Source organism: Chiroxiphia lanceolata, chromosome 24 (assembly GCF_009829145.1).
Source record: "Chiroxiphia lanceolata isolate bChiLan1 chromosome 24, bChiLan1.pri, whole genome shotgun sequence".
Taxonomy (NCBI): Eukaryota; Metazoa; Chordata; class Aves; order Passeriformes; family Pipridae; genus Chiroxiphia; species Chiroxiphia lanceolata.
The window spans coordinates 4,575,595-4,638,966 of NC_045660.1; the positions used below are offsets into that span (position 1 = coordinate 4,575,595).

The window sequence follows — 63,372 nt, forward strand, 5'->3', positions numbered from 1 at the left end:
GCTCCAGGAAATCCCTGCCTGCCCTATGGAACCAGGAAGAGTGACTTCCACTCATGAGGGATGCAGCAACAGCTCCAGTGTGCCTTCAAACAGGCTGGGCAAGGCTCTGCTGAGCTGTTGCTCCACTCTGTTGGCCACAGGGGCCAGAGGAACTGTCTCTTTCCTTTCCTGGTGAAGGAAGATTTGCTGTTTTGAGGTATTTCCTAATGGTCATGCCAATGTCCTCCCCCACTCCTCGCTTCCTCCCTCCTCCACCAAGTAGCTGAAGGCTATGAAAAGCTCTGGAGGTCCGGTGGAGTCATCTCAGATGGATGCTGAAACTCCTTGAGCTTGGCTACGTGGCAAAAATTTAGGGAAATAATTTGAGTGCATGAATGGTAATAACTTAAAATAGGTCAGTAAAACTGCAATGAACTCCAGGCAGATGCTCCAGTTCAGAATCAGGAAGTCTTAATCAAGCATTTTTAATCTGAAATCACTTTCAATTAAATGACAGTAAATACAAAGAATTCTGATGGAATTATTTAATTCTTATTGAGTCTGTATGGATGACTCCAATTCCAATTGAATCTAAGGGGAGTTAGGTAGCTCAATTCACATTCACACTTTTAAAGGCACTGACAAAACAAAGCTTGAAAACACAATGGGACAAAATGCTCTCCAGCAGGGGGGCACAGAGAAGTCCTGCAAAGCCCCAGAACCCCAGAATGGTTCAGGTTGGAAGGGACCACAGTGGGTCAACTGGTCCATCCTCCTTCCCCAGGCAGGGTCATCCCTGAGCTCACGACACAGGGTTGTGTCCAGCTGGTTCTGGAACATCCCCAGTGAGGGAGAAGGAATTTGATGCCTGTACTGGTTGTCCTCAAGCCTGGTTATAAAGATTCCATGTTCCCACACCTGCCTCACCTGGAAGTTAAACACTAGGCATGGCCTGCACCATCCTGCACACAAAAATCTGTGTAAGGAACATATATTTTTAATGCAAACACATTCCCAGGAGCACAAAGGCACCCGGTGAAGGTGTTTCCTCATTGCTGGGTGCCTGTGCCCCGCTGCCATCAGCACTACAGGGAAAGAACAAGAGCCTGGGAACCCCCATCCTCTTGGGTGGAGGCTTATCATCCCCACAGGAGATTTTAGGGTGATTCTCAGGGATTAAGACCTCCCATTTCAAATCACTGGTGTTTTACACTTCCAGATCAGCTGCGAAGTTGTAAAATCACTGAAGAAAGTGAAAATCAGGCCACATTAGTACCAAAAGGATCCAAAATATGTTCAGTTTCCCTCTCAGCCTGGTGCTTTCAGTTAGCTGAACTGTTGAGCAACGTTTTTTTCTCTGACCATTCCCAAATAGGTTTTCTTACAACATCAAAACTGATTTTCTTTCCACTTATCTGATAGAGTTAAAAGAAAACACCCTGGCAATGCCACTGCATCACAGGAGAGGCTTTGATCATCTGGAACTGCCAACACACCTTGAAGGGTGTTAAACACATCTGACTTGGCTGATGGAACCTGCCCGTTCCCATTAAGTGTCCCTGCCAGGAGCCACCTGAGGAGAAGGGGCAGCACAAGAGAGAAACCACCCAGGTTTGGGTTCCTGGATACTCCCTGAGGTTTTCCCTGGGAGGAACTTTAGGACTTTGTGTTTAGCAGGTCACCCAGGCAGAGGTCAGGTGAAAGTGCATTTCTGCACAAGCTTTTAGAAGGAACTGACCTTTCCACTGTGGTTGTGAGCAGGGAAACCTTCCAGCAGGAAAAATCCTCTTTGGGATGGGGTGCTCATGTAAATGCAACAGATGGGGTTCAGCTCCTTGGATGGCAGGTCCAGGTGGGTGATCCAGAATGCCAGGACACTGCAGTGTTGGGATTCATGAGCCTCCCTCCATGCAAAGGCCCTCCCAGCTGAAACCAGCTCTAACATTGCCAGGGCACGGATTTTAGACTTGGCTTTTAAAAGGCTCGGATTAGAGGAGCAGATAGAGATAAATGTTGGAGTAGGAGAGACACTGCTGATGAAATGCTGATACTTCCACTCAATCTGTGTGTCTCAGAAACCTCTTTTTTGTAAAAAAAAAAAAAAAAAAAATAAAATAAAAAAAAATTAAAAAAAGTAATCCATTTGCACCAACCTCTTTTATTTCCTGTTAATGATTCAAGACTTTTCCCAGTTATCCTCTGTAGCCTGAAACACCAGGGGCACCTCATCCCCTGCCCTCTGGGAATGTGATTCTGGCTCTGTAGGTTATCTGGGGCGGGGGAGGAAGCAGGGCAGAAGAACGAGGGGGTGCCGTGCAGCTAATTCTCATTAATTTTGGAAGGAGTTATAAAAAGTAAGCTTTAAAGTCTGTCCTAAATATAAGGATTCAGCTGATTGAGAGCTCATCTGCTTCTATCTCTTGGCTAATCGTGAATACACTTCTGCTGTGTCACTTCAAAGGCACTGCACAGCTGGGAGGGTTTTCATCAAAGCTTCTGCATGTCTGGGGGAGGTTTTCCCCCCCATGAATATACATCACTGGAGGCACCTTTTCCCAACTTTTCCCATGCCTCCCTCTGATTGATCCTCATTTCATTCAGATGAGCTCTTCCTCTCTGGATGGCTAAAGGGCAAGAGACAGCTCCCTCCAAAGCTTTCCCACTCGCCTGGATGCCTCTCCGAAGATTTTCCTCTCATCAGAGTGGGGGAGGGAGGGAGCTGTTCAGACAAGAGATTGAGCCTTTAAATTAAATTCTTGTCATCTGAGGGCTGGGCCTGATAGTAGCGGGGGTGGGAAGTGTATTCTCCCAGTATCTCTGGGATAACTCTGGCCGGATCCTGATCCGGTGTAAACGTGGACTGATCTCAGCACTGGTATCATCCCAACCAGGAGTCTCCACACCCCCCAGTGCCAGGCAGGAGGCTGTTGGCTGAAGCAGCACCATCCCCTGCGTGGCTGCCCCGCGGGGGTACGTGAGCTCCAGGGCCTCAGAGCACTCTCTGGAATTGCTCAATTCCCCTCTTTTTTCGGTGGGGAAGGAGGGCCGGGCAGCCCGGTGGAATTTCAAACACTCAGCCACCCTCAACCGGGCTGGGATTTCACAAGAGCCCAAGACCCAGCACGTGCAAAGTGCCGGTGGAAATGGGGGCCCCTCCGCGGCTCTGGGATGGGAGCTCACCCCTCCTGGAAACTCTGGGCCCGGTGCCACTTGGTTACAGCACGTCTCCTGGCTGGTGGCCAGAGCAGAGGAGCCTCAACCTCATCCCAGCTCTCCTGCCCTCCACCCTCTAATTGTGTGTTCCCCAGGGCCAAAATGACCCCAGCACTGCCGAGTCAGGACACTGGATGAGCACTCCTACACCCCTGGGAGGTCGGCCCGTAGGGGCGGGAATGTGATGCTCTGGATGATGGTTTTTAAAAATGTTACAAATCTCCTATGCAGTGATCCACGTAAGAGTGACCTCCTCAGAGATTATCCAGTGAGATCTTCCTCCATTCCAGTGAGACCCCTCAACAGTCCCTCCCTGGGAGCAGGAGAACTGCAGAGCCACTGCTCTCCTGTCACCAGCCGGTTCCACACCGGTGTCCTCACAGCCTCCTGTGCGTCCTCTCAGCTCAGAGTCCCATAAACCCACACCTTGGACCTTTACCAGGAAGTTCAAACCAGGTCCCCAGGGACACATCACTCTCATGGGGACTCTCCAACACCATAACCTCTCTTGGCACTTCTGAATCCTGTCCTCCATGCCCAGCTCCAGGCTGGAACCCTCCCCTCCACAGCAAGGGCCCCTCTGGACAGGCATTTAAGGCCAGGTCAGGTGTGATGGTGTTCTTTGTGATCAGGACCTTTCTTCCCCCCAGACAGTGATGGGATTTCCCCCACACCAATCCCTGAATAGTTAATTGGACTGTGAATGGTTTATCACTTCTTTCACTGGGGTGTGTGGCTGGATTTACTTTGACACAAGCCCCTTTCTGAATTGCAAGTTGGCAACAATAAAAGGGAGAAGTCTTTAATTAGTTATCTGGCTAATTAACTTTTACAGCACTGTATAGCTTTGGCATCCAAATACTGCAATGCAAAACATTGCAAACATTCAAAGACTTCCCACCCCACCAGGAAGCTGCTGCCACCAGTGGTTGCAAGGGAAAAGCATCTCCCAGCCTTGGCCAAGGTGCCTGGAAATCCACCTCTCCCTGGGCTCCCTGCACACTCACCCCTGCAGATAACTCACCTTCTCATGGTGATGTTCAAATTAAGGATACAGAACATATATGGCATTCCCATGTTATAGAATCATGGAATCATTAAGGGTGGAAAAGATCTTTAAGGTCATCGTCGACCCAGCGCCACCACCATGTTCACCACTAAAACATCCACATGTTTCCTGGACACTTCCAGGGATGGTGACTCCACCACTGCCCTGGGCAGCTTCTTCCAATGCTTTACAACCCTTTCAATGAAGAATTCCCTAATATGTAACCTAAAACTCCTCTGGCACAACTTGAGGCTGTTTCCTCTCATCCTGTCCCTTGTTCCCTGGGAGCAGAGCCCGACACCTCCCCCTCCTCTTGTCAGGGAGTTGTAGAGAGTGAGGAGATCTCCCCCGAGCCTCCTTTTCTCCAGGCTGAGCCCCCCCAGCTCCCTCAGCTGCTCCTGGTGCTCCAGCCCCTTCCCCAGCTCCATTCCCTTCTCCAGCCTCGCTCCAGCTCCACGTCACCCTTCTCCTTCCCAGCGTGTGCACTCACTTTACCACTGGTAAAATACACTCAAGATCAAGTTTATCTCCTGCTTGCAAGGGGTGTGCAGAGATCCCTACTTCCCTGAGTTTCACAGTCAGGGCCATCCCACAGTCCTGAGCCAAGAGTGAAACCTCTCTCATCAGGCAGGGTGACGTCATATCGCAGCGTAAGGAGCTGCTCCCCAACGGGGGTAAGCTCAGAATCCTGTGGGATGACCCCCAAGAGCAGGGTTTGGCTCGGGGAGTACAACAGGCAGGTTGCTGGAATTCAGTCTCTCTGTTGGAACATGCAGGGTCCCCAGCACTTTTCCCACGCTGGGAGCTGGGGGTTTCGGGAGGCTCGGTGCCCCCGGGACGTTCCCGTGTTGTTGTATCTGCACCTTGTGGGCAAGCACGTGTTTTCCTCCCTGTGCACTGGAGTTTCGCCGTTGCTGCATGTCCAGGCAGCTCCCTGCCTGCTCTCAGCCTCAATGAAAAGGCACTGGGAAGGGGAGGGAAGGGGCAGGTTTCAGGGAAAGCAAGAGAAGCAGCGTAAAAAACGGGCCACCAGCTGGAGCCCACTAAGCCACACATCCCACTGCCCCACAGCTCAGGGAGGCACAGAGGGAAAGGTCTGTCTGTGGTCAGGCTGGGCTCCAAACTCTGCCTGCTTTGTCGGAGTTTGGATTTCGAGTGAGATCCGTTTAACCGCTGTGTTTAATTTATTAAGGGTAGAAAAGGATTTCGCTTGCTGCCAGGTCCAACACCACCACGTAAAACCAGGAGCAAGGCTTTGCCCCCTTCCTGTACCCGTCCCTGTGGGATCTGGGGATCAGCTGAATTTCCAGCTGACAGAAGTGCTGCCTTTGCTCAAGAGGCAAGTTGTGCCTTTAGTGTTCCACAGGCAGCTGGTGGCTCCAGGATCTCAGTGCAGCAGCCCGGTGTTTGCACCCCACAGACTGCACCCAAAACCCAGGTCATAGGGAAGGTAGCCTGAAGTCAGTTTGGAGCTGCAGAAAGAGGATCAAGGCCCAGTGTGGGCATGAGAGATTCTTCTCCTTGTTCATTTGTTCATTAAACCTCTTAGAGGGGCTGATTTCACTCCGTGAGCGCAGGGTTTGCTGAGGAAATAAAAAAAAATCTCTGCAGATTTGCACTTGCTAAATGATCAAGCAGCAAGGGACGGGGCAGGAAGGATGGGCTGGATCACTGACACAGGGAAGGTTCTCTCTCCCTGTACCAGAGGAGGATCTAAACCTGGAAGGGACAGAGATGCCTGTATTCTCCTCCTGCAGAAGCAGACTATTAAATGTGTACACCCTTTAAATCATGGCCCTTGTATCAGGAGCTGTGTCAGTCCCAGTTGCTGTGCACAGGCAAAGCCCTGAGTTCCTTTAAGAACCCTCCCCCAGAAGAAAAAAAATAAAGGAGATTAAATGATTCATAGCACTTGTATGGGGAAAACTTTATGGGCTTGTTTTTGCTTTTGCTTTTCATTTTAAGTCTTTTCAGGCTCAGTTTAAAAAACAAATCAAGCCCATTCTCTTCCCTTCCTCCTGGTGACAGGTTGCCCAGATGCCTGTCTGGGTCAAGGGGACACTGCTGCATTTTGTTTTACCATCTGGCATCGCCCAGCTCTGCAGATTTTTTTTTTAACCTCTTCATTCTCAGTAGCATTTCGTTCTTTGCTAACCCCATGTTTGCTTCCCTGAACCTTCCAAAGTAATTCCCATCAACTGCACCACTCAGCAGCCTGTGTGTGTGTGTAAACCACGACAGTGTCAGGGCTGTTTCCAGGCACAAAGAGGAGGAAATTTCCCCTTCAGAGCCACAGAAGATCAAGTGCCCCCCAGCTCCACGTCAGAGCTAAGCCTCCAACAAAAAGCTTTCCAGGGAGAGACAAGAAGGTTCCAGGTCCCCACAGCCAGGATGGTGCTGGCAGTGTGTTGGCAGTGCCAGGCTGTCCCTGGGATCTCTCTCCTCCCCTCGGGGTGTCCCTGCACCCGCTGCCAACGCCACACGCGGGGCGGGGGCTGTTTCCACACTCCTGTTCCTGGATGACACGGGTGCCTTTGCCTCACAGCTCGTCCTACAGACCTACATAAGCCAGGGAGAGCAAGGGAGAGTTGGGCAGAAGAGCTGCCAAGGAGGTGAACACGGTGTGGGGTAAAGTGATCTCTGCACCTCAGGGCCAAAGTTGTCCTTTCCTTGTGAGGAACTCAGGACAGGGGAGGAAGTTTCCAAAACTAGTGACTTGTTTGGACATTTTCTGCCCCTCCCCTAAGCATAGGTCTCCTTGTAAAACAGTATGTTCTCCCCCCAGAAATTACAAGTGGTTTCCACAGAAAACTTTGGAAGTGCGTAAAGTCTCACTTTCAGTTTCAAATTATGGGTTTTATTTGGTTTGGGGCTGAGGGATATTTTCTCTTCAGACACTGCCATGCTCATTCACTTTTCCAAGCAGATGGTGAAAAAATGTCGAAGGAAAAATTAATCTCCTGCCCTCAGATTTTGCTTTGCCCAGCTCTGAAGATAGGCCCATGTGGCACACTTTTACCACCACGGTTGGCAGAGGGTGGGTTTAGATTGGATATTAGGAATTCTCTCCTGTGAGGGTGGGGAGGCCCTGGCACAGGTTGCTCAGAGAAGCTGTGGCTGCCCCATCCCTGGAAGTGTCCAAGGCCAGGTTGGAGCAGCCTGGGATAGTGGGAGGTGTCCCTGCCCATGGCAGGGAGTGGAATGAGATCAGCTTTAAGGTCCCTCCCAACCCAAACCATTCTAGGATTCTATGATTCACATTTATATCAGCTCCACCACCTCCAGAAATAAAGAGATTAAACCAAGAAAAGCAGTCTCACACTGGTGAAGACTCCAGCTCCACCTGGAAGCTCTGCAGGTCACTTCCCAAGTCAAAGACATTATTTTCTCACTGCCAAGCCTTGGGCTTACACAATTTTCCTGTCTCAGTCCCTGTGTGCACAATACCTGAGCACACATCCGTGGTGAGAGGGATCTGGGGCGATGTTCCAGGGAATGCTGAGGAATGCTCTGGGTCTGTGGGCTGTGGGAGCACAGGGACAGCCCAGGGATGAGTGTCAGGGGCTGCCAGGACTGTCTGAGGCATCATCACACCCTCAGCGGGAAGTTAATTAACAACAGGGAAGGAAAAGACCATTTAAAGAGCTGAGTCTGGGCGACTAAAGACCTTAGTCACTCAGTGATGAAGATCTTAGGCAAAAACTGCTTTTAAAACAGTATTTACTGGAATCATGTTCCTTTAAGAAGTATCTCAAATCACCCAGTGAGGGCTGCTGGGAAATGTCACTCTTGTTCCCTGACACTTTTGGTGTCCAGAAGGTTTGTGACGACTGCCACCTCCACTCCCCACCTGCAGCTGAGCAATCCCACAGCACAGAACTGCCAGAGCTGCTGGAGAAGAACAATTTCTGACCTGAAGAAACTGGAAATTTTCTTCCCCAAATATGCCAAGTCAAAACTTTCCAGTGTTCCAATAGAAACATTCTCCAAACATACCTTTTTGTTTCATTCGGGGAAAGAAAAGCTCTTTACACTCAGAAAGAAACAAAAAAAAACAACTGTGAAAGTCCATGTGGAGGCTATTTCAGAAAAGGTATTTCACATTTTAAGAAATACTGAAAACGTTCCTCAGCCCTGGGAGTGTCCAAGGCCAGGTTGGACGGGGTTTGGAGCAACCTGGGCTAGTAGCAGGTTCCCTGCCTGTGGCAGGGGGTGGAATGAGATGAGCTTTAAGGTCCCTCCCAACCCAAACCACTCTGTGATTCCGTGATTCATCCAACCCCTCACACAACGTGGTGGTGATGGAAATGTAAGAGCACACTGGAAATGTTAATCACACTGCACTTATGGATCAGTGGTTCCTCGTGGTGCCATTTGTACCAGAAATGCCCTGTTATGTTTTATAATCTGTGGATGTTCTTTATTCCCCAGGCTCAGTCACCCTCCCAGGCTCTCAGAACGCAGCACACACAGTTCTGGGTGGGGTAAGAGCAAAAGGAAGGAGCTGAGGTGACTTGATGCTGCCTGTTGCCTCCAAAGGCTTCACAAAATCAAACCACAGCCCCAGCTGTGCCTCCTCCCAAGGGTGACACTGTATTTCCTGCAGTGCCCTTCCTCAAGATGGGCAGATACCCGTCACTGTGACTCAGGAAAGGTCGCAGGGTTTGCCCCCGTGGGCTGAATCAGCTGTTGCTCGTGGAGAGGGAAGAGGTGGCACATGGAGGTATCACAGGTATCACCCCCAGGTATCACAGAGCATGCAAAGGTGGAGGATGAGGCTGTGGAATGTACTGTGGAATGACAACCCCATCCCAAAGCATTTCACAGAATCACAGGATGATTCACAGAATCACTGGATGTCCTGAGCTGGAAGGGACCCACAAGGATCATCCAGTCCAATTCCTGACTCTGCCCAGACACCCCAACAATCCCCCCCTGTCCCTTAGAGCGTTGTCCAAACCCTCCTGGAGCTCTGGCAGCCTTGGGGCTGTGCCCACTGCCCTGGGGAGCCTGGGCAGTGCCCGACTACCTTCTGGGGGTAGGACCTTTCCTGATATTAAGGATGGAAGAGGACCACAGTGGGGCCAAGAAGGGTCATCCTAGAGCACATTGCACAGGATTACATCCAGATGGCTCTTGAATAAGGATATTTGGGTATTTATGCTCCATATGTGTAAAACAGTGGGAGGACTTGGGCACAGCTGCTTATTTGCCCAAGGACGAACAGTGTTCTCCTTCCTCTGCAGCAGCAGCTTCCCTGCCTGCATCATAAAGTCATCACAGGCCACAGGACCCCCCAGCAGCCCCTCAGCACCGTGCAGCTGAGCATCCTGCCCTTCACACAGGTGACAGTCCTGCACCTGATCCCTTCCCTGCCTGGGCACCCACAGCCAAGGACAAAGGGGAGCAGGGCAGGAGAGCAAAACTTCGTGTGGTCTGTTCCCTGTGTGCCCTGCGTGAGAGGATGCTGTGGGAACACTCAGCAGGGCACGGCCCGGGCCGGGGGTGCTGAGCAGTGCGGAGGGAGTTCTAAGTGCTTTGCCAAAGTTTCAAATCGGTGTCGCTCGGAGGAAAAGCGTGTTTTGTTTGATGGGCAGCGACACCTCGTGGCATTGGCCACCCCCTGTGCCAGCAGCGCACCGGGATTTCCTGGGACAGGCGTGCTAAAATCAGGGGGAGTTTTGCCACAGAGGCCGGCGGAGCCCAGATCTCAGGGCAGAAGTTTCACAGGAAATGATGGTGATGATGATGGTGATGATGATGATGGTGATGATGATGATGGTGATGATGGTAAGATTCACCTCTTGCAAATGCTGACTAAAAATCGCACCTCATCTTTGAGAGAAGCTGCCTGAGGGCTCTTAGCAAGACCTTAATGACTGGTCCTGGAACTGCTTCCGATTCTGCCCAGGCTGGTACAGGAAGCAGCAGATCCACATGTTGGTCCTGGCTCTGCTGTTTGGATGCTGAAGAGGAAGAGACCCTCCAAATCTTTTGCTTTGGGTTTTTCCTTACACAGGATTATAGTTCTTTTTTGCAGAAGAAAGAGAAACTTCATAAAAATTAAATGAAATTAAACAGAGGTAGCAAAACAGCCAAGGACAAGTTCCAGTAACAGAAGCCCATGGTAAGAAGAAATGGAGATTTTTGGAGTAAATTGTGACTGAAGAAACTCGTAACTTCGCCTCCTCCTATGGCTCAAATTCATGGAAATGAGACACTTGATGCATTCCTGGTAAAAACACAGGCTTTGACCAGTACAAACCCAGCTCCATCAGCCCTTCTCCCACTTAGTACCCAGACCCTGACACTCACAGGAGCAGTAACAGGCTGTCTGTTGGGCTGGGTGAGTTTTCCAACTGGGGAAGAGCCAGGAAAACCCCTTTTCCCTAAGCTGTAACTTCATTGACTCATTCCCTCTCATCAGGGCACAGGCCTGGAGGTGACTGTGATGGGAAAGCAGGAGAGCAGACGTGCCAAACAACAGCACAATCGATCCAGGGATTTCCCCCCTTCTCTCCCTGTGCACGGGATGCAGTGGCACAGCTATTCCAAGCACATCCCCCTGGGCATTGTACTTGTAAGGTGGCTGAGCCGGGATATTTCCTGATTTTCTGAGACACACAGAACAAAACTGCTGCTCCTTGGCTTTGCTTCGGGAAGAACTGTGAGGGTGTGGGACACAGCAGCAACTTGGGAACTGGGCTGTGCCCCAGGACAGCTCTGGAGTCGAAAGGAACCGTGTTGTGAGGATATAAACACCTTGGGAGTCTTATGGCTGCAAATTCCAAGGCCAACAGTCTTGGAATGGGATCATGGATCTGGGAGCAGCAGGGATGCTGGCTCAGCCCTGGCAGCTGGTCCTGGTCCTCAGGGAGATTTTTGGTCTCCTGACAAATAACTGGTAACCAAGGTATAGGGAAGTTGCAGCACTGGCATTCAGGAAACACACAGGATTTAGCAGATGGATCCACGTCCTTTCACTTGCCCACAGTGGGAAGGGGCAGATCCCTGTCCCACCTCTGCACCTCACCCCTGCATCTGGGAAGTGGAGTGATTCCCTGGCTCCTGAAAAACGTGATGGTGACAGAAATAAAGAGAAAATCCTCGATCTCCTGTAAACACCGGGCTATCAGAGCACCCCACCCTTCCGTTTTTTATTGGTGGTGGTTATAAATAGATTCCTCCAGCAGTGAAACCTCAGTTGATTTCTATTAATATTTCACAGCCAGGCAGGTACATTCCAAAGGTCTGATTTTTAACGAGGTTGGGCTGGGCTTCCTCTGCGTTCCACAGCCTGTGCCGAGGTGCACTGGAGGGCGTAGTACTGCAGCCTTTCACTCCTCCTTTCCCCAAAATTCCTCTCCCACGGGCTCCTTGCCTGGTCCAACGTGCAGGGCTGTGCTTGGCTGTACCAGGAAGGGAGGGTGTGCGCGTGTGTGCGGGGCATTGACTCCAGCATCCCCTGAATTCATACAGCTTCAGCCAAGAAAAACAGCCCCATGAAAAGGTGTCAAGGGAAGGAAGATGTGACCAGCGGGACATTCTCCTGGAGGGTCAGAGTTCTGATGGCTCTGTGCTTCCTGCACCGGGCTGGAGGTACCTCTTTGTTACTTTTCCTTTCACAACGTGGCTTTGCTTGTAAGGAGGAGAGACAGACACGGGTAAATTTTAAGCAGTTTGAATGGGAATGATTCACACAAAGTGAGTTATTCCATGGCAAAGGCAATTTAAAATCTGTCTGTAGAAGGGGTCTTGTTGAGGGCTTGGTGATGGATGTACTGGTCTGCCAGGAAAAATAGGTGCCAGGAAAGTCCATGTGGCAGAGTTGGATGCTGCACCTCGCTGCATTCCTGGCAGGATCTGCCTGGGAGGATGTTTTATAAGAAATCAGAAAAAAAAATTACTATATCACACCTGCTTCCATAGCCACTTTCCAGTTTTAAATGAACTGAGCTGTTCTGCCTCAAATTTTGACACCACCTCAATCAAAACCGGATGATATTTCCTATCCCCAAAGATATTTTTAAATAATCCACATGATTTTCCCTTTTGATCAGGTCATGTTCGACTTCTCCCTCCTCAGAATGTTACACTACTGTCAAAGGATTTTGAAATGATTGTGACGTGGACTCCAGGAGAAGGGTCTCCCCAGGATGTGACATATACTGTGAGTTATGAAAGGTAAGTTTGATTGAAGGTGTGGCACAGGGCAAACAACTGTGCAACTCTATTAATCAATGTCATAATGATCAGTGACCTTTCACCAAAAACCAAACATTGTCCACGTTGAAAGTGCTCCAAACTCTGAGCAAGATTTGGGACCCATCCTCCCAAAACACTCCCTTCTCTTGCTGCACAAGTTATAGCAAAACAACACGTTTAATATTATGGTAATTGTGGTGTGGCTGTTTCTTCTTTCAGCAAGGATCACGAGGGCAAATGGCTGGAGGTTCCTCATTGCAACAACATTCCCACAACCTCTTGCATTCTGACTTGTGAGCCTTCAAACATCTACGCTGAGGTCCGGGCTCGAGTGAGAGCTGTTTCAGGACGACTCCAGTCACGCTGGGTAAAATCCCGGTTCAAGGATTACTATTCAGCAGGTGAGTCTGTCAGGTTCCAGCCTGGATGGAGGGACATCCCAGCAACAGTGTTGCCTGAGCAAATGAGCAGCTCACACACCACAGAAACAGAAATCAGGAGCTTTGCGGAGCACAAACTACAACGAGCCCTGATCGGTTGAAAATTAAATTTGCAGCAAGAGTTGTCAGAATTTGTTCATCAGAGCTCCAGGTGAACAAACTGGCTTCAAGCTTTCCATACACCAGCAGGGGGATGTGGGGTAAAAAAGCTGTTCCTTTGCCTCCCTCCTGGTGTGGATCAGTCACAGAAAGGTAAGACCCAAGCAAGCACCATTCTCATGTCTGGTTGCTCCGTTGCAGTGGAACTGGCTCCCCCCGTGCTCATCCTGAAGGTCAAGGAGAATTTAATCAATGTGAGTGCCTCCTTCCCTTTGCCCACCTGTGTGGAGAAGCTCACTTGGAAGTATGAACTGAACTACTGGAAAGCTGGATCTGAAGACAAGGTCAGTAAAAGTGGCTCTTCTTGGGGGGAAAGGAGGAACGATGGCCAGCTTGAACTGAGACAGCTTCAAATTTCTGCATCCAGGGCCTAGGGAAAAGGAACTGGCCAGACCAGAATTAAACCAAAGCCAGAGGGAAAAAGTAGATGTGAGTGCATGTGTGTGTGTTGTGTGTGTTTTGTGTGTGTGCCTCCTTATCTTATTATCAGTTCCCCATTTTTATCAGGAAGGGGATGCTACACTACAGTCAATATCTGAGCTTTAAAACAACCAGGTCAGCATTCCCTGGCAGAACAGAGCACAGCACAGCTGGAAATCCCACCCTGGGATCCATCACCCTGGGAGAGATGCTTGCTTGGAGTGTCTCACTGTGCACCTCCCAACCCCTGAAGCCACACAATGTAACGAAGGGAATCATGGGCTGAAATGGTAGAGAAACACCACCCAAATAGTGAAAGAACCATCTCTCCAATCCTCTGTTTTGTTTCCAAACAGAAGAAATATGAAGATAAATTCAAGAGGGACTCAGTGACTATTAATACCACTACACTCAGAGGCAACTACTGCTTTAGTGCCAGATCTATCTATGAAAGCTACCCCACAAAATACAGCGAATTCTCCCCACCAGTGTGTGTGCCATTAAACCACAAAGGTATGTGGACCTTTTTCTGGTCCTTCCCAGAAAAGGATGTGGTGGGACATTGAATGGGATTAGGGCAAGTCAAAGATTTCCACCAAAACTAGCTCTTCAAAACCAACAAAAACAACAGCAGGCTTCCTGTTAAAGGGTTGGATTTTCTAGTGAACAGTTCCTGCTTTCTGGAGAAACATTTTTACTTAAAAAAGCCAACCCTGAAATGTTTGCTGAACGTCCTGGATATTGTACTTGAGTTGTGCTCTTGAGGGAAATTTTGGGAAAAATATGTGAATAAAGCTTCATGTTTTCCCTGATCCAAGTAAAGCATTGGCTGGTATCAACATTCCTTTGTGGCCATGACTTAGAGTCTGATCTTAGGCAGGTCTGTTCTCCTTCCTCTGCATTTGCAAAATACAGATCTTGAGCCCACCATTTTTTGAGATTTCTGAAAGAACAGCTGAATATAAAGCCCATAATTGCTATGAAAACAGCACCAACGGGAGATTATTTTTTCTTCTTCATCAGTGAAGTTCCCACTTCCTGCCACGATCCCTGTGTTTGTCCTCCCCATCTTCCTGATTGGTGCCTTCATCCTCTGCTTTTTGAAACAAGATGCCAAGCAAAGGAAGATACCTCAGGCTCTGGTATGGCCCAGATTCTGGGGTCCCCTCTTGACTCAAAGTCTTGCTGGTTTTCAGAGGGGAACTGGGGAGGAATGTGGGGGGGGTTCTGCACGTCTCAGTTTTATGTTCATAAGTCCCATTTTAAGTAGACTTTCCTGTATCCAAACTTTCATTTTAAAAGCATCACTAACTGACTGCCTCCCTCCTTTTCCCTGGCAGGATTTTCGTCGCTTCCAAGCTGCTGGAGCAGCCTTTCCCTCGGAGCTCAGTGAGAAGGAATTCTGCAGCGATGCTCTGAGCTGCACAGAGAAGCCAAGGGCACAAAGGAAGACAGGCAGAGCCTTAGCAAGGAGCAACCTACCACGAGTGGCTTCTTTCCTATCATCATCATCATCAGATGATGATGAGGAGGAGGAGGAGGAGGAGGAGGAAGAAGACAGCGGTACTTTCATCCCATACAACCAAGTGACTCGCTTTCCAAAGAGACATCTCATGTGCCAACCACCCCAAGCAGTTCAGGGGAAAACAAGTTTGGATTCAGGAACTGGAGGTCTCTCTGAGGGCAGTGAATCTCTGCTTGACCTCAGTACCTCGGGTTTCTCCTCCTTGCCAGAGAGAAAGGATGAGGTGGACACCTCAGCATCCCAAGCAAATGAGGAGGCATCCCTTTCTCACAGTTCCTCTTTAGGGACAATATCCCTCACTGATGTGAGATTCCCAGGTTTCAGTGACCAGCACGAGGCAGACAGGGCTGAGAGCCTGGAAATGACCCTCCTTCATCCACTGATGGAGGGGGTTTGTGCCCAAGGCCCTCCCGGTGAGCACCACCCGCAGCAGGAGGGTCATCACTTCACCAGGTATCACCAGAAATCAATCACTGATCTGCAGGTCCAGATCCACAGGATATCCCAGCTCGGGAAGGACCCCAACATCCAGCTGCTCATCCCCTTACACACTCTGCAGGTGGCAGCAGATGAAGGGATCTCGAGTGACTGTGACAGTTCTACCGAAGGGACACCTCCCACAGCCACGGTGCTGAGTGACACCTTTGGACCTTCAAACACGGGGGACAAATATGATCCCAAGTTTCAATTCAAAGGCTACAGCCATGCACATTACTTGGGAAGGACCTAGAGTATCCAGAGTGCCTGGAAAATTCTGGAGAGCTCCAGATATCTGGGCAAGGATACCTGAACAAGGGCAAATATCTTGAGAGTGACGCTGGTTTTTTATTTATTCACTTGGAGTTTTCTCTGCTGATGTCTGGCCTATCAAGGCATATGACTTTAGGGACACAGAAGGTGTAATTAATTTCCCAGTAACCTCTGTACACTGTCCCAATGTACTGTGATAAGGTGCTCAGGCTCTGATTAGAGCCAGGAGTGAGTCAGGCAGAGGTATCTCAGGAGGTTTCACACAGCAAACAGGCACTGCCTCCTGTTCACCCAGAACTTCAGAGCAAGGGAGCTGCTACATGTGAGTTATGAAAGGCAAACCCACAACCCAGACTCGTGTGAAACCATCAGCTGGGCCCTGAAAACACAGTGTTGTGCCTGCACATTGATTTGGAGGAGATTTTAAACTGTTTATGTCACATTTGCTCCTCCCCAACTGCAGAACTGAACCTCTGCTGGACTGGGAGCACCTTACAGAGACTGTCAACAACACCTGTTTTTTGTGGGATGGAAAGTTCTCTACCTCAGCCTACAGAGATCACCTTCTGTGTTCCAACAGAGGGAGAAATATGCAGCATGTTTGTTTATTTATTTTTTGTTTTATATGAATATACTTACAGAAGCTGAAACTCCTCCTGCTGTGCAGAGTGTCTGAGAGCAATAATGTTTTGATATTTTTATATATAACTCCATGTGTGTGTGTGTTTTTGTGTCCCAGAGCTACAGAGGGTGACTGCAGCTCATCCTGAAAAATATTACATTTTAAAACAGGACCCCACCTGGGCCTTCCTAATGCTTTGGTTGGAGTAGAATCCTATGAGACTTCCCAGACAGGCCATCCTGGTCACTGAAAAACCAGGACTGTGACCCTCTCTCTGAACAAAGAATCACAGAGTGGTTTGGGTTGGAAGTGACCTGAAAGCTCATTTCATTCCAGTCCCCTGCCATGGACAGGGACACCTTCCACTAGCCCAGGTTGCTCCAACCTGGCCTTGGACACTTCCAGGGATGGGGCAGCCACAGCTTCTCTGGGCAACCTGTGCCAGGGCCTCACACCCTCCCAGGGAACAATTTCTTCCTTATATCTAATCTAGATCTCCCCTCTGTCAGTTTAAAGCCATTATCCCTTGTCCTATCACTATGTGCCCTTGTACAAAGTCTTTTTATACTGAAGTATGAAGAGAGAGCCTTTGTGTGGAGGACACACCGAAAAGCAAAGCCTTAAAAGAAAGAGGGAAACACTCCCCAGCCATTCTCTGCATTCAGGGAGAGTTGTCTCAGATGAGGGAAGGGTGTTGATGAAGGGTATTAAAGCTGAAATCTTTAGAGAATCAGGAGAACAATATTTGAAAGGGGAGGGGGTGATAGGAGGGGTTGGGAACCTTTGAAGCAAGATGTGCTAATTAAGGGCCTGAATTAAAGTGGGAGGTTGGAGAAAGGACCCATCAACTAGAATTATCCTTTTTTTTCTTACCTGTCCTCTGCAAAGTGTCCTTTGGTACATCCTGCATCATAATCCCTCCAGTTCATTTAGAAAGATACAGATGATACAAATATAATCACCACCCAATTTCTTGTGCAATCAAGGAAAAACCCCCAGGCATGGAGTTACAGGAAGCTCTGGAGTTGTGTAACCTCTACAAAATTATTTTGACATGTCCCAGCTCTGCAAACAGGGCCTGGGATCAGTTCTTTGTCTTTCCAGGGAGCTGAGGGACAGGCTGCAGGGCCAGGTGAGCTGCCAGGGGGAGGCAGCATCCCACTCCTCCACGTTTTCTTTCAGCAGGGTCTGAGACCTGTTTTCCACTGCCAAAGGGTCAGTCACAGCCAGAGCACAGTGCTGCCTCTTCCAGAGCCACCAGTCCTTATCAGAGCATCAGAGAATCACCTCATTTCGAAAAGACCTGTCAGACCATCAGGTCCAACTGTTAAACCAGCACTGCCAAGTCCAGCATGTCCCCAGGTGCCACATCCACACATGTAGCAGTCACCAGGTTTGCTGCAGCCCCCCCTGACAGTGAGGGAGCTGAAAGTTTGAGGAGGTTTGGAAGTTTGAAGCCAAGTGCTTAATTTCAAACTTGAAAGTAGAGATTTGGAAACCTTCAGGCACCTAAAGATTCCAGGAGGTGCTTCCTGGGCTGTTCAAAAGGTGGCATCTCGCTAGAAATAAGGGCAGGAATGAAGCTGGAAGTTATATTCTCAAAACTAAAGTTTCAGGTACAATCCAAGGTCCCTCATCCCTGCCCTGTCACACAGCAGAGGCACAAGGTAGTGACGTGAGCGAAGGAAAAAAGTGGAAATACTTTAGCAGGTCATTCAGGGAACACCCTAACGAAGAGTTGTACTAATTAGATGTGGGCCACACTGGTGGATAGGTGTGTCTTGTTTAACACACCTGTGAGGCTTTTGCCTTTGTCCAGGTGAAGTGAGAAAGACAAAATGCCCAGTGGTGCATCATGGCATGGTTAATACCCTGTTAATACCCCAGCAGAGCAGGGAACAGAAAGAGCTTCAGGAGCAGACAATCCACAAGGTAAAGAGGGAAGCAGAAGGGGTAGTTGGGGTTTGTGGAACTTTGGTGGCACTTGACCTTTATTCAGTGGTCCAGTTAGTCCTGGGCAAAGCTGAGGGCTGAGGACAGGACCCCCAGCTGTGAAGAGGGGATAAGATAAAGCAGAGGAATGAGCCATGGAGGTTATCCAGTTTTTGAAAAAGGAATAGCCACGCTATAAACAGTCAAAAGCAGTGGCTCAGGGAGTGTCCTAAGCCTCAAATACAGGCTGCATGTGTGAAGCCTTCTCCTCTTGGGATATCTTGGGTAAAATAAGCAGCATGCAGAGGTACCAGTTCTCAAGTGTTCTACACACCTGGTGGTTCTAAACCTGCATCTCCTGGAGATTTCAGTTTTGATGGAAGAAGGAAATGTCTCTCCCTCTTCTGAGAAAAATCTGAACATGTAATTTAATAACACCTTAAATAACTGAGCAGGCTATGGAAAAGGAACTATATCTCACAAACTCCCAGTTCTTACCACCAGGCATTCAGGATATCCCTAACAGAGCTTTAAATTTTAAACAGACACAAAAATAAACTATAGGTCTACAGTGGCCTCTGCACAAAGCATGTGCTCCTCCTGTGGAAAGGCCACCTTCTTTCTACCTCCTTCCTATGTCAGGTGAGAGAACTTCTGCACCCACCTGGCAGGGCAGAGCAGGGCAGACCTGAGGAGCTCGTGCTCTGCCAAGGCTGCAGCAGGGCACGTGCTGGTCATTTGGTTCCCATCCAAGGTCAGTGTGAAGAGTGTGAAAACAAAGTGATCTGGCTGACTTCCACTTTGAGAAAGTATTCAGGGGTATTTCTGGAGGAAATAGGTGTATTGCTTGCAGCAGGCATAAAAGCCAACCAGGTGCACCAGCACTGAGTTTTAATTTCTAGAGTTTCAACAAGTCCGAGTTGCCCGACCAGAAAAGCCAGGCTCAAAGCCCAGAAACCTCAGGGAGGGCTTTCGGGCAGGAAGCTCTCAGCAAGAAGGTATTTGGCTCTTTTTCAAGATTTGGGGGACTTTCTGAGCCTCTGGCTCGTGCACCTTTGTACAGTCAGGTGGGGAGAGGAGCTCCTGTCGTGGCTCCCGTGCTCCCTCACACATGCGCACGGCTCCGCGGGGCTGGTGAGCTCAGATCCCAGGGAAGGCGGGATAGGAGCTCTGCAGCCTGTTACTGAGCAACAAAGCCAGCCTGGCCTCACCAGAAAGAATTTACCTCTCGTGAAAGGTGATTCACCTGCACGCAGGATCAACTGCCTGCCCTCCCAGCCCAGCCTGCACAGGGATTCATGAAGCGATTCCTGCTCGTCCTGGCTGGATTTTCAGTGGTCGGTAAGTCCTGACTTCTCCTTTCCTGTCACTAATTGGGGTGTTTCTGTTTGATCCTGTAGTATGGGACATACTTCTATCATGCTTACTGAATTAACACCTAGAGAGTGAGCTGTTGTCTGAGGTTGCATAAAACTTGTTTTCCATGTTGTTCTCTCCTTTTAATAATTCCCATGTGGGTTGGGGTGCTCAGCGCTTGAAGGATTAGTAGGGAGGCAAAAAGATTCTTTCACTTCAAAGCATTTGCCACTGGTGTGTTACAACCCAAATCCTACAGGAGTGAAGGATATTCCTTGATCTCAGTGGGATTTGGATCAGTCTCTTTATGTCTTAAGCAGAGACACAAGTGAATAAATAACCCTGGTTTTAAAAGAGATAAAAAAATAATGTAATCTGAAAATCATGGAATCATCACCCAGTGGTTTGAGTTGGAAGGGATATTGAAGAACATCAAGTTCCACCCCTGCCATGGACAGGGACACCTTCCACTAGCTCCATCCAACCTGGCCTTGGACACTTCCAGGGATGGGGCAGCCACAGCTTCTCTGGGCAACCTGTGCCAGGGCCTCCCCACCCTCACAGGGAAGGATTTCTCCCTAATATCTACTCTAAATCTACCCTCTAAAAGCCATTTAATCCTACTCCAGATATGGCAAACTCACTCCTGGGATAATGAAGGATAAACTTGCTGTTTCCAAACTCCAACTTGTCATTGTCTGCTCCTGTCTGTGCTCCTGCACCTCGGGGAAGGCGCCTTCAGAAACTCCCAGAACAGAAGGTCTGTCACTGTGAAATATCCTGGTTTTCCCCTGCCCACACTTGACTGTGCTTGTGTTCCCCTGCTTTGCATAACTGTTTTAGTGTGGATAAATGTGGGAAGACAGAGATTTCCTACTCCTGATAGGATCAGGGTATTGGTGACTCAGTTTTCAATGTGCTCAGACAGGGAAACCCACTCCCTTCCTACAGCAGGACGGGGGTGCTGAGCCTTGAACGAGCAGAGGCAGGTGTTGAAATCTGGGCAAAAGCTGGACTAGATTTCAGTCCATTCCTGTGTCATTTCCCTGCCCAAATGCCACACACAGCCCTGAGGATGGATCTGTGCCTTTCTGCCTGGCTGTCCTCCCCTGCAGCCAGCTGGTTTAGCTGCTGGCACTCAGCTCTGCTCCAGGGAGGCAGCGGGAGGGAAAGCTTGGAGCAGGATCTGGATGTGATTTAGCCTCTGCTCCTCCACAACTGCTCAATGGGATCTTGTCCAAGTCACCCCCATCCTGTCCTCAGTTTTCCCTCCCTACTTTCACTTGCTCACCCCCTTTTCTAACAACGGATCTCATTGATTTTGAGCCCCATGGTGGGACTGATCACTCTCAGCAAGCACAGGCTGAAGCCCACCCATGCTCCAGGTGTTCATCAACACCACAAACTGGATTGAGTAATGTATAAATGATCTACCTTTGAGGATCTCTCTGTAAATTGAATTTACGGAGCTTACAAGTCCTGAAGGTTGGCCTGCAATTTAGAACCTTGTGACTCAGCCTTGGGAAATTTTGCAGTGTTTATTCTCACAGCAGGAGACAGAAGTCTGTAGGACATTTCTGCAGCACCTGCTCAGAGCCAGTTTGCTGCAGGGGGACTATGGTTGTGTCCTGCTCTACAGGGCCACGTTTGTCAGGGACAGGTGACATCCCTGCTCACCAAAGGCAGAGCCCTCTCTGTGGGGCAGAGGAGCAGGGCTTGGGAAGCAGGGAGCTGGGTGAGTTTTTTGCTTTCAGCCTGGCACACCCAGATCAGAGTCCAGACGTCGGGTCCCTGCGTGTCACTCCACAGATCAACCCAATAAAACACGGAGCAGGAGAGGTCAATGGCAGCCACATCTTCAGGGATGTGAAACTGAGCTCTGCAGGCCACTTCCCTGAGTAGGGGCAGAAAGCAGAGGCATTCATAGACATGATTCTGGTCTTGAAAACAGGTTATTATTCTTATTTTACCATTATTCTTATTTTTACCGGTTTTGTTTTAACTGCTTTAAAAGAAACTTGACAAGAAATTCAAGGATTCTCTCTCTGGCTTGAGTTTTTGAGGCCTTTCTGTGTAACTTCCTGCCTTACATTTCTTAGGGATGAGTCAACAATCTGCAAGGTGTATATGTGGTGATGTGTGCAGGGTTTGAAGCCTTGTTCTGCTCAAGCTTCTGCTTTGCAGCCCAGCTCTAGCAAAATATCAGGAAGTGGCATCCCTGATATTTCTGTTCACTAAACAGCACCAGACCCACGTTCCTCTGAGGGCTGAGATGCCAGAATATGCTTTTTAATACCAGTTTCTTTGCTCCTCCAGGTATTGTGAGTACAGGGAGACCATCATGTCTGAAACGTGCAGTGTTTTCTTCCACGAACTTTGAGAACATCCTGACCTGGGAAACAGAAGCAGATATCCCCCCTGGCACTGTATTTGATGTCCAGTACAAACAGTATGTGAAGTTTGCTTCTTTTTGGGGAGCTGTGCTGTTCTTAGGGAGAGAGAGAAGGGCCAAGAAGCAAAAGCTGGTTTTGCTGTTTTACTGCTACAGAAATGGCTCTGCTTGGAGAAGAGCTCAGTGAAGAACAGGATTATTCAAAGTGGTACATGATGCTCAGTTAGGCAAATATTTTACATCTTAGGCTACCAACTTTACTCCCTTACTGAGCTACTCTTTGCCTTCAGCAGCTTCCTCCCCTATTCCGTCATTCCCACGCAGGTGTGAACAGTTTTCTGCCTCCGGTCGCGTCCCACCAAACAAACTAAAAGCTTCTTGTTGGTTTTTTGTTGTTTTTTTTTTTTTTAAAAACTCAGGTATGGAGAAAAATCCTGGCTTCCCAAGGCCGAGTGCCAGAGTATCACCCAGCACTTCTGCAACCTCACTGGTGAGACAGAGAACTTCACAGAGCATTACTACGCCCGGGTGAGGGCGACGGGCCGGGGCGGCTGCTCCTCCGGCTGGGTGCGCTCCGAGAGGTTCGAGCCCAGGAAAGAGAGTAGGTACCCAGTCCAAAGCCCCCAAATCCTGCTTGCTGGGGAGCCAGCCCCGCTCTCACCGGTGTTTAGGGTAGCACCTCCCCTGATTTCAGTGTTGGAGGGCTCCTGTGCTTGCCAAGGGAGGGAGAGAAGGCCTCAAGGTTTGGTGTCGGGGCAAGGAGGCAAATGAGCAAATGGGCTCATTTGATCCGACATCAGAGTGGGACTACAGGGGAAAAGGAGAAGCCAGGTATCTCTGATTCTGTGAGTCTGTGACCCCATGACTCTGTGCCCTTGAAGGGAGAGCTGCTATTAAGGCTGATGAGAGGCAGAAGGAAACTAGTAAGACACAACCCAAGGACAGCCAGTAATACAGTCCCAGGAGCTGTGAAATGTGAGCTCCTGAAAACTGGGATAAGCATCCAGCCCCATGGATACTTCATGTTCCCAACCCTTAAGTGAGCCCTCCTACAGACACACAGCACATCCTTTGGAAGCATTATTGGTTCTGAAACTAAACTCTTCCCACTGCATATTCACCCAGAATAATTCAAGGTGCCAGTCAGTGATTGTGAAGAGCCTTCAGATCTTTGCACCAAAAGAGCCACAGGCTGCTTTGGTCATTAAACACTCACTGTCATTGCAGTGTGGGCATCAGACACAAGGTGATCCTGCCTCCCAGAGCTGCTCTTTGCAGCTTCATGTTTCCAAACTACAAGTCCATGAAGGAATCCAACTCCTGCTCTTGGAGCTGCTGTTAGAGCTGGGGTTAAACCTCTATTTAGTGTTGGGTGTAACATGTGCCTGTCACTAGGGATAAGTGTAGACACAAAAGACCTGAACTACTCTAAAATCTGGCATAGGTTGGGAATAGGAGTTTTGTCTGAGTGCCCTGTGGTGGGATTTCACACCATCACACACACTGGGAAGGTTGTCCCTGGGAGGGACGGGGAAGCAACATGGAATCACTGAGAACAGGGTCCTAAGGAAAAGCCTGGGGCAAGAACTCCTAGGAACAAACACTGACTAAATGTGGCAGAACCCCAAAGCACCTGTGTCTCCAGTTGCCTGACTTTTCCCATGCTCATACAGCTCAAACCCTTGTTGTGCATGAGCAGAAGTAATAATTTCAGTAATAATCTGGGGGGGGGGTGTTGTGTGTTTAAGATGATCTGATAATTATCAGCTTTACCCTTCACAGCTGACAGTGCCTGTTGTGTCTTTCCCAGCTGTTATAGGAGCACCACAAGTGGAGTACATTCCCCAGGTACGGTCCATAAAGTTTCTCATCCGGCCCCCCTACACTCCCCTGAGGGGGGAGGACGACCGTCAGCTCACCGTGGAGGACATTTACAGCAAATTTGGGGCTGTTGGTTATCACCTGACAATATTCAACCAAAGGACACACCAGCAGGTAAAGCACAACCTCAGGCCTGTGATTCTCTAAATCACATTTTGGGTAAGATGGAGAAGAATCTCAGAGCTTACACACGATGGAGGAGATTTCTGATGGGACAGGGAAAGTCTTGGAGTCTTTGGCTCTCAGCAGACAATGGGAACTTTAAGCATTCCTCTTAAATTCTGGAAAAGAAACTGGAGTTTCTGAGGGTACTGTGACTAAAAAAAATTACTTAATTAGTTCAAGTCTCGAGAAACTGAAATGCAAAATTAAAAAGAGCAACAACAGAAAGCAAAGTGATGTAAATATTTAGAATTCCATACGTACAGAGTAATTATAGCACTAAAACACCTCATCAAGTAAAATAATATTTTATGCTGAATTTTGCAATCTGATTTGAAGAAAATGTAGCATTTAATCTTTCTAAAATACAGATTTTACCTTTGTTTTCAACAGCGGACAAAGAATGAGCACAACAAAGAATTTGAAGTTTCCGACTTGGACCCAGACACTGAATATAATGGAACAGTTTATATGTACCTCCTCCAGAAAAGCAGCAAATCTCAAGTGTTTTGGGTTAAAACACTAGAAGGTGAGGCTGTTCACTCTGCTGATTGAAAAGTCCAGCTGGGATACTGGATGCACAAAATACACTGATTTTCATCAAGGAACACCGACTTAAATGATTTAAAAATTAAGTGCTATGAGACGAAACCTATAACATCATTTAGCTAATCTGGTGCAGCTTTTCTAATCCAACCCTCTTTCCACTTGTTCTCTTCCCCACTAACCAGACAAGACATGGGTTCTCTACAGCCTGGTGGCACTGGGATTCTGTGCTGGGCTGGTGTTTGCTGCTGCTGGTTACGTGATCTACAAATACGTCAAACAACACAGTGCCCAGCCCATGGCTCTGGTGAGTGTCCATCAGCCCCTGCAGCAGAGCTTTAAGATCATAAAATCCCAGAATAGCTTGGGCTGGGAGGGACCTGAAAGATCAGGGATTCTCACTTATCCTTCACCTTCCACACTGAGTGCTGGGTCTTCATGTAGATGAGCTTAAGGGATAATAAAGTATAATAATAAAATAAAAGGGTTTTTCCACACTATGCATAAGTTAAAGGAGGAGTTTTCCTTTAGGATTGCACAGTTGATACACAGTGAGAGCTGCCTGTATTCCTGTGAGAGCTCATTCCCCAGGAAAAAAGGAGTTCTGTCAGCAGAGCAGGTCCCTGGTGGTTGTTACTGGCTCTTACTGACACTTCTCCAAGGAAAATTTTAAAGAACCAAAAGCAAACCTTCAAGGTTACAGCTTCTTGTTAACAACTCCTGCTTGTTTGTCTACTCCAACAGGACTTCAGAGGGATTTCATCGTTCCAGCCTCTCACACTGACCGTGGAGCACATCATAAAGCCCATTAGTTTATCCAAACCTTCCCTTTTCACCTCTGAAGTGCCGCTGCCTCAGATCAGCCAACAATTGGACCGAGCACTGGAGCCACCACAGCCTTCCTGCCCCCCAGAAAGTGGCTACCAGCAACAGGCAGAGGTGCCAACATTCCAGCTGCCCCCTCAGCCGTCCTGCAAGGAAATTGCAGCTCCAACTGGTTACGCTCCTCAAAAGGCCCAGCAAAGCATCCCCGCTGCCACATCCAGCAAAACCCTGCCCCTGACCTACGGGCTGTGTGTGGAAGGCACAGACCACGGGTACGAGAATTTGCAGCCAGACCAAACGCTTAAGGAAACCTCTCCAGGTCGTTTTGTTGATGGCAAGCTCACGACCCAGGTGCTGGGAAAGAGCTGCAGCAGCTGGAATTACAGAGAACAGGAGCCAAAGGTGGCGTTGTGGGGGAGCAGGGGCAGAGCAGAGCCAGTTCCCTTCCAGGGGAGCCCTGGGCAAACGCAGCTGCTGCTGCAGAGTGACAGGGTGGAAAATCCAGTGCCCCAGTTGTCCCTGTCTTTGCTGAAACAAGGAGGATGCTACAGACAACAGGCAGCAGGACTGCCACTGCTCCTGCCTGCGGGGAACGCTGGCACAGACTGTGCTGCAGAGCAGGAGCTGTCAGCACCCCTCCTCTCCTCCGTCCGGACTGGTAACCACTCCCCTGGAGAGGACAACACGGAGCAGTGGATGCTGCCAGATCCATTCCCACATCCTGCAAAGCAACTGCAGCTCCCTAAGACTCCAGACATGGAAATGTTCCCGGCAGCAAAGGGACTGAGCTGCACAGACACTCTCCCAGGCTGGGGCAGTGGCACTGCTCTCACTGTGTTCTTCAAGGATTTGGAGTTAAAACTACAGGGGGATGAGGATGGGAACACATAATTTTGTTAGGATGACAACGATGTTAAAATCCAGATGATGTTTTCTTGCAAGAAACGGAGGCAATGCAATAAAAACAGCTAATCCTGGATGGATTAACACAGCACAGGGTTGTCAGACTGTCCCACCGTGGAGATTGGTACCTTTACTGACATAATTACTTCTTGGGTCACTGCAATATTGTCTTTTCACTTATTTTTTGCACATTCTTCAAACTTATGAATTGGATTGCTTTAAAAGCTGAGTTAAGATTCAAGTTCAAATTCCAGATTCAGTTTACTGAAAATTTAGCAAAATTTACAACAGAAACTGCCTTTGCCCTTTACCAACACCAAAGATCCAGGTCTAAGACATATCCACCCTTTGAAGAAATTCAGGGATGCAAACCTAAAAGAATGAAATGTACCATGGTACAGTAAAAGAATTAAATAGAGATTGGTGGATATATGATTCTTGGAAAACAGTGGGCTACTTCCCTGGAATGGACTTAGTCACTGAACTGGGTAACAGCTCCTGATGCAGCAGTTCTGTGAAACACATCCTTGTCCTGCTGTGCTCTTTAAAGCCTTTACCACTTGCACAGTCACAAAAGGCAATCTAAATTCTACTTGTTCAGGGGACAGGGGAGGAAATTTTTTTTCATTCAGAGGAAGGAAGAGTTCAGCCTGTTGATTTCCACTGCTGTGGTGGAAAAAAATGTGCGTGATGACATCAGTTTTAGGGGAGAACCGAAACCATTTATAGGAATAAGCAAGGCTTGAATGGTATGGGGAAGTATTTGCTCAAAGAGCCAAAGGCAAAACTCAGGGGCAAAAAAAAAAAACAGAGGCAAAACTCAGCTGTTCTCACTCTAAGTGCACTTGGGTGTTTTCTCACTCCAGGGAAGCTGAAGCTAAAGGCTGAACTCCTCTTGCTTTGGGGTGATTTTGCAAATCAACCACGGCCTTGTGAAGTAAAGATTTTTGATGATTCAAGCCAGGATTAAAGGACTAGTCTCAGAAACTTTCCAGACAAATGTTCAGCTCTGAACTGCAGCAGCAGAACTGACAAAGCACAGTGGCCATGTCGTGTGAGGCCAAGAGGTCCAGGTGTGGTGAGGAGCTGTCATGGCACAGGGTTGGAAAGGTTTAAATACGTGCAGGGTTTGGGCAGAGACCAGAGGGACATTTCCATCCCTCACTCCTCTTCACACCCTTCAGTCCCAAAGGGTTTGTGGAATGTCCTGTGATCTGTGTCGTGTGCTCTGTGCCCCAAAACACCGACACACAGAGAAACTCTGCAGCTACAGGAGCTGCAGCAGCCCAGCTGTGCTGATTCCAAGGAGTGTGAGACCCCAGGGGTAAGATTTTTCCCTACTAAAGACCCCTGGAGAGGCTTTTAAAGCCAATGATGCCAATTACCTTATTCAGAGTTGCCTGTGGGCTGCATATCTTGTGTCAACAACATTCCCAGCCACGCTGCTCGGGGAATAATCAAATGCCACAATGTCAGCATTTTGGCTTGTGTTGTGAAACATAACCCCCAGCACAGGATCAGTATGGGCAGCCTCGTGTGGAAGGAACAGGGGCCTTGGGAGAGCATTTGAAGATGCTGTTAAAAAATCCATTCTTTTCTGTTTTAAAAGCCTTTTCAATTCCATCTGCAGATCCCCTGCCACAGGGTCTGGCCATGTCCAGACTGTAATAAATGTATTGTCTTGGTGGAGGGGAGATGGAAACTGAGGTGCAGGAGTCTAGGAATGGGTTTTTAGAATGTCTATAGGTTCATAAAGATGCAAAGTATCCCAGAGCTGGGACATCCATCTCTCCCTCAGGAACCTTAAACACATTCAAGGCTACATTGCCTCTGACTGCACAGAAAGGCTGTGTATGGCAGGAATGATTTCAGTCCCATCCCATCCTTCCCAGCAGCAGCTGGGATGGTCAGGGATCCCAGGCAGGAGGGAGGCTCTGAGTCATGTCCCAAGGAGGTCACTGACTCCAATATTCCTGATTTCCTGCTCTCACCATGGCTTAGTCAATGTTTATCTTTTAGGCCTTGATCTTCTAAGCAGAACAACATTGGTTCTTGTCTCATGAGTCACCTCTTCAGTTTTACAGGAAGATCAACCCTTCTAAAACTGTTTCTCTCCAGAAAATCTTGGAAAGAGATGTTGACGCTATTGAACTTCATTGGAGCTGCACAAGGAATGTGTCATCCATCCCTCATCAACCTGTGCTGACCTCACTGCCTTCAGCTTCCCTGCTGTTCATAACCAAGCTGATGCCCTTGTTTGTGTCAAACAGCTGCTCCAGGACCTCGTTATCTGTGTCTCCTGTGTACGAACATATTCAGATTAAACAGCAGAATTTCAACATTGTTTCGAAGGTCATCCCATGCCAGCCATCTGTGCCCAGCAACACGCTGTTCCTCAGCTATCCTGGCTTTTCCAGATAACAGTTCTGATAGCTGCAGATAATAAACATGGGAGGGCCCTGCCATGAAGCCCGTGGGTATGGCCAGGCAGGTGTCCCGGCGATGACAGGGGAGCGTGGCAGTCCCAGTTGTCCCAGGGACATCGGAGTGGCAGGAGGCAGCTGCAACCCCGGAGCAAAGCACTGCTCTTTGTCTTCCCAGCTAAATCTGGGAGCTGTGACTCCCTCCCTCCCAGGCCAGCAGCCCTGCTCAAAGCTTAGCAGGGATCCTTGCCTCGGGGATGAACGAGCTGTGGGCTGAGGCTCCCATTCTCCCTCCCTCCCTGTTCCTTATTTTGGCGTTGGAATGTGCTTGAACACTATGGAAAAGTCACTGATGGTTTTATAACAGGTCCTCTGAGGAAAATCTTAACTCAAGGGACAAATGAAAAGCTCCAAATTCTGGAGGCAGAATGAAGCAGAGTTCATAGAATCACAGAGCATGCTGAGCTGGAAGGGACTCCGAAGGATCACCCAGTCCAACCCCTGGCCCTGCACAGACACCCCAACAATCCCCCCCTGTCCCTGAGAGCGTTGTCCAAACCCTCCTGGAGCTCTGGCAGCCTTGGGGCTGTGCCCACTGCCCTGGGGAGCCTGGGCAGTGCCCAACCACCCTCTGGGGGAAGAACCTTTTCCTGAGATCCAACCTGATCCTGTCCTGGGACAGCTCCAGCCATTCCCTGGGTCCTGTCACTGGTCACCAGGGACAAGGGATCAGTGCCTGCTCCTCTCTATAAATATATCTACATAAAATAGATTTTTTGTCTTAGTTCTGGCCTGCCAGCATTGCTGTCAGTGATGGGCCAGTGGTGCAGCAGGGCTGCAGCTGCTGGATCTTAGTGCTGAGCATTTAAAATGTCCATGTGTATCTTCTTTCTCCTCAGTCTGAGATAATGAGAGCTGTGAGACATGATTATTAGATGTTTTTGCAAAAAAAAGGTGAAAAAAGTGGTCAGCATTCATATGAGGAGAGCATAAGATTCTTCTTAAAGCATACAACGAGGGTTGATGTGACAAAGATGAATGAAGTTATTAATATTAAGTAGAATAAACAAATAACTACCCATTAATTCTCATAATATAAAATTCAGGAAAGCACTAGAATGATCATGGAACTCTCCAAAACCAATGGAAGAATAATGTTCTTTCCCTTTGACAGCTCAGCTCATAACAAAGCACATTCAGGCCTGCCTGCCCAGTTGTTCCTGTTTGTTGCTTTCTTAGGAATGTCTGAAACACAGCCACCAAATAACCTTCCCACCTGGAAGTCCTTGTAGTTCTAGTGCTGATCCTGGGTTTCTTCTTTGGCTGGTGAAGCAAACAAGGCTCTTGGAAATGGATCCTACTGATCTGGGCAGGGTGACTCAACCTGGGCCAGATTTGATGGGGGAGTTCATTTCCATAAGGCCTCTGACACCACAAAAAAATATCTCCTGCCTCTCACATTGCTGGGAAGGGTTTATCCTGAATGCTGGAATTGCAAGATCATCTCAAATAAATGGAAAACCAGCACTCTGTTCTATGACCCCAAACTCTCAGACGCCACCATGGGCAGCTGGATACCCAAACTCACCCTCCACTGAGGCACCAAGGTTTCATTTGCCTGTAAAAAGGAAAGTTAAACAGTCACAGCTGACCAAAACAGAAGAGCTGCTGTAGCTCCTGGTCTAATTATAAACTGACAAGATTTGCCTGGAGTTGCCATTCACCAAAGAGATGCCAAAGCAAATAACTTCACTCTCTTACACAGCAGTGGCAAGGTTAACCCCAGGGAAATCCCTGGAGGAGGTTAAAATACTCATCATTCAGTTCAGGTGCTTTGTGAGCTCTGTCCTAAAAGAGCAGAGGATAATCCAACCCTGTGGATTTTGGAGGCACCTGTCTTCCCTTCCATCCTTTGGCAAAGGGAATAACTGGCCTGATTTAGAGGGAGTTTGGGAGTCCTTGGCACTGCAGTGACCACGCAGGGGCTCCCCATTGTCCCGGGGAGGGCAGGGCACGAGGCTAAATTTGACTCCAGGATGGGCACTCCAACATGGGGAACATTCTTTTGGGGAGAGTCATTCTTAGTGTCATCACCAGGGAGAAGGGAAGCCTCCTTTGTCCTCTCTCTTGCCTGAGGACAGGAGCTCTCAGCAGAGTCTTCACTGGGTGAGTTTGGTTTATCTGTAAATAAGCTGCTGTTTGTTGTGAGATTTTATAAGATCTTCAGAGCAGCATCAGTTATTTTTTTTTTTCATGACAGCTTTGTCTGACTTGCACTTCAGAAATAGACTGTGCTTTGTCATTGTGTCTGCTTTAAAGTGTAATTGCTGTTTTTCTGTTCTGTTTTTCTGTTCTGTTTAGAAAATAATGCATGCTTGAATTGAAAAGTGTAGGTTGTAGCAGATCAGAACTCTGTATCTTTGCACAAACACCAGATTATAAAGCACTGAAATTTGTCCAGGGAAAAATAAAAAAAAAATTATATAGTAAAAATTAATCTGGATCAGTAATTATTTGTGAACATGGACACAAAGATCTGATGCCCAGGATGACAGGAGTCATTCTGCAGCTGAATCAGTCCTGAAGAGACCAGTATTCCATGCAATCACAAAGATATTTTCCCATAAAAGCCTGTTTTATTTTCTCTCTCTTACCCAACATTTCTTTGTTCCTTCCAAAGTTAACATCTACTAAGGAAATATTATCATGTTAATTCCTTATTTTCATTTTCATGTTGGGATATTTTGCATTTACCAGGACAATTGTGCTTTTCCATGGGCTCTTTATAAATTTATTTACATCAACAGAAAACTGTACAAGTGAACAAAATAGCATGAAAAATTGTCCTGGTGAAAGCTGAGGGGTCTGTATTTTTTCATAGAGCTCGGATTAGAAAGCAGTAAAGCTAAAATCCAGGAGGAAAATTTGCCAAGGGAAAATTTCAGTCATGGAACATGAGCTAGGGAAAGATTTACAAGTATGTTTGAACAAATTTTATTCGGCAACAATTGCGTTTGCAAAGCTGCTTTCACAAAGCAACCCGAGCTTTCAGAACTTGTAAATGTGCACAGTTTAAGGCTTGTGCTGTGTGGGTTTGAATTAAATGAGGGGAGAGGGAGATAAGGAGGGACAGACTTTTAAAATTTAGTTTAGTTTAATGCCCACCCGTTAGTCAGAGCCTGAAAGCAGCGAGCTGTGGATTCCCAGAGCAGGGGCTGCGGCACAGCCGGGGATGGATGGAAGCCAAGAGTGCCAGTGTTTGCTCCAGTGTTTGCTCCAGTGTTTGCTCCAGTGTTTGCTCCAGTGTTTGCTCCAGTGTTTGCTCCAGTGTTTGCTCCAATGTTTCACCTGTCGGAGCAGGATCTCCCTGGGAAGCTCCTCTGGTCACTCTTTGGGAAAATCCTGCTGCTTGCTGAGCAAGTCCTTTCAGGCTCACATTCTGAAGGATGCTGTTTTCTCTGTGGTTTATCAACCTTTCTATAAGGGTAAGAAGTGATGACTGATCTCTCAGGATGCAACCAAAGGACTGGAGAAAGCATTATCCTCCCAAAGTACTGGACTGTAACTGTTCCTGTCAGCAGCCTGGGAATAGGGAATTGCAGGTGGGAACAGTGCAAAGGAGTGCTCTGTCTCAGCAGCTGGAACTGGCTGAGCATCCTGGGCTAGTGGAAGGTGTCCCTGCCCATGGCAGGGGGGTGGAATGAGATGGGCTTTAAGGTCCCTTCCAGCCCAAACCATTCCATGATTCCATGATTTCTGCACAGCAGCCTGTGTGCTTGGCTCAGCAGCATTGCCTTATCTAATCCCTGGCACATCCAGGCAGGGTCAGGTGTGATCACAGCCTGGGGGTCACAGGCTCTTTGCCATCACAGCTACCCCTGCAATATAGTTTCCAGCCTGAAAATCTGCTTATTTCCTAAATTTTTCTTCCACATCTCATTATCTGATGTTCCATATCTTATTTTTGCCCCTAATCTTCCATGTCCCTCTGGTCTCCCTCTCACAGTGCTCCTCATTTGCCTGTCTGCTATATTGGGGGTCTGATCTAATGGAACTCCCCGGGAGAATATCCACCAGATTTAGAGCACAAGATCAGTCCTGGGGAAACAAATCCATCCACAGGGTGCTGCCTACTGACTGTTCTGTTACAGCTTCAGCTGCCTTGAAGGACTTCATTTCTTCAGCTGATTCCATTTTTCACAGAAGCACAAACCCTTCTCATAGTGTGAAAGTCAGCAAATGGTGTCATGTGAACTTTCACTCACAGCCCCTGAACGTCAAAGCAAAGCAAGGACTTAATTACAACTCTGGGGTATTCTGTTGAGGTGCCTTATTTGAAAAACCACTTTATGTTTTATTCTATTCCAGCTAAAAAGTTCATTTCTGACTTCCCAACATGGGAACCCGAACCTTCTTCCACCACAGAGAGGAGGAGCAGAAGGAGGAGAGGAAACACAGCTTGCAAATGACCTCCACAACCAGGAAGAAAAAGTTCAAAACCAGGTGAGCCCCAGAGCTGGGGACAGGTCGAGTCAACTGGGCCCAAACAGGACTTTCTACACATTCACAGGTTTGCTGAGTTTTGAGTTTATGAACTCATGGAATCTTGTCTGGGTTCTTTTACATGTGTCTGCCTCTGGAAGTGAGGAAGAAGAGACTTTCAGCCTTTCAGAGCTGTCGATAGCAGCTGCCCTTGCCTTGACCTCCGAACCACCAAAGTAAGTCAGGAATCATGGTAACTCAAATATAACCACTCTAAGGGTCACAGTTTCCAATTTATTTTGTTTGGAAGCAAAAAGAGCAGGTTCAGTTGAAAGGTTCTTCCTTTAAAAACACCAGGTCTCAACTAAAATGCAGGAAATGAAATGACAGTGCCTTGGCACCTGTGATAATGAGGAATATTGCCCTGTTCACAAGCAAAGGACTAAGAGAAACCAGATTTCAAAGGAATAAGTGGAAAATAACAGATTAATAAATTAATGGTAGCAGATGGGACTCTCCCTTTTTCCTAGAAAATCTTGGCATTGATCCTGCTGTCCATCCTTCTGTGATGGCTGAACAACCAACATCCCTTCTCCCTTCAATCCATCTCCCAGCTTCGTGCCTGGCATTAAAAGTGGTCAAACAGTAGGTCCCTGTCTTGTGCCATGGAAGTTTGATCTCTTATGGGAGTGCTGCTGGTTCCTGTGAGGGATAACTGTCCAACATTCATACCCACACTGCAAGCAGCTGGTGTTTCTGTCCTTACCACTTCTGGTTTAACCAAAAATATGTGCCATAAACAACAGCAAAAAAAACCCACCAAAACAAAATAAAAAGCATTATCCTGACTTCTGATGGCTTTTTACCATCCTGTGTTCCAGGGACCACAAGATAAGAAGGGAAGCTGACATCCTAGAGCTGGAACAGAGGGGGCAAAAGAGGATTCGGTTTGGGAATGACATGGAACATTTCGAGGAGGAGGTGATCCGGACCTGCCGGCTGCTGCGCGTGAGAGCCGACCGGAAAGCCCTGCGGAGGAAGGTCAGCTCAGACACCTCTACTGGTAACAGAAATGCCAACAGGATTAACATTACAGCCAGTAGTAGCACCCTGGAGAGGATCCTGAACCTCAGCAGGTGTTAGGACAACCTCAGAATCGCTCAAACCAAGGACAAGGCCTTGTGCTCCTGCCACTGAGGCATTATCATACGCTCTGTTTGTAAGAGAATTTGTGCAACAACGGAATTGTGCAGTAACAGAATCCCTTTCCATCACCTTTATGTGGTGTCTCCTTGTCACAGGCTGTGGAAAAGGCATGTGTGGAGAAGGAGTACATTGAGCTGCGCTCAGGGAGACCCCCCATGTTCTGGATCCCCCTCAGAGCACACGCAGTGTGGGAGAGGATGGATGTGAAGTTGGCCTGTACCGTCCTGGGCTCCCCACCACCGCAGGTCACTTGGTAGGTCAGTCCCAGCAATGACCCCTGTGGGCACAGTCTGTGCATTCCAGAGAGCAGCCAGAGGAATAACATCCATGTCCTGCCAGAGAGAAGGAAGGGGGAGCTTCAGAGGTCACAGGAAACACTCTCAATTCTCCAGCTCTGCTCTAAGGACATTGAGTACTCAGTGGGCCTGGAAGCAGTGGTCAGTCCAACAGGGCTCCTTCTGGGATTGTTATTCATGTAGATTTATTTCCCTGGTCCCTTGGTGCTGTCCTCTGTCCTGCAGAAAAACTTGGGATTTAAGTCTCAGAAACCAGGATCTGTTTTCAGCACTAAACCACCTCACACATACACACCTTCAAGGCCTGGCTGCCCCGGACACCGTGAAAGTTTTAGCATTAAACAGCTGTTGCTTCTACCCTTTGTAAAATACAACACAACTCTCACGTTTACTCAATTGGCATATTTGCCAACCACAGGGAAGGAGTGTTAAGTTCTGGGCCTGACTGCAGCACACATCATAGTGGAGAGACGGAAATAGATGAAAGATCACCTCAGAAAACAATTTGATCAGTTTGTCAAAGCGATCGACCCTTCCTCCCCTGGAAGGTTTAAGTAGGCAAACATTTGGATTACTAATGACTTTGCAGGCAGGGAGCTCCCCATGTCCTGTTTCCCTCCAGAAGGGCCTCTTTGAATTATTCAAAGAGCAAAGAGAATATGATCCTCCCACAGATCCCCGAGGAACACAAAGAAGAGGCATCTGCAAACTCCCTCCCACGACCTGCAGAGCAGGGAATGAATGTTAAGCCAAGGCCAAGCTGCCTCAGGCAGCCACCAGCATCCCTAGGGAAGGGGCAAGGCAGGACTAGGGAGGGGATCTAGGTCAGCTGCAAGGCTGGTTTGGATTGAAGTGAGAGACCTGTAAAAGAGGGAATTGTGTCCACTCCTCTTTTTTGTTGTGTTTGACACAGGTAATTTCCTAACAGCACGTTGTTTGTGTTCAACTAGGTTTAAAAACGGAGTCCCCATCGATCCCCGCCTGGCCCCAGCAGGAAAATACAAGATAAAAAACAAATTTGGGATGCTGACCCTGCACATCAGCAGGTAATGTGTGTGCCCTTGGCTGAGCTGTTTTTTTTTCAGCTGAATAAGACCTGCTCTGCCAAAACTCCCATTTTGTGTATGATAAACCATAAAAGGTAATTCTTCTGGAATCTGATCTTGCTTGACTTCAGGGTGCTGTCTTTGAGCTAAACCTGTGCCAATCTCAACAGCAGTTCATAAAACAGCAGCTCATTTAAAAAATCCTAAAAAAAAAAAAAATAACATTTAGAGGCTTAATTTATTTCTCCTCCTCTTTTTAGGCATCACCAACATTTTCTCCTTCAGGGTAAGGCCATGCACGTGAAGCACTTCACAGACACAGCAATGTGATTTAGGATGGATCAGTGTGATCAGAAAGGCATCAGTTCAACTCTGAGAATTATACATGTGACAGGCACATGCATATCCTCAGTGGAATCAAGTGTTCCACAGGTCATTTGCTTGCTCAGTACTTGAAATGTTTTGCTTCTGGGTATCAAGAGAAAAAATTGGCCACAAAGTATCAGAAATTCTTGTAATCGAAAGGAAAAGCAGCTTCTGGATGAAAAGCAAATCTCTCCTTTTAGTTTCTGGGATTAACAGGGAACCCCTTTGAATCTGTCCTGTGAAATATGAACAATAACTGAAAGCTAAAAAGGAGGGGGAATGTGTTTGGTTTTTTTTTTTCAGGTGCTCCATGGAAGACTCTGCTGAATACAGTGTGGAAGTAAAGAACCAGCACGGAGAGGCTTATTCATTTGCTACAGTGCTGGTCAGGAGTAAGTACAAAATATGTTCCTCTGGCTTTAAACTTTCAAATTCTGTAGAATCTTCAAAATATTTTCATATATTATATTTTCACTCTGGGAAAAAAAGCACTGTTCATGGGAGAGGAGAATACCTCTCACCTGTTAGTGAGGAGAAAGCACAACTGGCTAAAATAATCTAGGTTGCCACTGATATATATGCACATGGCTGATAGAACAGCTTCTCTTTCTCAGTCACTTCTGGACTCAGCCAAAATCTTTCAGATTCCACACGGACACAGCTGTCCCTGGGTTAAAATTGAACTAAATTTAGGCATTTTTTTTCTTCTGGACTGCTATGAAACAGCCACACAGTTAAATACACAACACGCCTAGCAAGACTCTGCTGCATTTCTGAAGATAAGCAAGAAGTTGGTTATCAAGACCTGTGGCTTTCAGAGGGACCTCTCAGTGCAGTAGTGCAGAGAATACCACGTTTCTCTCTCATATCAGTAAATAGCAAGAGCAAATACAAGATTTTCTTATTTGATCTGTGCTGTTCTTAAAATAACTGGCATAGGGAATAATTCAAATGGCAACAGATGAATAGGAAGGGTTTGTTTTGGATGTCTTTGGTCATGAAGAGATGGGTTTCTTCAGCTGATTGAATTCCAAAGCCAGCTTGAACTATTTTTTCAGACAGAATGGGTTTTGTTTGGTTTAGACAATATATTTATTACTAGTGCTGCAAATATATTCTTGGCTCTGTCATGGGTTATGTTAATATCAGACTTATTCTTCACATGCCATATTTTGATCACATCTGAATCCCATTTGGGATATGTATCCCTACAGAAGAATGTGACTCCAGAATTGTAACAGAAGTGTATCAGGATATCTTTCAGATCCTTTAATTGAACGGTGTCAAAATTCAACATACCTGGAAATGTGCAGCAGATATTTACCAGTTCTAAAGGGTTCTGTATAATAACCCAGAAAACCTTCATTTGCAGCTTTCCCAGATTTCTAAATACCCTTACCCCAGTGCAGAAATACAGAAAAAGTTCCCAGGTGTGCAATGTTTCTACATTCCCACCCTGTGTCCACACCTCAGGAACTGGCCACAAAGCAGCAGCAGCTGTCTGAGAGAAAAATTCCATGCCACTAATCACATCCTCCTCTCAATTCCTGTCAGAATCTTTAGGATAAGGGCATGATGGCAGGATAAGGGTCTAGCCCTGGATGGGATGGCTCTCCTCACCTCTAAGTGCCTGATTAACCTGTCTCTCATCAGGCTTTCCAAACCACTCGCAGACCCTGCTCCCCGTGGCTGTGGTGAGGGGCCCACTCTGCTCCTTCTCCCAGGATTTCTCATGCCATCCCAGTAACATGAGTCTTCCTCTTGCCATTTGCATTTAACAGTCTGAAAATAGAGACTCCAGCAAGGCCTTAATCCTGCCTGCACTGGAAACATTCCTCGTGCCACGGGCAGGCCCATGGCATCCGTGCCCCTGGTCCCACTCTGTCTGCAACGGCCTCGATGCCAGGGGAGGGTCTCTGGGGTTTCTCTTTCCCTAAAGACATCACTGAGGGTCTCCCAGGAACCTGGGATGAGGCTCTGCTTTAGCTCCCATGCTTTATATTTCTTTCCTCCTCAGCTGTTGACACTCAGCCTCGTGTTTTGCTTGTCAGCGAGCTCAGCTCCTGCCAGACCTCAGTCACTGGAGGAACAGGCGTTATTTTATGGGCATTTCTGCCAACTTAAGAAAGTGTCTCAGTTTCATCATGTGTTAAGTGCATCTGTTCTTGGATTTCAGCTCCAAATAATCTCACTTTGTGATGTGGTGCCAACAGGCCAGAGCAGGTGGAGTGGTCCAGCACCCACTGTGATGCCCCTAAAGAATTCCCAATCTTGAAACAAGTGATTTGGGGACATACTTCCCTCAGCTCCAGGGATTACCTCAGTGTATCAGAAGAAACATCCTTGCTTTTGGTTAAATCTTGAAGTCCCAGTCACTGGTAGTTTTCAAGAATCCCACCTCATCCTCTGGGAATGCTGTTTCAACCCAGGGGTTTGCTTTCACTCAAATTTTTGTTCTGTTTGCTTTTAACTTGCCTAGTGCAGCTTTGAAAGGCAGAAGGCAAACTTGAGAAACCCTCCTCAGCTATGAATAACTGAGTGCACGTGAGCATCCAGAGCAGTATTGCTCACACTGGTACAGCCATGGGAACAATCCCCTCTGCAGACACATCCCCAGTTGTTTGTGAAGGGCATCAGCTGTCAAATGAATTACAGTTTTACCTCTTTGAAGGTTCACACTAAGGGCTGCTTCAAGGGAAAAACAGTTTGCTGAGCATCACTGGACATTTTTGAGGAGAAGATAAACATTGGCAGGAGATTTGCTAAATGTATTTCCTTCTTGTCTTACAGAATACTATGGAAAGGAGTCAGGATTTGATTCAGAAATATACAAAAGTGAGTAAATCATTGATGTTATTGTTATTTATTTTTATAAATAGCAACTGAAGCAACTTGATTCTTTTTTTCCTGAGCCAGAGCTTTTCCCATTAGCCTGACTGCATGTGCAAAGTGCAAGCTCAGGTACCACTCTAAATGTATGACAATAAAAACACTACAGGGAGGAAAGCTCTGGAGGCCTCTTTGTCTTGCTGACTTTCACTCTTATTCCACAGGATCCCTTATGGCCAGAGAGGCAGATTTTGCTTTTCCACTGAAACCCTTATTTGCAAGAGAAAAGGAGTCTTTCACCCTCTCCTGTTACTTCTCTTCTGATTTACTTGACCACCAACGAGACATCACCTGGTTCAGAGATGGTTTGTAGGCAACACCTAAGTTTATATGTATTTACCTCTAAGAATACACCATTGGAATTTGTAGCTGTGATTGAATGTTCACAGAAAAGAATCAAAATTCAGGATTCCTGAGCTGCTCTCAGCTCTCCTCGAGATACAGATGCCACTATTTAATTTCTATATTTTCCCCACTTGTAAAGGATGATACCACTAAAATATTTTGGAGGTAAGGACATTCCTGCCCATAGGAATAATTTAAAAGCCTTAGTCCTATCCAGAGAAAGCACCAAGTGGAAAAAACTTTTGTTATGCTCAGCTGGCAATCAGGGATTTCCATCTTGGCCACACTGGTGATCTTTGTCTGCTGTTAAGTTTTGGAAAGCAGGAACAATGCAGTAAAGACTTCTCTTGCCATTCCAGCAGCAAAGTTGGATCAGTCCATGACTATAGCTTGGAGGCACAACAGTAACATCAGGAATGTCTTACAGACTCTCATATCGCTCTTTTGTGGGTTTTGCTGCTTTTTTTTATGCCACTCCTAACCAGCCACTCCAGGTGAAGTTCCTGTCCCCCTTCTCATGCTCCACAGGTGAGCTGCTGCAGAATTCCCAACGTCAGGAGCTGAAGTACCAGGACCAGGAGGCTTCTCTGACGGTGCTGTGTGCCCACAAAGAGGACGAGGGATTCTACACCATCCGTGTCCCCTCCCTGGATGGGTACAAGGAACAGACCACTTATGTGTTTGTTAGAGGTACATGCAGAGAACAAAACCTCCTTCCACGATACCTTGGCACGAAGGAATTCCCAACCTCACACACAAGGAAATAACTCCCAATTCCGCGCAGGGATGCAGTTATTGAAGTGACCAAATCTTACTTTCAGTAGTGATTTAGAAAACAAGGCTTGCATTACTGGGATGTGATGGTCCTGAGACACTTAAAATTAAGCTACTGAATGAAAATTTTGGAACAGAAAGTAACCACCATCCCTTGGTGTTTCCACAGATGCTGCAGCAGAAACTCCTGGTGCTCCTGGATCCCCACTCAATGTGAAATGTCATGATGTGAACAAAGACTGCTTGATTGTCTCCTGGGTAGCACCCAGTGATGATGGAGGAAGTCCAGTCCTGGGGTACCTTATTGAAAGGTCTGTAAGTTAATCACATTTGAGCTAAAAAAGCTTGTTATTTTGTTGGGGAAATACCCTGAAGGAACTCCCTGGGCTGTGTTTTGTTCCAGGTGTGTTGCAGGGTCAGAGGATTGGGTGCCCTGCAATGCCCAGCCTGTGAAAACCTGCAGGTGCCCTGTCCTGGGCCTTGCTGAGGGACAGACGTACCAGTTCCGAGTAAAGGCTGTCAATAAAGTGGGCATCAGTCACCCCTCAAAAGCCAGTGATCCAGTTACCACATGTGACCCCAGCAGGGACAGGAGAGTGACAGGTTTGTACAAAATCAGGAGAAATTTCTCCTCAAGGACAAAGGGAGGCTGCAGCTATAACTGAAGGCAGTTTGTCCAAGTTCTCCCCATTCTCACAAACACCATCAGAACACTCTGTGCCTTCACTGAACCCACCTTGGGACTATTCTGGGCAGAAAAACAACAAAATACCATTGTATGTGACATGAAAGATATATAATTAGGCATATAACAAATGCCACAGCCCTGGGTTCTGCCTCTCTTCCCAGCATCTCCTCTGAGTGGATAACATTGCCCTGTTTGACATTACAGTTATTCCGTACGACGAAGGCAGGACGATAGAAATCTCCAAGGATGACCTGGAAGGTAAGTTCCAATTTCCCCTGAGCCTTTTTCTAAGAAAGGAGTGATTGTTCTGCAGCAAGGAGATCTGTGAAAACAGGACTGGAGAAAAGACACTTTGGAAGATAACCATAATAAGCTGCACAAGGATCAGAACAGCCTTTCATTATAATCTTGGTTTGCCTCTGTGTCCCCAGAGGGTTTGTCTCCTCCTGTATATTGATGAATCTTAATTTCTAGTGGGAAAACAGCATCCATTGTAAAAGAACTTTATTTTCCTGCCACATTATCACTAAAGCCTTTCTGCCTTCCCATAGGACACATTAAAGTTCCACTGCCACCCACCAATGTTCATGCAAGTGAGGTCAGAGAAGATTATGTGGCTTTGGCCTGGGATGAACCAGATCCAAGAGGCAGAGAGCCCCTCAATTATTATGTGGAAAAGGTAAGAAAATAACATCACATAGAAGGGGAACTGCAGAGCAGAACCATTCCTTCCTCAGGTGGGTTGTGGCACTGGAGAACCACAGCCTCAAAAGTGGCTGGTTCAGCCTCCCTCCAGCTCCTCAGGGCACCTCATCCTGACTCTGACACCCACTCCAGGACTAACAGTTAACAGAGAATAAACTTTTACACTGCAGAAGAGTGGCAGAAGTTTAACAGGAAGGACCCTTCCTGCCCCAAAGGGTGGAAAAGCTGTGAAAAACTGCACAGTCCTTCACTTTCCTGTTCCCCACTAATCATTTTGCTGGTTAATTAGTATCTTCTCCCAGTCTCCTCTCATACACACTCATTTCTCACCTGCTGCACCACTTCTCCTGCAAAGGGGCCCTCTGTTGCCATGGGAGAAAAGTTTGGGTATATCAACAAGATATCTGTGATTTATGGGTTTGGTTTGTGGTTTTGGTTGGTTGGTTGGTTTTTTTCCCCACTACTTTCCTACAAAGATCGGCTTTGTTGTCTGTCGGGGGGGGTTGTGCCTGAGTTACAACACAAGTTGTAAATCATCACCTTTTTCGTTACAGTCGATTGTGGGCAGCAACTCCTGGCAAATGGTTAATCTGGACATGCCAGTTAATTCCCCAAGATTTGCACTCTTTGATCTTGTTAAAGGCAAATCTTACCGTTTCCGTGTGCGATCCGTTAACAAGTACGGAATCAGTGAGCCATCCCTGCCCAGTGAGCCTGTGACTGCTGGAGCAAAACTGGGTAATTATTTCATTACTCTGCTCTGAAAATAACGTGGGGGTTCCCCTGCCTGCCCCTTCTTTTAAACTTCACAGTCTGTGATTACGCAGCACTTGCTTTGATATAAGGAAATCTCTCAAAGCCTTAAATCCTTGTTTAATTACTTTGCAGTTGGTCAGTGCAGTGTAAATCTAACCAAGCAGCGGGGGGGGAATTACATTTAATAAAATAGAAACAGTTGAAGCCTGTGTTTAATCCAAGTATGCTTCCAGCAGGGTGGGAGGGAGGTGACACAGACCAGTGTGGAAGCATGACACGAGGCTGCAGCAGCCTGGTTTGGGGGGTTCAGGTAGGAGGCAGAGGAAGAGGAGACGTGGCAAACCCAGACACAAAACCAGAGTCTGTAGACTGGGACAATGTCTGATTGCTCTAATTTCATACAGTCACAAACTGGTTTGGGTTGGAAGAGACCTTAAAGCTCATCTCATTCCACCCCCTGCCATGGGCAGGGACACCTTCCACTAGCCCAGGTTGCTCCAAGCTCTGTCCAACCTGGCCTTGGACACTTCCAGGGATGGGGCAGCCACAGCTTCTCTGGGCAACAATTTGAAAATGGTGCTCTGGAAAAGGTGAATAAATCAAACAGGCCAACTCAGAATCTTTTGGTGGTTTTTTAAATTATAGATTTTAAACTTCCCTGTTTTTCTCTGTATTTTTTTCCCTCTCTTTTTAGCTCCTCTGCCTCCACCGTCTCAGGTTTTAGCTTTCAGAGACACCAAGACATCTGTTGTTCTGCAGTGGGATAAGCCAAAGGATGGTCTGGAGCCCCTTGGGTATTACATCTACTGCAGGGAGACTGGGACAGAGGAGTGGCAAACTGTCAATAACAAGCCCGTGACATGTAATGAGTGAGTTCAGCTCTTCTCCTCCACTGAGAGATGACAGGGCCCAACCTGGATTCTTCTGTTTCTGGCTGGAGTCATATTTCAGATAAAAAAAGACCTTCCTTCACTCCCCCCACACAGGCTCGCCCACACACAAACACCACATCCTCCTTGGAAATTAGGGTTGCTCAAAGCCTCACTTTTACACCCAAAGCCAGGCTGACAGCAAAGTCTGTGTGTTCTTCTCAGACTGGGGCTGTGCAGGTACACACACCTTGGGGCACCAGTAGAACCACATTCCATTTTTTTGCTTGTTTTCCAGTAGAGTAAGTTGGCATCACTCACATGTAGGATGCAGAGTCCCTCTCTCGCTGTAGGGGGGTCACATAAAGTCCATTAAAAACTCCTGTTTATTCCCCTGACAATTCCAGCCAGCAGAGTGATTCCTGTCCACCTGTTCCATACCCACTGTCTGATTTATTGGGTGACACTTTGATATGTAATGGCAAATGATTTTTGTAAGAACAAAGCCTTATTAATAATGTGTTGCTGTCTGTTCTAAGCACTGTTTACTTTTACTTTGCACAGTCAAACACAAACATATTAATTTACTCTCCCAGATTTACTGTTCCCGGGCTGCAGCCTGGAAAAGAATATGTCTTTTGTGTGAAATCTGTCAGTGAGGCAGGACTGAGTGAGAGTTCCCCAGAAACAGATCCCATCGTTGTCAGGCCAGCGATCGGTGAGTGGTGACACACCCCTGCACAAACACATCAAAATGAAACCCCTCAAACCCCCATCTATCATACATATCTATTACTGCATGTAATGGTGATGATGTTTGAGTAGTAAAGCAACAGAGAATTGATTTTTCTTGTGCCCTGCAGCTTCTGCCATCAACTACACTTGGCACGGGCGGGCAGAGTTAGTTAAGTAGCATTTTGACTTAGCAGGGTGTTACATTTCCAGTATTAACTTGGCTCTGCTACAGGTGACCATTTTAAGAGCTCAGTTATGCTGTGTCTTGAAATCAGCACTGGGAATTTCTCAGGGCAATTACAAAGTCCTACTGACCACATCAGCCAGGATCTGCCCCTCCATGTTCCTCATTTTATTGATCCCCTGCTTTCACCTCCTCTGTCACACAATCCATAAAGCAACACGGGAGAAACACCCCGAGACACACCCGTGCCTTTTGCTGTGACTTCCAAATGAGAACCTGGTCATCTTCAAACCCTTTTACACTGCAAAAGTGGTATTTAGGGAGCCTTCACACAAACAGAATCACGTGAGCACACTGAGATTTCCTCAGCACAGTTCCTCCCGACACTTGGACTACGCTTCTTTTCCCAACCCCTGTATCCCAACCCTGCACTGAACAATTCCCTGTTTTCTCTTTGCTCAGCTTGCCCATCGGCCCCACACGGGTTTGTCCTTCTGCACTGTGGGAAGACCAACATGACCATCGGCTGGAAAGCCCCGAAGCGCAAGGGAGGAACAAAGATCCTGGGTTATTTCCTAGACCAGCACGACAGCTCCGAGCTGGACTGGCACGGAGTGAACATCCAGCCAATTCCTCGGCGAGTTTGCACGGTATTCCTCTCAGCTGGGACCCTGTGCTGCTCCAAGCACAGCTGTACCAAGGGCTGAGCTGCCTTTCCTCTAGTCCCAGCCTAGGAGTCTCCTCTGACCCTCCCCAGAGCAGCAGGGCTGCACTGACCATGTTTGCCCTCCTGCACCCAAAGGTCAGCGGCCTGGAGGAAGGTCACCTGTACGAATTCCGTGCCTGTGCCATGAACATGGCTGGAGTTGGGGAAGTGTCTGAGCCCAGTGACCTGTTCAGGTGTGAGGAGTGGACGATGCCAGAACCAGGTACCTCTCATGTACACCACTGTCATCACGAATGGCAGAGTGTTCTGAGTTGGAAGGGACCCACAAGGATATCGAGTCCAACTCTTAAGTGCATGGCCCCTACGAATCGTCTACAAAAATGTCACTAGGTGTATTAGTTATCTCCTCACTCTTCCATGAATCCAAGGGGCTTCTGAACACTACAGATCTGTGTAAAGGTTCCTGCCAGCACAGGAAAGCACACAAACATTTCCAGGGATGTTCCAGTTCAGAGTATTATTTCTGCACTACGCAGATACAGCACCCAGGTATTTTTAACAATATTGCTTCCAGAGAATGAACAATCTGGATCTAAAATCCTAATTCCTTTGTCTATTACACCACAGTAAAGAACATTAAAGCAGCTGGTTTATGCTTTTTTTTTTTCTAGAGCCTACCCCTAATTACCACAGAAGGCATCTCCTTGTTACCTTAAAACCCTTTCTGACCCCAACCCCAAAGTGCACCCAGCTGCAGTTTTGAATGTTGGACAGCTTTCCTTTGTCTTGCACAGGCCCCCCTTATGATGTGAGGTGCAGTGAAGTGAGAGACTCATCCCTGCAGCTCCACTGGGAAGCACCACTGTACACGGGAGCAGGTCCAGTTACAGGGTATCATGTGGAAATGTGTGAAGAAGGCTCCGAGGAATGGAAACAGATAAATAAACAACCCGTAGCCACAACCCACATGAAGGTCTGTACACACTCTGAGTATCCAAGTGGTGCTTCTCAGTTGGTCTCACATTAATTCCTGACAATGTTTCCTGCAGGTTTCAGACCTGGAGACAGGGAAATGCTATATTTTCCGAGTAAGAGCACTGAACAAGGCTGGAATTGGACCCCCTTCGCTCCCCTCGGATCCTGTGGTGGCCAAAACCAAACCTGGTATGATACTAAAAGTGATAAGATCGTGTGAGCCTGTAAGTAGAATGATGATTCCAGTGAAAAACTGCCTTATGATGCATCAGCTACTTGTTTCAGAGCAAGAAAGACCCCCAGTCAAAATAAAGATTAGCAAATCAAGCTGCCCAAATTGATTTACTCAACCACTTTGTGGTTTGTTTGTTTGGTTGGTTTTTTTTGGTTTGGTTTGGTTTGGTTTTTTTGTTGGTTTTTTGTGTGTGTGTGTGTGTGTTTTTGGCTTGGTTTTTTTTGTTTGTTTGGGGTTTTTGGTTTGGTTTGGTTTGGTTGTTTTTTCAGTTAGATGTGCAGAAGCTCGGCCCTGATCTGCTTTGGTAAGGAATGTTTTTTGCTCACACAGGCACAAATGAAATTGAACTTGGGGTCGACGAAGAGGGTTTCATTTATATGGCTTTTGAAGCTCCTGAAAAGAATGAATCCTCTGAATTTATCTGGTCAAAGGACTATGAAGGACCACCAGATCCTGACAGAGTTGAGACTGAAGAGAAAGGCAATAGGTGAGTATGTAAAGCACACTGAGAAAACTAATTGGGGACTGTTGAATAAAGAACACATTAAACACTAAGAAAAACATGAAGCCAAATGTTTCCATCTCCTGTCCCTGATTCCCAGCTCTGGTGTCCATGAAATGCACTGTTCAGTGCAACCTGCAGGTCAGCAAAGGCACCAGTTGTCACACTGCCAATGTTTCTGCCTTGCTCCTCGATGTCATTTATAAATGCCAATTAATTCTCTATTTCACGTTCTGGGTGTATCAAATGTATTGCATTCTGTTAGAGGAGGCATGTTTTTTGAGGAAAACATAATTTTTATTATTGTTCTTTTTACTTCTAGATCTAAGCTTATACTGAAAGAGCCCTCAGAAAAGGATCTGGGTGTCTATTCAGTGGAGGTCACAGATGTAGATGACGATATCTCTGCCAGCTGCACTCTAACAAAAGAAGGTAAACCCTAATAATTACCAACAACAAAAACCTAGTGTGCCCTAATTTTCTAATATTAGATGTCTAGAGGAAAGTTTCTTGTAGAGGAATAGTAAGTGACTAATGTCACTTAATGATAGTGGCATCATTAGAAAGATGTTTCCCATTCCTTGAAGTCTCAAGGGCAGTTTCTTTTACAGTGCCCTAAGGAAAGATTCCATGCTTCCAACTCGACTGGAAAGTCATTTTTCCATCACAGTTCAGGTTTCACACACAGCTACACTATCACAGTGGTTTAAAACTTCTTTAACACGCTCCTTGAATTGATACAACCAACATTTTATTCAGACACAACTAAGAATTATCTTCACAACCTTCTCTAGTCCTTCCCATTATCAAGTATTTTCTTTCTTCTTGGCACAGTTCATTAACAAATTAAATTAAATGGATACTTTGTTTTGGCCTAGTTGTATGTATCTAAATGACTTTTTATTCTTTGCATTTCAGATCTGGACAAGCTACTGAAACGCAGCCACGAAATCAGGAACCCACGTAAGTCGAAGCAGTAAAACACCACAACCACATGTACAGACTGGGAAAGGGGAACCCTGGCTGAGCCAAATCCTGTGGTTTCCCTGTGATTCCCCTCCGTGGTTCTCTTTGTTTGCCAGTGATCAAGCTGATATCTGGCTGGAACATCGATGTTCTGGAGAAAGGAGAAGTGAGGCTGTGGCTGCAGGTGGAGAAGCTGTCCCCGAACGCTGAGCTGCACCTCATCTTCAATGACAAGGAGCTCAAAAGCACTCCAGTAGGTTTTAGTTTTGGATTTAATTCTGACTTCTGGTGAACAGGGAGATAGAGGAAATGGGTACATTCCCAGTTTTCTAAATTCCCATCTGATATTTTGTGCCTAAACAGAAAGGCAACTGCCTGATTCTCAAGCTGTGCAGTCCCAGCTGTGAGGCTGCAGCTCTCACACAGTCACAGACAGGACAATATTCCTCAGGAATATTCCTCTGACAACCTGCCACTTCCCTTTGATAAAGGAGTTTTCTGACAGTAAACCTCAGCCACGTGGGATGCTCCAAATGCACCCGTGCAGGATGCAGAGCTCTGTCCTGGGTGACCACACTCGACCCATTTCAGTGGATGCTAAAGAAATTCCATCTCTTGGAACGGGATGGGATATTTTTCTTCTGCTTTCCCAAGCCAAGCTGAAGCTTTCCACCCTGTCCATTTAAACTAAATACAGACAAATCTCATGAATCCTAGAAGCAGATGGAAGTGATTTATTTGCCAGTGTGGGGCACTGGAAATAGCCCTGCCTGGTGTGTTACAGCGTGCCCCGACCTCCTGAGACACCCAGAAAAATGCTCAGGCCTCCTCCTTGTCTTCCCATATCAAGTTAATATTATAACATTTGAAAAGCATTTGGAATGACAGGACCAGAGGGGAGAACAGTTGAGAATGAAGCACAGTATAAATCAGCGGCCTGTCAGTTCAGTGCAGAGTGGCAATGCCAAGATAAGAAACAGAGCCCAGGGAACAAAGGACCAGCCCAAAGCAGTTCAGAGCTGTCAGTGCCGTGTTGGGGGGTTTAAAACAACACCTAACAAGTTTATCTAAGGCTTTGTCTCTTCTAAGAACTGTCGCTTCCCCACTGGAGGGCTGACATGTTTACAGACAATTAAAAGTGTTTGTCAGGCTCTTTGTAAGGACAATATTTGCTCGGAGCAAACAAGGCAGTGAGGCAGAATGATGATGTTTATGTTCGAGCATCTGGCAGTTTCTCGGGGTGTACGTGGAGGAGGTTCAGCAGCACCTGCAGGAGGGTGGAAATGTTACTCATCACGGCCAAATATGCAGTTACCTGTCACAGATTTTAATTAGTGCAACACTTCTATGATACTAAAAATCACAGAGATTCTAGTGACCTTAAAGGTGCATAACATCCAGGCAGGATATGTGTTTTTAACAAAAACTTTCTCCCTGAGGAAGGCTCAATTCTATCATTCCTACATATATAAATAATAGCTGAATCCCACAGAATGGAATAGCAGAGGGCACTGGCTTCATTATCCTGTAAGAAGAGGGAAATTTATAAAGATACAGATACAAAATGACTGGAAGGGTGTTGTAGAAGATGCTGTGCCAGGATCTGACCTTGGAGCAGTGGAAATGATACTGTGGAAAAACTCTTCAGTTTATCACATTTTCTTCGTTTTACAGACACATAAGATAAACTTTGTCAAGGAGAAAGGTCTCGTAGAACTGATAATCCAGGATTTCTGTGCAGATGATAAAGGGATGTACACAGCCCAGCTGCAGGATGGGAAAGCCAAGAACCAATTCACCCTACTTCTTGTGGATGAATGTAAGTGGAAATTCGGGATCAAATATAGACTGCCATGCCCAGTGGAAACTTTGTGAGGCACTTGAGGCCCCAAAGTATTTCCAGCAGTTACAATGGCACACTGGGAATGGGGAGAGCAAATACCTATTTTAGCACACATTTAAAGTCCAGGAATCATTTAGGAAATTACCTGAATTTCTCTTTAACAAAAATTGAAGCTTTTGATCTTATAAATAGAGTCCTTGATGATAAAAACAGTGGAATGCTTGGTTATTTCTTTCAGATGTTTTACATATTATCTTGCTACAGCAAACTGTGCCTTGGCAGCAAACTGTGTGATGTGTTATTTAGTACATGTTTATCTCAGGACAGGATCAGGTTGAAAATTCAGTGTATTCAACAGCTGGGTGATTGCATTGCACTGAATGCAATAAAGAGACCAGTGTCAACTGCACTCCAGGACAAGGCCAGGCAGCAAAGCAACATGAAACATGCAGGGTCCATGGATATGCAGCACAGAGAGCCTTTTAAAATGAATTAAAAATAGAAAGTAACAAGATTGCCATTCAAATCCTTCCCCATCGAGTTCCTATCTCTAGTTTCAGTTCTTGCATTTTTGCTTTCGAGTGACCTTCTAAAGCTTCCAAAGTTTTTTGAATGGAAAATGTCTATAAAATGGCAAATCTAGTTGACTCCTGGAGAGAAACAGGCAGTTCCCCAGAGTGATTCAGCACATACTACATTCAGGATACAAAATAAATTCGAGGAGTTGTGCTCTAACAGTGCCCATTTATCTTTGCTGACAATGAACGAGGCAGAGAAGCTGTAGTTGTCCAAGACTAGAAAAATTCTGTGCTCTCTGCCTTCTGTGGTTTCTTGCTTTTTAAATGTTATTATTTCTGGGGGGGGGTTAAGCTTTTTGTAAGGTCAAGACACCTCCTTTTGGGAGCAGAAATTTCTAACAATGGGAGGTTTGTTGATTTTGTCCATTGCTGTTCTGTAGGTTTTGCTAAAGTTGCAGAAGAGGCTGATGCAAAACGGAGGGAATGGAAGAAAAAGCAGGGTGAGATAAACCAGAGGTTCATCACTTGCCAGAATTGTGTCAAAAGGATGGCAAAACCCAAGCAAAGTTATTTCACTGAGTGCTCTAAATATTTTTCTTTATCGTCTTTTTAAACACATTATTTAAGCTGATTACCACACTAGGATAATACTCCTTATTTTCAGATACTTTGCCCTGCCCTTAAAAATCAAAATAATTTATTTAAATAACTTTAGCCAAACTACCCAGAATTCTTAGGATGGATCTGCTGGATCAGTGCTGTAACATTTTTGAATTCTGAAAACTGTCCAGTCTCTATGTAATGATGAAAAAAATGTAATTAAGATCCACTTACTTTCCCTGGAGAAAACAGGATTCTCTAGATAAATTTATAAAGATCCGTGCATTCCACTTTCATTTTATGCCCCATTTTATATTCATGAATAAGGAAGTTCCTAAAACAAATTCAGAGGAAAAACTACTAAATTGGAAAGAGTATTCCCTTCCCGTGAGGGATAAAAATATTCACTTAATAACGACTGTGATCACACATTAGACTACAGGTCCGGTTTCCTGGCTTGAGTTGCTTCGTATAGGATGAAAGTGCATCTCCCAATTTCCCCTCCCTATTCCAGAGCATTCCCTCCAGCGGCACTGCGGGAATTCAGCACTAGGGGGAAGCATTTCTGCGGGTAACACCAGAGAGCCGCGGAAACGCATCGCCAAAGATGTTTTATTTTCTTTTCTAGGTCCACATTTTATAGAGAACTTGAGCTGGAAGGTGACAGAGAGCTGTGAGGTGCTCCTTACCTGCAAGGTACACACAGCCCGGGATGCAACTGCCCCGGCTGAATTCCTTCAGAATTCCATTTTAGGTGTGAATTTTAAGAGGATAGGAAGTGTTCATCCAAATGCTTTGTTGCCAACCAATGAAAGTAGGGAGATGTTATATTTTGGGCAGGAATTTTAATAAAGAAGGGGGGTTTCTAAGATTCTGGGGCAATTCTCTAATTGTAAGTAGCGCTTCCTATTAGAAGGCCATCCAGGAATTGAGGATTAAAATGCATTTGGGATCCTGACATCTGAATGTTGGCTTCAAACAGGCAACAAACCTGAGGAAGGACACCAAGTTCCAGTGGTTCTTCAAGCAGAAAGCACGAGCAGGGGGTGTGTTTGACCCACAGACTGGGATAGGAACTCTACGTATTACAAAGGTGAAAACCATAAAACAACTCAGAGGCTTTGGTGATCACATGAAAATGCAAAAAAAACCATGGGTTGATCTTATTAATATTCCACGTGTTTTGGGTAGAGGAGAAAACTTCTAATGTTGTAGTTTAATGACTCTGGATTTTAGTGGAAGGTGTCCCTGCCTGTGGCAGGGGTTTGGAACTAAAGGATCTTTAAGGTCCCTTCCAACCCAAACCAGTCTCTGATTTTATGATTCCAATAAGAAATAAGATGTTTTTAACAGTGAGGGGCTGTTAAAAGTTTAACACATCCTGAGAGGCTAAAAAGAACCCAAAGGATTTTCTGATCAGCACTGGCTGCCTATCCTGGAGATGAACTTTAGTGCCATTGAAAAAAGAGTCACTGAGCTCGTTACAGAATGAACCGAATGCAATGTTATGGTTTAACCTATGGAGAAGGCCAGAGAAGTTGCCATAACCCCCCTTGTAATCTGAACTGCCTCAGAGAAGGTGCAGCTGAACAAAGGGAGCTTGGTGGTGCAGGGGGAGCTTCAGTGCAGTCTCTGTGTGGCTCCTTCAAATCTTGTTTGGGTTTGATTTTATATTTAAATTTCAAACAGCCAAATCATCACCAGAAAACAAGAAAATATCAGCTTTCCCCCCTCTTCCCAACCCTGTTTCAATGATATGGGAAATTCCTTTTGGGAGGGGTGTTGTTTGGTTTTGGGGTTTGTTTCTTTTTAAAGATATTACCCATGTGTTTGGTAGGTGACCAAAGCAGACGAAGGCCAGTACAAAGCAGTTGTTTCAGACCAACGAGGAGAGGACTACACCCAACTGGATCTCACAAAAGGAGGTAAGAGAACCTTGTATCACACAATAATACACACTCACAGCCCTGCCTAGGATTAATTTTTGGATTTAAAACCAAATTTCATCACTTTCTACGACATTGTTAATTACCACAGTACTTTTTATAGAGATTAAAACCTGCATTAAAAATTCACTGGTGGAATTTAAAGGGTTTCCTGCTCTACATCATAATGTCATTTACATCTGCAGTCATTTCTCAAGTTTGGACTGCACTATAAATTCTGTCAAGCACCACAGTTAAAAGCTCAGGAATTTTTCAGTCACTTCAACTCAGCATCAATCAGAAGATTCTGCTTCCCGAGATTAAATCCTACCCCGACATCTGGAATCCATCATTTAAACCTGACACATAAATCTCCTTTCTGGGAGCCAGTTGGTTGCACATGTTGAATATTAAGGAAGGTAAGAGCAGCTAAATTTGGTAAGAAATGCCCAGCATCTAAAAATACATGAATCAGTGGCAAAAACTCCATTCCCAGTGAGCTCTGCAACAGAAGAAGACAACAAATAACCAGTGGATATAAAACATCCTAAACACAGTGAAATAAAGTTGGTAGATCAGATGTGATTTGATAAATATTGTATTTATAGACATTTAAATCTTTGTCTTCCAGCCTTTGAAGAGCTTCTCAAGGAGCTGTGCAGGATCAGTGGTATGTCATCAGTAATAACAGAAGGGGAGAAAAAGGGGATGTCCCAGTCACAGCAAACTGCTCTGGAGCTGCCCCTGGGTTTGGATCAAGTAAAACACCACCCATTCTCCTTCAGTGTGAGGAGGATGGTCAGTAAACAAATCCAGGGACTTAAAACCCCCTGCACTTACAAATTAACTCTGTGCTGGCACCTGCTCCTTGTCCCAGCACTGCTCTGGGAATTTGGCCAAGCTGTGCTACTTCTATGACATGTGTAGCCCAGACCCGTGTCTCTGCAAGAGACAAGTTTCTCTACAGCTCCTGAAAGCCCCAGGGTCTCCAAGAGGCAGAATTCCACCCTGCTCTCAGCCAGCCACGTTCTCCACAGCGAAATGTTAACGTGTTCCTTGGGATTTGGTTGGTGTGACGTTTAAAACTGTGCGTTCTTGAAGGTCCTCCTCAATTTCAGCTCTTTCTGCTACACCTCTGAAAATCCAGCCCACTGAGGAAGGCATCAAAATCTACACTGACGTGAAGTATTTCACAGACTACATGAAAACAACCTGGTATCACAAGTGAGTCCCAAAAAAACATTTGCAAGGCTCTTCTGGAACTCTGTTTCTCGTAACTGTTTATCCAAAATGAAACATCTCAGCCCGAGCTCGTGTGTTTTTAAGGCAACTGTAGATTTGTCTGAGTAAGGGCTGAAAACCACAATTCACTCTCATCCTGCAACGTGTCTTGGAATTCCAGAATGAGCAGTCTTGTTATTTCTATCTTAGCACTGCAGAAATATTTATAAGTGATTGTCTTTGCTAGAATAATAATGATGCCCTTACAACACTGCTCAGTAACGGCCTCCTTGGTTACAGACAGGGTTTTTTCCAAACACTTTATTTCTACTACTCTTTTCCTAAACCACTCTATTCCCCCACTCTGAATAACAAATATTCCCAAACACTATAAAATTCTTCCCAAACACTGGCTAATTTAGCCTCATAATGTCTTCATAAATAGAGAAATGGTGTTTTATTAGACACCACCTTCACACATATATAAGGAGGCCAATTTTTAATAATGTTTTGAGGGCTAAATGCTTACAAATATTCAACACATAAATGCTATTTAATCTCCTAAATAAGGTCTTTTTAAAGTTTGTAAAGCTTTGGCAAACTGCCTAAAATCCCATGCCCCATGGGATTTTCACAAGTGACTAAGCACAAAACTCTCCCTGAAGTGAATCCTGACTCCCACACTTCCAACCAGCACAGGTCTAAAAAAAAGTTAATGCTCTAATTTATCCAGCTCTACTAAATACTAATGAAGTGATGTGTTTACTTAGGGATAAACAACTAGAAAGCCGTGACAGGATGAAAGCTGGGAGCACCATGAATCGGATCTGGCTCCACATCCTGAACCCCACGGAGGCTGATAAGGGAAAATACACCCTGGAGTTATTTGATGGGAACAAGTCCCACAAACTGTCAACAGACCTGTCTGGGCAAGGTGAGCTGAGTCAAACCATCCCAGGAATGAGAAATACCTGAGCTGCTTTCCAAGAGTCCTCCAAAGCCAGGGCAGGGATTCCTCTCTCCTTTGTCTGGGCTGGAGCGGCAGTGCCGTGACAGCACGTGGTGGATTTGGGGTAAGAAGGACAGGGAAGTGCCCACAGAAGCCAGGGAAGCACGAGAGGAAGGGAAGTGGTCAGGACTGAAGCCTTTAAAGAGCCTTGTCACAGTGGAAGGCACTGCTGGGGAAGGGATGAGCAGAGGGGCAGATGCCCCTGGGATGTGTCCGATTCCGTTGGCCAGCAGAGCTTACAGGTGGAACCCTGGAAAAGAGATCTTTCAGGTTTACAAACACTTTTCTAAACTGTTGGAGATTTTTTTTCCCCCCTCTGAACTTCTCTTTGGAAAGGCCCCACTTATTTCAACAGTATAGAAATAGAGCCATATTTCCCTAAGGCAGGCATAGACACCATCTATTACATTTATCTATGTAATCCCAACACTGAGGCATTATGTTAAATTTACTGAGTCAAACAAAACAAACAGCAACTTTCCCTAAAACCTTTCATTCTTGCAGCCTTTGAAGACGCCCTGGCTGAGCACAGAAGGCTAAAGTAAGTTCCTGCCTAAATATTTTCACAGCTAAATCTATTTTGAGTGCCATACTCTAAACTGAGAATATAATGGCTAATAAATAAACCCACAATCATTTTCTCTCACTTGCAGGGAAGCAGCAATAGCAGAAAAGCGTAAGTAAATTAATTTCTTTCCTTCAGTTAAACAAAGCCAAGTGGTTTGCTGATAAGAAAAACTAAAAGGTCGTATTTGTTCACTCCCAGGTCGTGCCAGAGTTGTTCAAGGTCTGCCAGATGTTGCCACCATCATGGAGGATAAGGTAATATTGAGTAACTTCGTTAATTGGCCCTTGCACAGACACAGAAGAATCACTGATGGGGAGGAAAACTGCTGGGTTTCCCCTCCTGTACATTCCCAGCAGCTTTTCTGAGCTCCTGCTTTTGCCAGGGGTGGGAATTGGGAACCCCCCCAGTTCATTTTCACAGCCAGATCCTTTCTGTTGTCTCCCCATTTCATAGGATTAGACTTTTAAGGCCTTTAAGTGCTGAACCTGATTTTCCCATCATACCAACTCCCTGTTTACATTTCTGAGTCACATTCCCCTTTACACAGGCAGAACAAAACCCCTGTGCAATAACTGCAAATTCATCATGTGCCTATTTAAGTGTGACTTTACAGCATAAGAAGCTATAAAAAGGCAGTAGCACAAATATAAGTCAGGCCCACTGGATTCAGGCAGGTTTATCCTGATTATACCAGAAGATACCAGAAAAAGGAGTGACAGTCTGGGAATGTCATCTGTGGAAAATGGGAGGATTGATTTTTATTTTTCTTAATTTCTTTTTGTTATTTAAAAGATGTGTGGATGTGGCTTTTGGGGGTGTGGTTCAGTGGTGGCCTTGGCAGTGCTGGGTTAAGGGTTGGACTCAATGGTCTTATTTCCAAACTAAATGATTGGGATTCTATGAACTGAATTCCCTTGCACATTTATAACTTCATGATCTGTCTCTGCTCTCTTGTTTTACAACAGACCCTGTGTTTAACTTGCTGTGTTTCTGGAGATCCTTACCCAGAAATCACTTGGTTCAAAAACGAGAAGGTGATTGTGTTCAAGGACCGATACAAGATGGATGTGAAGGGTTCAGTGGTCACAATCACCATAGAGAAAGTCTGCAATGAAGACACAGGAAAATACAGCATTTATGTCAAGAATAAATATGGGTCTGAAACGGGGCAGGTCACTATCAGTGTCTATAAACATGGAGAGATCCCAATAGGAACGGAGCAGGAAGTCCCAGCTGGGATCATGATGAAAAAGCCTAAATGAATTAGTTAATTATGTCCCCTTGAATTTAGCAGGAATTTAACTCCTTTGGATTCCTTTCAGTGTCTCTGCCCTAAAATTCAGGCTCGTGTCTCTGTGTTTATCTTAGAAATATTTCAGTGTTTTTATTTTGGTAGTTGAGCTCTGTGTGGGAAATACCAGAGGATTCACACGTGAGAACCAGGCTTTTGGTGGAGGTTTTTTCTATTAAATCACTACGTGTTATGGATTTTCTTGTAGCTGACAAATGCTAATGTGTGTGTTATTAAACTTCAACCCTTGGTGACATCTCAGCACTGCTGTTGAGTATATCCATGATGAAATCAGTCAGTGTGTGTGGGGGGGAAGTCAGGACACACTCCACACATAAAAACAGCCTTATTCCCTAGCACTACTTCATCCTTGCTACTCAGGGATTCTGTCCTGTAAATGTAATTATAAAGCAGGCTCTTTGTGTGTGAATTTTCTTTAAAACTTACTAAAAGGGAGGTTGAGAATTTCTAAGAAGAAGTTCAGTGTTGGTTTTCTATTTAAATAGAAGAATTACTGGCAGGTACGAACTCAGAGAGGTCACCCACCCCTGGGATACAGGTTCTGTTTGAATTGAGCAATATAACTGCAAGACACATACTGAATGCCTTCCAAAATCAACAGCCACACCTGCACAGACAGCAAGGAATATCATTTGAGGGCTGTAATGTGAGAATTCCTGGTGCAGCTGGTGAGAAGAAAAAATAACACATCGTGTTTACTTCCTGCATTCACTCTCCAAGCAACGTTCCATGTTTTATTTTACCTTTTGTCTTCCATGTACGCAGTGCTTGTTGAAAACCAGCAATAATAAACTGAATTTAATTCAGATTTAGATGCACATTACTGACATCTACTGGATAAAGTCATAACTGATGTCCCACTCTAACATGATTTTCCCTGATCTCAAGCAATGGGAGACCCACAATTTTGGAAGAAATAGTTGTGGATTTTATTAATTCACTATTCACCATTTAAGGTTCAAGAGAATATTGTGATAATTAGGAAGTTCCAGTGGTACAACAGTAATTACCTCAGTCTATCGTAAATTATGGCATTTTATCTGAAGAATTCTGTTCAAAACACAGTAAAATGTATAAAAGAGAGAAGCTGTGAGCTAAAAAAATACAAATGAAGCTATGCAACACTTTACAACAATCCTGGATAATTAGAAGTGGGGTCAGTGACCCACAACACCCCAAACGTCAAGGTAAGGCTTTCCACAGAGCAGAACGAACTAGAGGTTATGATCATTAAGAACAAATAAATGATTAATAATTGTTATTTCCCAGTTAATAATTAGCCATCTGACAATTTGGGCTGGCCTCTCCCCTTCCATAAGTAGCACCCAAATGAGCAGGGGGAGCCCTCGCCCCGTGTCACACGATGGCCTTCGCTGGGACCTGGCAGGTCTACGCTCAGGAGAACCTCGAGCCCTTTCTCAAAGCTCTTGGTAAGTGCCTGGTTCCTCCTGAGACCATTTGCACCACACACTTTGCATCACAGCTTTCGGGGGTTTTTGACTTTTTTTTCCTAACATAAACCCCCCCACTGCCTGGTTAAGACTGTTATATCTAATTCGGACATGGAAAGGAGCCGAGAATCATAAAAATTGATGTAGAAGGGCTACAGATAACCCTCAAATTCCTATTTTGATGTTAGATGAGTTCCTCAAGAAAGAAGAGCTATGCCAGAGATGAACTTGTGTTTATTAACATATAACTTTATAAATACATTTAACTAGAATTAAGCTGTTGATAACGTGTTCAGCTTCTCAAAGTGCTACTGGTGCTCAGGCCCTTTCTGCAGTTAATCACCAGTGATTGACTTATGTGATAGCTGGTCAGGAATTGTGTGTGATTATCATGTGTGAATCTGTGAGTGATTAACATGTCAGTAATCTGTGAGGAATCCACTCATGGTTATGATTGAAAGGTGCTACTTTAACAAAAATGCACTTACCTTCTTGACAATCCTGAAAAAACCTTCCCATTGGTGTTTTTAAGAGGATGTAAGGGATATTCAGGAGAGTAAAATTCAGTTCCAGTAGAAGAGCCCCAGTCTGACAGCATGGTGCCTGAACCAGCCCCTCTCCTGTTAACTATGACACCCTCAAATCATTCCAGGGACACCCCAATAAGGGAGTCTGAGGTACTCACACTGGTGCAGCTCTGTCTAGGCAGATCCACCTCCAATCTCCCTGGGAAAACAACAATACACACAGTTTTTGTCATTGAGAAATGTCCTCATGTAGCCAGATGTTACTGACAGAAACAACACATATTCTGACACAGCATCAACAAATACAATGTCAAAATCTATCCAGACTAGAAGGAATGGAGCCAAATGCCCACAGGGGAGTGAGGAATCCACAACAGGATTTGTTTTTTAACTTGGACATCACTTCCTATGATTGGTTTGTATCTTTTGTGCCTTTACTGCAGAACAGAATTTGCTGTTTCCTACCAACACAACTGCTCCATGATGGAAAACCTCCCATTTTGCCTGTTTTTACAGGGTTGCCAGATGACATCATCAAAGTGGCCAAAGACATTAAGCCTGTCGTTGAAATACAGCAAAAAGGAAACGACTTTGTTGTGACATCAAAAACACCCAAGCAATCTGTAACTAACTCCTTCACACTGGGCAAAGAGGCCGAAATCACCACGATGGATGGCAGGAAGCTGAAGGTAATGGATTCAGGAATGGGACACCTCTTTCTTCACCCCTGTACTTCAGTTTCTGCCTGAGTGAAACCTGTTTGTGCCATTTCTGTTTGCAAACATTTCTATCCCTTCGACCAGCAGAGATGTTTCTTCTAAAACTCCCATTCCAATGCCGTGGTCTCCCTTTTAAATCAGCAGATGTGAATGGGAAACATCATTTATTTTCTATTTATTTTCTATTTGCTAGTCCTGTACTGATTCTAACTGAGTCCCAAAATCTGTGTTCCAACAGTGCACTGTGAACTTGGTCAACGGGAAGCTGGTGTGCAAATCAGATAAATTCTCCCACGAGCAAGAAGTTAAAGGAAATGAAATGGTGGAGGTAAGTGTTAGAAAATAACACAATTAAGGACACTGAGGAAAATGCTGATGGAAAACAGGTGGATTAGCTCTTAGTGTAGGCTCAAAATCCTGGCCCCAAACTTACATTACTTGCAGAATTCCTACACATGCAAGTACAGAATTTAAATATATCAAACCAACCAGATAGTGGGAAACACTATTAGCATTCTTTATTATCCATTTTTCTTATTAAAACCAATGCAGATGATTCTCCTTTAGATATTGCTCATATATTTAACACATCCTGCTCAACAAATCCCTTTATTAATTACTACCCTGGGGCCAATTCCAGGCACTGAAGTGTGAAGGGTTTTAGCTGCTGAGCTGCAGGAATACTCCTTATAAATTCCCTGGATTACCACAGCAGTGTGTCCCCCCCAGCTCTGGCTCCAGCAGCACCTCTGAAAGGACACTAAGGGCTGAGTCAAACCTGAACATTCACAGTGCCCTCGTTCCACCTCAATTCTTCAAAGTTCTTCAGCTCTAAATTATTTAGTGCTGACAAAGAGCTTTGCTCCACAGTGAAGCTCATTGGGCTTCTACGAAGTGTCCCCTTGGGTAAAGATGGATCCAAGGAGCACAACTAATTCCATAAAAGTTATATGGTTTGGACACACAATTTCCTCAGGTCTTAGAAGGTATAAGGTCCAAAGGAGTATAATAACATTTGAGTTAGAAAACTACTTTTCTAACATTAAGTAAGCAAGATAGCAACAGAATGGAGTTGATGATGGCATTTATATTTAGATTTTCTGTCTTCAGGTCTGGTACTGTAAACATTTTTCCCTGGTATGAATGCTATATTTATAGGCAGGTGTTGTGAATGTATTTTCCTGTGGACTAAAATGGATTTATACATGAATTACAGAAATGTCACTTAGCTACAAATAGATTTCCTAAAGTCTAAGTGGAAAACAAATTATGTATATTTGTCTTCTACAGACTATAACATCTGGTGGAGCAACACTGGTCAGAAGAAGCAGGAAAGTTTAAAGACAGACCATCTCTTTTGTGATACCTCTACATACCTAAAATAAAGTGCACTTTCCACAAGGTGTGATCTTTGTTATCTGAAAAAAAACAGCACAGGAAATAATTATGATTTCTGCTCTCCTTTCACACCTGCATCACTTCCCATTATTATAGGACTGTTTTTCCTGAGTGCTCTCACAGATCCCTTCTGTACTCAGAGTGACAGAAGTTTGCCTCCCAGACAACCAAACCTGGACAGAAAATCATGATATTCTAGTTAATCACAGTAATCCTTGGGAGCAGACAAAAGCTATATAAATGCTTCTTGATCTCTTAAATACTCACCAAACATATTCAGCTTTAGTTCCTGTGTCTAATAAAGTTTAGTCTTCTGCTAAACCACTTTATAACCTGGCCAGCAAAGAACAAGCAGACATTTGTGGAGCTGATCTGCACCACATGTCACAGGAATGGAAACAGTAGTATTTTAAAAGCTCTGATGTATTTAACAGTCACTAACAATTACAAAGTAATAATAGGGTGGCTGTTCCTATTCTGAACTGCATATGAGTACAATTAACAAAAAAACGAGGCACTACAAGAGCAAAGAGAATTAAAAATTCTCCCAGTTTGCAACGAACTCCCAGGATCTTGTCACGGTCCCAGTTTGGGAAGCTCAGATTGTTTTGTTCAGACTCTGTGTCTCTACTGAAGTATAAAATGCACAGGACCTGTGCCTAGAACCATTTCTCTGTTCCCTGCTCATCAGCTCCTACTGTTATGTCAGCAGCCCCATTTCATACTTATACAAGCCACTGCAGACTTCTTAGAGTTGGTCTCGGGTGTAAGAGCTCCATGAAAAAAAGCTCCTGGACTGATTCTGCCATTTAAAAGCCTCATGGAGAGGTTCCATTCCAATTAAGAGTGCTGAGTGTACATGTTCCCGTGCTAGAAGAGCAGTTTGTGAGGGGGAGGCTGTGTTTTAGTTAGTAACACTTACAATGGGGTACCAGCAACTTGGGAAGTGTATTCTTATTCTGGGATAAGGCTGTTCTCATGGGGAGTGTTACTGGCATAAAGGATCATTGTGTTCATTTTGCTTCCCAGGCAGTTCTAATGCTAAGTAGACTTTTGCAGCCAGAATTAAATTCCATGGGAGAGTTGCACAGAAATAAGATCAACAGCACAGAAATCAAGGCTGGTAGAACTCAGGGAGGAGGAGGAGGAGGCTGCTTTAAAGCACCAAAAAGCCATCCAAGAGCTCACCAGCATTGTTTGGGAGTTGCTGGGTAACTGCTGCAAACTACACCCTGAAACCAAACACACAAGGTGGTTTTCCAACAGTAACTTCACAGAACACTGATCAAATGCTGTATCTGTAAATTGTAGGATGGAAAATACGAGACACTTTCGGTTGATTTCTAAACCAATGCAGAAATCATTCATTACTCATTTAAAGCTTGTTACAGTACAACAGGGATTTGCTTTGATGACATTAAAGCAAAATGTGTATATGTGTGTTTGCTTTGAAAAGAAACATGAAGGTGTTATTTTGGTTCAGTACCTACCTAAATATTCCCAGTACACTTGACACAATCTGCCTGGCAAACTCACATCTATTCAACCTCAATCAATGACAACTGGAACACAAAAGTGATTTATCAAGTTATAGATGGTAGATACTACACACTAAAAACACACTAATCCTGTTTAGAACTTTAACTGATATTAAGCCATTTTAATTTGAAACTACTAAAAATTCAGAGACCCTCATCTCTTTTCTGCAGAGTCCTGAACAGACCACTGAGTGTATAACCACCATAAACTCCTCTTTTTTTTTTTTTTTTGAAGAGTTGTGTACACAGCTGACACCCATCTCCTGTGTGTGTGATTGAACTTCATCTGTCATTCAAAAACTGTAAAACCCGTGCAATTCTGAGCGTGAGATTGCCAGGATATGAACAGCAATGTCCACCCACCAGTTTTCATTCATGAATATTAAAGAAAAAAGTGAAAATCCACTAGTGGCAGACATCAGGGCTGAAACAACTCCAAGTCTTTCAGTCCCAGCAGCAATTTGCTGAAAATCCCTCACATGAAATGCAAACAGACTTCACTGAACCCTTCATCAAATCCTGGGACAGTTTGGTCACAGATCTGTCATTTCTCCTCCTGTATGTGGTGAGTCACACGAGGGTGGTAAGAAATAATATCTGATTTCAGCACAGTTGCTGTCTTTATTAGTTTCTTCCTTATCTTGGGAGTTCTGCCAGATGTCCTTGTGGCCCATAAGTTCAGCATTCCTTGTGTCCACTATCAGTGGTACATCCTTCTCCCCAAGCTCTGTTAACCTCCCCCTAGGTCTGAGATCATTGAAGTATGTCCAGCCCTAAACCTGAACAAGGCAATTCTGCCAACAATTAATTTGGTTTTTTGACACATGGAGCTTGTTGGCTGCTCTGTTTCAGATTAAATCTCCCTTTTTGCTGATCAGGCATGAAAAGTATATGAAGACCAAACATAAAAGAACATCCCTTCCTAAGAAAATTTTTACATATTACAGAACCTCTGAGATCATGGAGTCCAACCTTTGATCTAACACCACCTTACCTACTAGACCATGGCACTGAGTGCCACATCCAGCCTCTTCTTAAACAAGTGGAAAGATGGTGAATCCTCCACCTAGATGGGCAGCCCACTGCAATGTCTGGTGACTCTCCCTGCAAAGAATTTCTTCTACATTTTGCAACAGTACAATAAAAACTCCTGGGGCTCACTGTGGGTATGGGGGCCAGAGAACTGCAATCCTTTGAGCCTTGGGAAGTGGCTCAAGGGGAGCTCAAGCAGCTCAAGAGTGAGGGAAGAGGGCTGTAGGTTGAAGCTGTCCCAGTT

At 45.8% G+C, this 63,372-nt stretch overlaps 4 protein-coding genes across 5 annotated transcripts; all 4 read left to right on the top strand.

The window, feature by feature from the left end:
• The first annotated feature begins 11,742 nt into the window (after nucleotides 1-11,742).
• On the top strand, nucleotides 11,743-16,079 carry IFNLR1 (interferon lambda receptor 1). Its single transcript, XM_032710311.1, has 7 exons — nucleotides 11,743-11,839; nucleotides 12,301-12,424; nucleotides 12,665-12,846; nucleotides 13,186-13,328; nucleotides 13,821-13,977; nucleotides 14,488-14,606; nucleotides 14,805-16,079. The coding sequence occupies exons 1-7, from the start codon at nucleotides 11,743-11,745 to the stop codon at nucleotides 15,717-15,719; spliced, it is 1,737 nt and encodes a 578-aa protein (XP_032566202.1). The 3' UTR covers nucleotides 15,720-16,079.
• A 3,377-nt stretch (nucleotides 16,080-19,456) lies between these two features.
• IL22RA1 (interleukin 22 receptor subunit alpha 1) lies at nucleotides 19,457-27,544 on the top strand. 2 transcript variants are annotated; one of them, XM_032710128.1, is made up of 8 exons: nucleotides 19,457-19,634; nucleotides 20,279-20,409; nucleotides 21,966-22,098; nucleotides 22,461-22,642; nucleotides 23,852-24,036; nucleotides 24,478-24,613; nucleotides 24,816-24,937; nucleotides 25,375-27,544. In XM_032710128.1, exons 2-8 carry the CDS (start codon nucleotides 20,304-20,306, stop codon nucleotides 26,344-26,346), a joined length of 1,836 nt encoding a protein of 611 aa, XP_032566019.1. In that variant the 5' UTR covers nucleotides 19,457-19,634; nucleotides 20,279-20,303; the 3' UTR covers nucleotides 26,347-27,544. The 2 variants fall into 2 exon arrangements, with proteins under 2 accessions (XP_032566019.1, XP_032566020.1); XM_032710129.1 differs by lacking the exon at nucleotides 20,279-20,409.
• Nucleotides 27,545-33,177: 5,633 nt separating this feature from the next.
• MYOM3 (myomesin 3) lies at nucleotides 33,178-56,703 on the top strand. Its single transcript, XM_032710133.1, has 36 exons — nucleotides 33,178-33,284; nucleotides 33,425-33,499; nucleotides 34,145-34,304; nucleotides 34,565-34,722; nucleotides 35,716-35,811; nucleotides 36,481-36,569; nucleotides 38,968-39,012; nucleotides 39,231-39,371; nucleotides 39,940-40,101; nucleotides 40,355-40,496; nucleotides 40,589-40,788; nucleotides 41,078-41,131; nucleotides 41,425-41,552; nucleotides 42,133-42,316; nucleotides 43,029-43,203; nucleotides 43,800-43,921; nucleotides 44,585-44,772; nucleotides 44,925-45,051; nucleotides 45,584-45,762; nucleotides 45,839-45,953; nucleotides 46,330-46,486; nucleotides 46,824-46,933; nucleotides 47,420-47,464; nucleotides 47,584-47,720; nucleotides 49,142-49,286; nucleotides 50,269-50,328; nucleotides 51,057-51,124; nucleotides 51,411-51,521; nucleotides 52,266-52,353; nucleotides 52,985-53,023; nucleotides 53,472-53,577; nucleotides 54,345-54,508; nucleotides 55,088-55,124; nucleotides 55,237-55,259; nucleotides 55,350-55,405; nucleotides 56,117-56,703. Exons 1-36 carry the CDS (start codon nucleotides 33,178-33,180, stop codon nucleotides 56,411-56,413), a joined length of 4,290 nt encoding a protein of 1,429 aa, XP_032566024.1. The 3' UTR covers nucleotides 56,414-56,703.
• Nucleotides 56,704-57,757: 1,054 nt separating this feature from the next.
• LOC116798051 (fatty acid-binding protein, liver) lies at nucleotides 57,758-60,561 on the top strand. The gene is made up of 4 exons (XM_032710132.1): nucleotides 57,758-57,893; nucleotides 58,958-59,130; nucleotides 59,399-59,488; nucleotides 60,451-60,561. The coding sequence occupies exons 1-4, from the start codon at nucleotides 57,827-57,829 to the stop codon at nucleotides 60,499-60,501; spliced, it is 381 nt and encodes a 126-aa protein (XP_032566023.1). The 5' UTR covers nucleotides 57,758-57,826; the 3' UTR covers nucleotides 60,502-60,561.
• Nucleotides 60,562-63,372: the final 2,811 nt, after the last annotated feature.

Coding starts and splice junctions, on each gene's coding strand:
- MYOM3 (XM_032710133.1), top strand. CDS start 33,178: ATGGGAACCCGAACCTTCTTCCACCACAGAGAGGAGGAGCAGAAGGAG. Junction 39,013..39,230: donor TGATTCAGAAATATACAAAA/GTGAGTAAATCA, acceptor CTTATTCCACAG/GATCCCTTATGGCCAGAGAG. Junction 49,287..50,268: donor CCTACTTCTTGTGGATGAAT/GTAAGTGGAAAT, acceptor GCTGTTCTGTAG/GTTTTGCTAAAGTTGCAGAA.
- IL22RA1 (XM_032710128.1), top strand. CDS start 20,304: ATGAAGGATAAACTTGCTGTTTCCAAACTCCAACTTGTCATTGTCTGC. Junction 22,099..22,460: donor TTTGATGTCCAGTACAAACA/GTATGTGAAGTT, acceptor TTAAAAACTCAG/GTATGGAGAAAAATCCTGGC. Junction 24,614..24,815: donor TTGGGTTAAAACACTAGAAG/GTGAGGCTGTTC, acceptor CCCACTAACCAG/ACAAGACATGGGTTCTCTAC.
- LOC116798051 (XM_032710132.1), top strand. CDS start 57,827: ATGGCCTTCGCTGGGACCTGGCAGGTCTACGCTCAGGAGAACCTCGAG. Junction 57,894..58,957: donor GCCCTTTCTCAAAGCTCTTG/GTAAGTGCCTGG, acceptor CTGTTTTTACAG/GGTTGCCAGATGACATCATC. Junction 59,489..60,450: donor AAGGAAATGAAATGGTGGAG/GTAAGTGTTAGA, acceptor TGTCTTCTACAG/ACTATAACATCTGGTGGAGC.
- IFNLR1 (XM_032710311.1), top strand. CDS start 11,743: ATGAAAAGGTGTCAAGGGAAGGAAGATGTGACCAGCGGGACATTCTCC. Junction 12,425..12,664: donor TATACTGTGAGTTATGAAAG/GTAAGTTTGATT, acceptor TTCTTCTTTCAG/CAAGGATCACGAGGGCAAAT. Junction 12,847..13,185: donor CAAGGATTACTATTCAGCAG/GTGAGTCTGTCA, acceptor GCTCCGTTGCAG/TGGAACTGGCTCCCCCCGTG.